Source organism: Gossypium arboreum, chromosome 8 (assembly GCF_025698485.1).
Source record: "Gossypium arboreum isolate Shixiya-1 chromosome 8, ASM2569848v2, whole genome shotgun sequence".
Classification (NCBI taxonomy): domain Eukaryota; kingdom Viridiplantae; phylum Streptophyta; class Magnoliopsida; order Malvales; family Malvaceae; genus Gossypium; species Gossypium arboreum.
The window spans coordinates 108071738-108143826 of NC_069077.1; positions in this window are offsets into that span (position 1 = coordinate 108071738).

The window sequence follows — 72089 nt, forward strand, 5'->3', positions numbered from 1 at the left end:
GATTTGGTGTTCAAGTTCTGGAACTCGAGATATGATTTTTAAGGTGGCAGTGACGCAGTTAACTAGCCTGCCTGGAACAGAAAAAGGAAAACAAAAAAATTTTCCAAGAGAGGAATAAGTAAAGTAAGCCCGGTAACACCTCGTGGTCAAATCCGGTGACGGTCACGGGTTTGGGGTGTTACATTTAATTGGTATCAGAGCTATGGTTTAGTCGGTTCTAGGACTACCATAGCGCGTGTGAGTCTAGCTATACATGCCAAATTGTTAGTGCTTAAAAATGTGATGACTTCTGACGGTTGAAATTTTTGTTTTGATTAGCAAATGGAACCCGGGGTAGAGAGACCCTTGGCGGATGACGTTGAAAGTGTAGCGGCTGCTCCCGCGCAAGGGACACTCCTTGTTGAGCCTCAGTCATCCGCAAATAATCAAAATGAAGGGGCGAAACAAGCCTTCTTCACCATGATGAATGAGTGGGTCGGGCAATATGCCCGAACCAACCCGGCTGTCCAACCATTCCCGAATTCAAATACTCCGCCCCAAGAGCCCGCAATGCCTCCGATTCTTGATCCTGTGAGGCTGAGTAAACCACCAGACCTGATTAGGAAGCGGGTGAGGAGTTCAAGGCCCTAGTTACTGATGATGCCGAAAAGGCCGAGTTCTGGCTCGATAACACCATTCGAGTGTTAGATGAACTGTCATGCACACCCGATGAATGTCTTAAGTGTACTATATCCTTGTTACGAGACTCAGCTTATTATTGGTGGAGGACTTTAATTTCCATAGTCCCAAACGAACGCGTTACTTGGGATTTCTTTCAATCAGAATTTCGAAAGAAATATATTAGTCAACGGTTCATCGATCAGAAGCGTAAGGAATTCTTGGAACTCAAGCAAGGCCATATGACAGTATCTAAATACGAATATGAGTTCGTAAGACTCAGTCGGTATGCCCGGGAGTGTGTGGCTGATGAGGTTGCTATGTGCAAAAGTTTTGAAGAAGGATTGAATGAAGAGTTAAAGCTACTAGTGGGTATTTTGGAGATAAAGGAGTTCGTAACACTAGTCGAACGAGCCTGCAAGGCAGAAGAACTTGGAAAGGAGAAGAAGAAGGCTGAATTTGAAGCAAGAGATTATCGTAAAAGATCGACGAGTAAAGCTCCATTCTCGGCTGTAAAGAAGTTCAGAGAGGACACTAATAAGTCGAGGGCGACTGCGGGAATTTCCATCAGAGCCCGACCATTAACGGACTCCCGAGCTACTTCGGTAGCTAGTGTGGGCAATAATCGTCAAGAGAGACCTGAATGCCCCCAATGTGGAAGGCGACACCTAGGTGAATGTTGGGGTAAGTCTGTCAATAGGGCCTGTTATGGATGCGGTTCGAAGGACCATTTCATTAGAGATTGCACGGAGCTAGATGAGAAAAATAAGATGCAAGGTGCAAGACCTAGTGGAACAACGGCTAGAGGTAGGCCCCCGAGAATTTCTGGAGGTAGGGGTGGAAATCAGAGAGGAGCCTCTGATACGGCTGTCCGATCCGAGACCCGTGCTCCCGTTAGAGCCTATGCCATCTGCGCACGAGAGGAGGCATCCTCCCCTGACGTTATCACTGGTACTTTTACTCTCTTTGATACTAGTGTGATTGCATTGATTGACCCCGGTTCTACTCATTCATATGTATGTGAAACCTTAGCATCCGAAGAAGACTCTACTGTTGAGTCTCTCGAGTTCGTAATTCGAGTGTCAAACCCTTTGGGTCAATACGTATTTTCGTTGATAAAGTGTGCAAGAGATGCCCCTAATAATTTGAGAATCTGTTTTCCGCCGATCGATGCTTCTACCATTTGATGAATTCGATGTTATTCTTGGTATGGATTGGTGACCGTACATGATGCGATGGTGGATCGCAAAAGGAAAACCATTGATTTGAGGAGTGCAAATAATGAGGTAGTCCGAGTCGAGTCTCTCGATTTAAAAGGAGTGTCGTGATAATATCTTCTATGACCGCTCGGAGATATGTGAAAAAGGGTGTGAAACATACCTTGCGTATGTGTTTGAAAGTAAAGAGACGAAAGGAAACTCGAATCGGTACGAGTGGTTTGTGAGTATTCAGATGTTTTCCGAGGAGTTCCGGATTGCCACCGGTTCGAGAAGTGGAATTGACATCGAAGTTGTACCTGGTACTACGCCAATCTCAATAGCCCCGTATCGTATGGCATTAACGGAATTAAAGGAATTGAAGGTTCAATTGCAAGAATTGACGGATAGAGGTTTCGCTCGACCGAGTTTTTCTCCATAGGGCGCACCAGTATTGTTTGTGAAGAAGAAGGATGGAACTATGAGATTGTGCATCGACAATCATCAGTTGAATAAAGTAACAATAAAGAATAAATATCCGTTGCCACGAATTGACGATTTGTTTGACCAATTAAAGGGAGCCTCAGTGTTTTCAAAGATAGATTTGAGGTCGAGGTACTATCAGTTGAGGGTCCGAGAATCGGACATACCCAAGACTGCTTTTAGAACGAGGTACGGTCACTACGAATTCTTAGTGAATGTTACGGAAGTTAGGAGCTTTTTGGGGCTTGCCGGATACTATTGACGGTTTGTAAAGGGTTTTTCGATGATAGCTGCACCGTTGACAAAACTACTCCAAAAAGATGTTAAGTTCGAGTGGTCGAACATTTGTCAAGAAAGTTTCGATCGACTAAAAACTGTTTAACCGAGGCCCGGTACTAGTACAAATGAGTCCAGTAAAGAGTTTGTCATATCAAGATGACGCATCCTTGCTTGGGTTAGGTTGTGTGTTAATGCAAGAAGGTCGAGTTGTGGCTTACGTGTCGAGACAACTAAAGCCGCATGAGAGAAACTATCCGACCCATGACCTTGAACTAGCAGCCATAGTGTTCGCCTTGAAAATATGGCGACATTACTTGTTTTGAGAAAGGTGTCATATTTATTCGGACCACAAAAGTCTTAAATATTTGATGACTCAAAGAGATCTAAATCTGCGACAAAGACGTTGGCTTGAGTTGTTGAAAGACTATGAACTTGTCATTGATTATCACCCGGGAAAGGCCAACGTGGTGGCTGATGCTTTAAGTCGTAAAGCACTGTTTGCTTTAAGAGCGATGGATGCTCACCTATCCGTTTCACCCGATGAGGTGCTAGTAGTTGAATTAGAGGCCAAACAGTCATTAATTCATCAAATACTTGAATCTCAGAAGGTCGACGCTGAATCGGTCCCTAAACGAGATGAATGCGTTTCGAATGAAGAATCAGAATTTCAGATTGACGACAATGATTGCTTAACGTTCAAGGGTCGATTATGTATTCCAAGGAATCCGGAACTGGTTTCGATGATTTTGAGCGAGGCTCATAGTAGTCGAATGTCAGTCCACCCGGGTAGTACTAAAATGTACAATGACCTGAAATGCCAATTTTGGTGGCCCGGTATGAAACGAGACATTTCTGAATTTGTTTCAAGGTGTCTGATATGTTAACAAGTGAAAGCGGAACATCAAGTGCCATCGGGATTACTTCAGCCGATCACGATACCCAAGTGGAAATGGGATCGAGTCACCATGGATTTTGTATCTGGACTGCCATTGTCAGCGAGTAAGAAGGATACGATTTGGGTTGTTGTTGATAGATTGACTAAGTCGTCTCATTTTATCCCTGTCCGCACGGATTTTTCGCTCGATAAATTGGCAGAATTATACATCTCCCAAATTGTTCGATTGCATGGGTGCCTATTTCTATCGTGTCGGATAGAGACCCAAGATTTACGTCGCGATTTTGGAAGAAATTGCAAGAGGCTTTGGGTACCAAGCTGCATTTTAGCACTGCTTTTCATCCCCAAACTGATGGTCAATCCGAACAGATAATTCAAATACTCGAGGATATGTTGAGATGTTGCATCCTTGAGTTTAGTGGTTCATGGAGCGGTATTTACCTTTGATTGAATTCGCACAACAATAGTTTTCAATCAAGTATTAAGATGGCGCCTTACGAGGCTTTATACGATCGTAAATGTCGTACCCCATTATTCGGGTGAACTTAGTGAAAGTAAAATCTTGAGGTTGATTTGATTAAGGATGCCGAAGCGAAAGTTCGAGTAATTCGTGAAAGTTTGAAAGCTGCTTCGGATCGCCAAAAGTCGTATGCGGATTTGAGAAGAAAAGACATTGAATATCAGGTTGGAGACAAGGTATTTCTCAAAGTCTCACCCTAGAAAAAGGTGCTTAGATTTGGCCGTAAGGGCAAATTGAGTCCGAGGTTCATCGGTCCGTATGAAGTATCCGAACGAGTTGGGCCAGTAGCGTACCGATTAATTTTACCCCCTGAGCTTGAAAAGATTCACAACGTTTTCCATGTCTCGATGCTTCGACGATATAGGTCTGACCCGACACACGTAATCACTCCATCTGAGGTCGAGGTTCAGCCTAATTTGAGTTATGAAGAAGAGCCGGTTCGCATTCGATCTTGCCAAGTAAAAGAGTTGCGCAATAAGAAAATCCCATTAGTGAAGGTGTTGTGGCGTAAGCACGGAATTGAAGAAGCCACTTGGGAACTTGAGGACTCTATGAAAGAGCGATACCCAAACCTATTTACCGGTAAGATTTTCGGGGACGAAAATTTCTTAAGTGGGGGAGAGTTGTGACAGCCCAAAATTGACCCTAGTCGAGAAGTGGTTTCTGTAACACCCCGAACCCGAGACCGTTGCCGGTGTCGGACACGAGGGGTTAACAAGCCAAAACCACTTATGGCACCGACCAATTTGACATTTCCAGGCAAACTGGAAAACTGCGTCGCTGTCGCCTTAAAAATCGTATCTCGAGTTTCACAACTTGGAAACTGATTCCGTAAATTTTCCCTAAATTTAGACTCATATATCCATCCATGGATTTATTTCTAGAATTTTTGGTTGGGCCAATTGGTACAGTTTATTAGTTAAGTTCACCCATGTTACAGGGGTCGACTACACTGACCTTCGTGCATTACAACTTGAATATCTCTCTGTACAGGGTTTCAATACTGATTCTGTTTGTTTCTAATGAAACTATACTCAAAAAGGAATCTGCACATATAAGGCATGACTTCTAATTCATTCTGGATAATTTATGGTAAATTTTCAAAGTCACGATAGGGGACCCAGAAACCGTTCTGGCCCTGTCTCACGAGAACTTTAATATCTCTCGGTATACTGTTCATATGATCGTTTCGTTACTTTCATATGAAAATAGACTCGTCAAGGTTCGATCGTATAATTTGTTCACTAATTAACACCATTCCTAAAAATTTTGGTGATTTTCCACATCAACGTCACTGCAGCTGGCAGCATCTGTTTTTAAGGTAGGCTTTACCTATATTGTAGTTCCCATGGACCAACTATAGTCTAGTCATACTTAGGTCCAACATATGATCATATTTAGCCATTCCAATGGCTGATCATGTGACCAACTCTCTCATTCCAAACCATAATCACATCATGAAACCAAATATAATTACAAACCACATATGGTCAAATTCCATACTCCACTTTTACGAACCATTTTCGCATGGCCGCACACATATACATCACAAGTACTTAAAAACAACCGAGAGTAGTCCTATACATGCCATATCCAAAACTCAACTAAAGGAGTACCAAAAAGGGTTTTGATAGTGTGGTTGACTTCAACTTCTATGATCGCAAATCCAATCGCTAACGAGCAAAATCTATAAACAGAGAAACAAAGAAACGGAGTAAGCAATTTATGCTTAGTAAGTTTCGAGCCATAATATACACACAACCAAAGCATAGCATTCAAGTAGCTAAACAATAATTCATATGCACAATTTCTCAAAGACATGCTTACTTCACAATCCCAACTCTTATATTCATACACAAATAACGGCCTAGTTAATGCCGATAGCTCATTTATCATTAGAGCGAATATTCATACGCACTTACTCATAGTGTGCGAAGCACACACAAAACATACCTTGTTGTTGGGAATTTCACAAGTGCATTAACTGAAAATTTTCCAGCAAGTTCAAAGTTCTCGAATCACATACCTTTGGAGTTTATCCGGATATAGCTACTCGTTCAAATGCCTTGGGACATAGCCGGTTATGGAACCCGCACAAAGGCCTTGGGACTTAACCCGGATATCACAATTTGCACAATTGCCTTGGGCTTAGCCGGATATCATAACTCGCACAATTGCCTTGAAGCTTAGCCCGGTATCACAATTTGCACAATTGCCTTCGGCTTAGCCGGATATCACTCGAACATTCATACACATCTTTGTTTCAATTTCATAACACAACTTTTATGCACAATTCCCTTAGCAAAAATATCATTTCGCTCAATGGCCACATACAAAGGCACAAATTGATTGCTCATTACTTCATTCAATCGAATCAAAATCTAAGTTCGATACTCGAAAACTTACCTCGGACGTGGTCGAGCGATTTGACGGCTATTTGACGACTTTTTCCTTCCCTTATCGGATTTAGCTCCCTTTGCTCTTGAGCTTAATTTAACAAATAAATTGGTTTTATCAATTGAACATCGAAAGAGAATTCAAGATACCTAGCCAATATATATGCTCATTAGGCATCAAAGTCACATATGTACGAAATCACGAATCGAACTCAACACATTAGTTAATATTCCTCTTAGCGAATTTTCTAAGCCAAGAATAGGCATCAATATGCTTGCCTCTAACGAATGCATGCACACCAATTTCCCTCATGTGGCGAATATGCATGTCCATGTTGAGGCCAATTATGCATAATACCACACAAAACAGCATGCATTTTACTAACTAGCATTACATATTGTAGCTCAATACACATCTCTCATGTACTTCATAACGAAACATCATCACAAGCAAATATATACCTTGAAATAGTATATATGTCATGCCAATACATCATGTGCAAACATGTATACACATATAGGTGCAAGGCCGAATCTCAAGGGGTTCATACCCATCCAAACACAAATTTTACCAATCAAGTAACAAGCATAAATCATGCTCATGAATGCACCATGGCGAATACATCACAACCATACTCTTTCAACGGTCATGGTTAAACAAAATTCAATGTCTTACTCAAGATTGCTACAAAGAAATTTCAAGAGTAGTCAATCCATCATTGCATGCATCATTAGCAAGCTTCACATTTAGCATGCAATGGCTTCAACACAATAACAACCTTGGCCAAATACCATTTCCATGGCATAACAAGGATTTGAACCATGGCTAACATGAACATCAAGTTAGCAACTAAAACATGCATGAATCTCATGACACAACCTCATACATACCTTAATCTTGATCCAAGTATAGCCAAAATCTCCTTCTAGATCTCTTCCAAACCAAAAATAGAGCAAAATCCCTCCTTCTTCCTTAGTTTTGGCTCAAAGAAAGGATGAACAAAATTTTTCTTTCTTTCTCTACAACTCACGGCAATGGGGAATACCACACTCACACACATTTTTTTCATTCTTTTCTTACCCATACACCTTTGTTTATTATTTCTCCTAATGCACCAACAAAACATGTTTCATGACATGTTTTGCCCATCCTCTCTTGCCATGGCGGCCACTTCATGTTGGGGAAATTTGACATGCAAATCCTTATTTTTGCATGCATGAGCAACTAGTCATCACACATTTCCCATCATACTTTCAAAGTTCACTACTAGGTCCTTTCTAGTGAAATTCACATTTATAACACTAAATCGAAACATCAAAATGTCACACACAAATTAACACATATCATAGGCATCAAAATAAATTTTAAATTATTTTTATGCCTCGGTTTCAATGGTCCCGAAACCACATCCCGACTAGGGTCAATTTTGAAACATCACAGTTTGGGACCGCTAAACCAAAGTCGCGAAATGTTCGAACGTAATATTTATTGTCTAGAATATGTGAAAATGCATGTGTGAATTTTGAATTCTTTGATTTAGTTAATTTGAATGTGAATTGAAAGAAAAAGGACTCATGTGAAAGGATTTAAATAGATGTGGCTAATTTTAAGAGGTTAATAAGAGAATGAAGTAAAATAAATGGAGTTGCATGTCAAATAATCCATTTGACAAGGATAAGTGGTGACCATGACAAGATTATGGGCAAGGAAACATGTTTCCAACATGTTTTGCTAGTGGAGTATGTAGGAAGTCATAAAATAAAAACTAGCATTAAAGAAATGAACAAAAAAATGAGCATGGATGCCCCCCCCTTTGCCGTGTATGAGAGAAAGAAAACAAAGAAAAAAATTGGTTCATCCTTGTTCATTCCCTTTTGGCCGAAAATACTAAGGAAGAAGGAAGGATTTTTGCTTCATGCATGGTTTAGAAGAGAACTAGAAGGAGATTTGGTCATACTTGTATCAAGATTAAGATATGTTTGAGGTTGTGTCATGAGATTCATGCATGTTTTAGTTGCTAACTTGATGTTCATGTTAGCCATGGTTCAAATCCTTGTTATGCCATGGAAATGGTATTTGGCCAAGGTTGTTATTGTGTTAAAGCCATTGCATGCTAAATGTGAAGCTTGCTAATGATGCATGTAGTGATGGATTGACTACTCTTGAAATTTCTTTGTAGCAATCTTGAGTAAAACCTTGAATTCTTTGTTTAACCATGACCGAAGTTGAAAGGGTATGGTTGTGATGTATTCGGCCATGGTGCATTCATGAGCATGATTTATGCTTGTTACTTGATTGGTAAAATTTGTGTTTTGGATGGGTATGAACCCTTGAGATTGACCTTGCACCTATATGTGTATATATGTTTGCACATGATGTATTGGTATGATATATATTATCTCAAAGTATGTATTTTCTTGTGATGTTGTTTGGTTATGAAGTAAATGATAGATGTGTATTGAGCTACAATATGTAAAGCATTAGCTAGTAAAATGTGTGCCATTCATGAGTGGTATTAACCATGTAGTTGGCCTCAACATCAACATGCATAATCGGCCCATGAATGAGTACCTAAGATGTTGTATATATTCGCCATTAAAGTGAGTATGTAGGCGATGTTGAATCAAGTTTTGGTGCATATTCGGTTATGTGTATAATCGACCAAATGGGTGATTAGTAAGAATAGTTGCCGAATATACAAACATACATATGCATGTGTAATTGAATTGTAAATGTTTAGCAAGATGATTAAACTAGTTGATTTATTAATCAAGCTCAAGGAGTTAAAGGAGGAGAATCAAGCAAGGGAAAGGCGAAGGTCGTCGAGTAGCCGACTTGGAACTATTTTTGTAACACCCCAAACCCGAGACCATCGCCGGTGTCGGACCCGAGGGGTTAACAAGCCAAGTTCACATGTTTTGCCCACCAATTTGACATTTCGGTCGAAATTTGGAAAACTGCGTCCTTATCGCCTTAAAAATCATATCTCGATTTTCAAAACTCGGAAACTGGTTTCGTAAATTTTCCCTGAATTTAGACTCATATATCCATCCATGATTTATTTCTAGGATTTTTGGTCGGGCCAATTGGTACAGTTTATTAGTTAAAGTTACCCATGTTACAGGGATCGACTGCTCTGACCTTCGCGCGGTATAACTTGAATATCTCTCTGTACAGGGCTTTAATGCTGGTGTCGTTTGTTTCTAATGAAACTAGACTCAAAATTGAATCTGTAAATATAAGGTATGTCTCCTAATTCTTTTGGATAATTTATAGTGAATTTTAAAGTTGCGACAGGGAACCCAGAAACCATTCTGGCCCTGTCTCACAATAGCTTTAATATCTCTTAACCTGTAACTCCTATGACCATTTCGTTTCTTCCATATGCAAATAGACTCATCAAGGTTCATTTACATAGTTTATTCACTATTTAATTCCATTTCTATGAATTTTGGTGATTTTTCACATTCACGCCACTGCAGCTGGCAGCATTTGTTTTTAAGGTAGGACTTACCTATTTGGTAGTCTCCATGAATCAACTAGTCTTGCCATACATAGGTTCATATATGATCATTTTAACCATGCCAATGGCTGATCATATGACCAACATTCCCATTTCAAGCCATAGCCACATCATGACACCAAATATATACATACAAACCACAATTAGTCTAAGTTCATGCTTCCCTTTTGAGCCATTTTCGCATGGCCGTACATACTTACATTACAACATATTTAACAAACAAGAGGTAGTCCTATACATGCCATCTCAAGTTCAACCAAAAATTTATACCAAAATGGAGGCTTGATAGTGTGGATGACTTGACTTCAACGATCCCAAATCCGATTGCTTGACGAAATCTAGAAAGCGAGAGCCAAAGCAACGGGGTAAGCATTTTTTTTTTATGCTTAGTAAGTCTCAAGGAATATAATCAACTCTAATTACAGCGATACATTCACATAGCCAAATGCATCATTTCATTTATACACATTCTTACTTCACACTTCATCATTATATAATTTCACAAAGTATCAATCAATTCAATAACTGAAATTCATTAGTCGATTGAGCGAATGTTGCTCAAACATGTCGACTTTCAATGCACATATAACGTACCTTATCCTTTGGGCATTTCGAGTGTACTAATTGAATTCATTACAGCAACCAACACTCACCTCCAGCCCAAGATTCTTGAATATAACGGATATAATCACGTGCACAAATGCCTTGGTCTTAGCCGGATAGAATGTCTCGCACGAATGCCTTGGTCTTAGCCGGATGTAGCCACTAAGCGCAATTGCCTTGGTCTTAACCGGATATAATTTCAACATAATTGTCTTGAGTTTAGCCGGATATCATTCAATTTCCATGAACACATACATCAATTATCATTGGACATACATAATTCATTTTCGCTACTAAGGCTCAAACGCAATTATAGTCACAAGCATATTCGCCTTGGGACTTAGCCGGGTAGAATTCAAATACTCATGCATACACAATCAATAATCAATACACATCCATACTTTATTTCACACAATTCAAGTAGAGTCACTTCTTGAGGACTTAACTCGGATGTTGTCGAGCGGCTTTTTTGGCTATTCGATCACCTTTTCCTTCCCTTGTCCAATTGTGGCCCTCTAAGCTCTTGAGCTAATTCAAGCAAATTCAATTTATTAAAACCTCATTGTGCTAGCTTTTGGCGAATATGACAAGGAGTTTAAATGGTCATATGGCCACCCTTTAGCTTGAATACACAATGGTCATGCACATTTTATACTACATCAAGCAATTCAATACAATTTATTCGAGCATCAAGGAAATGCTAAGGCCTTCAATAGGCTACCCAAGGCGAATATTCATGTACATGTTGAGTTCAATTTTGCACTTAATACCTCACAAAAACAGCATGCAATTTACTAATTAATACTTTGCACATTGTGGCCCAAAACTTATAATATAGCATCAAGCACTTATATGTGTGCTAGGCGAATTGTGCTTGCAATTTCACAAGCATTCTTCCACATTTTCTTCTTTAAACCAATATATTCATCACTTAGTTCATAACCAAACATAATGTGCAATCATATATATGCATATATGAGCATGGCCGAATTTTCAAGGTGTCCATAGCCATCCAAAACACAAATTTTAACTAACATGCAAGAAGCATGAATCATGCTCAAGAATGCATCATGGCGAATATGACAATCATGCTCCTTTTCAACTTCAATCATGATAAAACAAAGAAAACTCAAAATCTTACTCAAGAGTAGACAATCCATCATTGCATGCATCATCATCAAGCTTCACACTTAGCATGCAATGGCTTTATCACCATAACAACTTTGGCCAAATGCCATTTCCATGGCATAACAAAGATTTGAGCCATGGCTAACATGCACATCAAATTAGCAACCAAAACATGCATGAAACTCCCAACACAACCTCATACATACCTTACTCTTGATGCAAATTTAGCCAAATCACCTTCTAGATCTCTTCTAAACAAAGGAAATGAAGCAAAATCCTTCTTCCTCTTAGTATTTTTGGCCAAAAGGAGAGAGCAAGCATGAACAAATTTTTTTTTCTTGTTTTCTTTTCTTCTTGGTTGCACGGCAATGGGGTATGCTACTCTCTCACCCACATTTTTTTTCATTCTTTTCTTACCCATGCCTATTTGTTTACTATTTCTCCCTAATGCCCAACAAAACATGTTTCATGACATGTTTAACCCATATCTCTTTGTCATGGCGGCCATCACTTGTAAAAAGGGGAATTTGACATGCAAGTCCATTATTTTGCATGCATGCTTTAATTAGTCATCACCCCTTTCCCTATCGTATTTTCAAAGTTCACTACTAAGTCCTTTCTAGTGGAATTCACCTTTATAACACTAAATCAATCATCAAAAAATGTCATACATGAATACACACATATTATAGGCATCGAAATAAATTTTTAATTATTGTTATAACTCGGTTTTGTGGTCCCGAAACCACATTCCGGCTAGGGTCTATTTTGGGCTGTCACAACTCTCCCCCTCTTAAGGAATTTTCGTCCCCGAAAATCTTACCGATAAATAGGTTTGGATATCGCTCTTTCATAGAGTTCTCGGTCTCCCAAGTAGCTTCTTCTATCCCGTGCTTGAGCCATAACACTTTCACTAGCGGCACCCGCTTGTTTCGCAATTCTTTCACTTCTCGTGATAGGATACGAATCGGTTCTTCCTCATAACTCATATTAGCTTGAATTTCAATTTCTGATGGACTAATCACGTGCGATGGATCGGATCTATAGCGTCGAAGCATCGAAGCGTGAAAGACATCGTGAACCTTTTGAGTTGGGGGCAAAATCAAGCGATATGCCTTTGGACCGACTCGCTCGATATCTCATATGGTCCAATGAACCTCGGGCTCAACTTGCCCTTACGGTAGAACACGAGTATCTTTTTCCAAGGCGATACCTTGAGAAACACTTTATCACCCACGATACTCGACATCCTTACGCTTGGATCCGCGTCGACTTCTCGACGATCGGAGGCTATCTTGAGACTTTCACAGATTACTTTCACTTTACATTCAGCATCCCTAATCAAATCCACCGAAAATCTTGCTTTCACCGAGCTCGGTCCAAAACAATGGCGTCGACATTTCGATTATATAAGGCCTCGTAGGGTGCCATCTTAGTACTTGATTGAAATTTGTTGTTGTAGCGAATTCAATCAACGGCAAATACCGTTCCCATGAACCACTAAACTCGAGGACGCAACATCTTAACATATCCTCAAGTATCTGAATTATCCGCTCGGATTGACCATCGGTTTGGGGGTGAAAGGCGGTCTTTGAAATGCAACTTGGTACCCAAAGCTTCTTGCAACTTTTTCCAAAATCGCGAGGTAAATCTCGGATCTCTATCCAAGACGATAGAAATAGGCACCCGTGTAATTTCACAATCGAGAAAGCGTACAATTCCGCTAATTTGTCCATTGAAAAATCCGTGCGACGGGGACAAAGTGGGCCGACTTAGTCAATCGATCTACCACGACCCAAACCGCATCCTTCTTACTCACGACAATGGCGGTCCGGATACAAAGTCCATTGTGACTCGATCCCATTTCCACTCGGGTATCGTGATTGGTGAAGTAATCTGAAGGCACGATGTTCCGCCTTCACTTGTTGACATATTAAACATCTCGAAACAAAGTCGGAGATGTCTCGCTTCATACCATGCCACCAAAACCGGCGTTTCAAATCATTGTACATCTTCGTACTCCCGGGTGGATTGCCATTCGGCTACAATGGGCTTCATTCTGAATTATCGAAATGAGTTCGAATTCTTTGGGACACTGAGCGACTTTTGAACCTCAAACAATCGTCATCGTCGATTTGAAACTCCGAGTCCTTGTTTGAACACACGCAGCCCGTTTGCAACCAACTCGTCATCGACTTTACGAGCTTCTCGAATTTGGTGTGTCAATAATGGTTTGGCTTTCAATTCAGCCACTAACACATTGTCGGATCGGACGGACAAGTGCACATTCATCGCTCGTAAAGTGAATAACGATTTACGACTCAAGGCATCCGCAACCACATTCGCCTTTCCGGGTGATAGTCAATGATCACTCATAATCCTTTAACACTCGAGCCAACGTCTTTGTCGCAGATTTAAGTCTCTTTGGGTCATCAAATATTTGAGACTTTTGTGATCCGAGTATACATGGCACCTTTCACCAAATAAGTAATGTCGTCAAATCTTTAAAGGCGAATACGATGGCGGCCAATTCGAGATCATGAGTCGGATAATTTTTCTCATGTGGCTTTAATTGCCTCGACGCGCAGGCCACAACTCGACCTTCTTGCATTAATCGCAACCTAACCCAAGTAGAGGCGTCGCTATAGATGACAAACTCTTTCTTGGGACTCGGGTTGCACTAGAATTGGGGCTTCATCAAATAAGCTTTCAGTTGATCGAAACTTTTTGGCATTTCTCCGTCCATTGAACTTAACGTCCTTTTGGGTAACCGTCATCGGCGTGGCTATCGTTGAGAAGCCTTTACAAATCGTCGATAATAACAAGCAAGCCCCAAAAAGCTCGAACCTCGGTAATATTTCTCGGAGGCTTCCAATTAAGTATGGCTGAAATTTTATTGAATTCGACTCGAATACCGATCTGAGATACCACATGACCCAAGAAGCTAACCTCTCTTAACGAACTCACACTTGCTGAACTTAGCATATAATTGCTTGTCCGTAAAATTTGCAAAGACCTTGATCGCGGTGTTCAAGCATGTTCGGTCTCATTTCTTGAATAGACCAAGATGTCATCAATGAACACGACTACAAATCGATCCAAATATGGTCTAAAGATCCGATTCATTAAATCCATAAATACCGCGAGGGCATTAGTGAGCCCAAACGGCATCACTAGGAACTCATAGTGACCATATCTCGATTCAAGGCGGTCTTGGGCACGTCTGAATCTCGGATTCGCAATTGTTAGTAGCCCGATCTCAAATCTATTTTCGAGAACACCGAGGCTCCCTTGATTGATCGAACAAGTCATCAATACGTGGCAGCGGATATTTGTTCTTTATCGTCGCTTTATTAAGTCGACGATAGTCGATCTGATCGCATGGTTCCATCCTTCTTCTTCACGAACAACACCGGCGCACCCAAAGGCGAAAAACTTCAGGCGAGCAAAACCTCTATCCACCAATTCTTGCAACCGAGCTTTCAACTCCTTTAATTTCATTGGTGCCATACGATACGGAGCTATCGAAATTGGAGTGGTACCGGTACCAATTCGATGCCAAATTCTATTTCCGAACGGTGGTAAACCCGCAATTCTTGGGAAAACATCCGGTATTCACAAACCACGGCGCAGATTCGGTTTCTTCTCGATTCCTTGTCATCGAAAGCACGTCGCAAGGTACGCCGCACACTTTTCTTACATATTTACGGGCCAACATCGGCGATATTACGGTGGCAACCCTTTAAGTCCGTAGACTCAACCCGAATTATTTCATTATTCGCGCACCTCAAATCGATAGTCTTGCTCTTGCAATTTACAACCGCATCGTGCATGGTCAACCAATCCAAACCAAGAATAACATCGAACTCATCGAGCGGCAAAAGCATTAAGTCCGTCGGAAAACAAGAACCTCGGAACACTAGGGGACTTTTCTTGCACACTTTGTTAACAAGCACGTAATGACCCAAGGGTTTGACACCGAATTACAAACTCGATGAGACTCAATAGGCAAAGTCTTCTTTGGATGCTAAGGTTTCACATATATATGAATGAGTAGAACCGGGGTCAATCAAAGCAATCACATTTGTATTGAAAAGAGTGAAAGTACCGGTAATAACATCCGGAGAGGCGGCATCCTCGGCGTGCTGGCGTATGGCATGAGTCCTAGCAGAGCACGAGCCTCGGATCGATGGTAGCATCTCTAGATCCTCTCGACCGCCACGACATTGCCCATATTTCTAGGTGGCCTACCTCGGCGGTGGTAGCACCGGGTTTGCACTCGACTTACATTCTGTTCATGCATCCTCGGGCAATCCTTCATAAAGTGGTCGGCCGATCCACACTTATAGCGAGGCGATCACGAAACCAACAGCTCCCGAATGCCATTTGCCACAATGTGGACACTCGCCCTCTCTCGGCGATCATTTCCACCACCGTGATCGAAGTGACTCGTGTGGTCACGAGGGTCGATCGCGTCCTCGTCTAGAAAAGCCCAAACGCCTCTAGACCGGCTCGCATCATCTCGAAATCTCTTGATGCTTGTTGAAGAGACTTTCCGAGGACCTCTTCGAATTCTCAATCCCACATCAGCTTTTGTTTCTCCTTTCTAAGCTCTTGACTTTACAAGCTCGCTCAACAAGTACTACGAACTCTCGTATCTCGAGAATGCCAACAAACATCCTTATATCATCATTCAGCCCATCCTCGAAGCGTTTACATAATAGCCGGATGAAATGCATTCTTCGCGCGTCTGGCTAAGCCTCACAAACTTTCGTTCGTAGTCGATAGCGGACATAGAACCTTGCTTAAGATCAAGAAATTCCCTCCGCTTTTGGTCGATGAATCTCGGTGATATACTTTTTTGAACTCGGTTTGAAAGAATTCCCAAGTCACTTGCTCTCTAGGCACCACGAAGTCGAGTACTCCACCAATAGTAGGCGGACTAGCGTAGCAAGGAGATGGTACACTTTAAGCACTCATCGGGTGTGTGCAGGATAGCTCATCAAGCACCGGATAGTGTTATCTAACCAAAATTCAGCTCGCTTCGGCATCATCATCATCCGTAGCCTTAAATTCAGTGGCCCCATGTTTTGAATCCTATCATTGGGGCTTACTTGACCTTATTTGGTCAGTCACGGAGGTATTGTAGGTGCGGGGTTGCATTTGTCGGGAATGGAGGTTGTGGAACAGTAGTGTTGGTTCGAATGTATTGATTAAACCATTCGTTCATCACACTATAAAAGGCTTGCCTAGCCTCGTCATTAGGATTGCTGGCCATAGGTTGAGAGTCATGGCGCTGTCCCTTGCGGGAGCAGCGCCACACTCTCCACATCATCAGCTATCGCTCGGTTGGGATCGGGATCCATTGCTATAAACAAACACAAAGTCAAATTGTCAGAAATCATCACACTATCGATTCATCATTTAATGGCATGTATAGCTAGACCCCAAACACATCACGGTAGTCCTAGAATCGACTAAACCGTGGCTCTGATACCAATAAAATTGTAACACCCCAAACCCGAGACCATCGCCGTGTCGGACCGAGGGGTTAACAAGCCAAGTTCACATGTTTTGCCCACCAATTTGACATTTCCAGTCAGGCTGGAAAACTGCGTCACTATCGCCTTAAAAATCATATCTCGAGTTTCAAAACTCGGAAACTGGTTTCGTAAATTTTCCCTGAATTTAGACTCATATATCCATCCATGGATTTATTTCTAGGATTTTTGGTCGGGCCAATTGGTACAGTTTATTAGTTAAAGTTACCCATGTTACAGGGATCGACTGCTCTGACCTTCGCGCGGTATAACTTGAATATCTCTCTGTACAGGGCTTTAATTCTGGTGTCGTTTGTTTCTAATGAAACTAGACTTAAAATGGAATCTGTACATATAAGGTATGTCTCCAAATTATTTTTGAATAATTTATAGTGAATTTTAAAGTTGCGACAGGGAACCCAGAAACCATTCTGGCCCTGTCTCACAATAGCTTTAATATCTCTTAACCTGTAACTCCTATGACCATTTCGTTTCTTCCATATGAAAATAGACTCATCAAGGTTCATTTAAATAGTTTATTCACTATTTAATTCCATTCCTATGAATTTTGGTGATTTTTCACATTCACGCCACTGCAGCTGGCAGCATTTGTTTTTAAGGTAGGACTTACCTATTTGGTAGTCTCCATGAATCAACTAGTCTTGCCATACATAGGTTCATATATGATCATTTTAACCATGCCAATGGCTGATCATATGACCAACATTCCCATTTCAAGCCATAGCCACATCATGACACCAAATATATACATACAAACCACAATTAGTCTAAGTTCATGCTTCCCTTTTGAGCCATTTTCGCATGGCCGTACATACTTACATTACAACATATTTAACAAACAAGAGGTAGTCCTATACATGCCATCTCAAGTTCAACCAAAATTTATACCAAAATGGAGGCTTGATAGTGTGGATGACTTGACTTCAACGATCCCAAATCCGATTGCTTGAGCGAAATCTAGAAAAGCGAGAGCCAAAGCAGCGGGGTAAGCATTTTTTTATGCTTAGTAAGTCTCAAGGAATATAATCAACTCTAATTACAGCGATACATTCACATAGCCAAATGCATCATTTCATTTATACACATTCTTACTTCACACTTCATCATTATATAATTTCACAAAGTATCAATCAATTCAATAACTGAAATTTATTAGTCGATTGAGCGAATGTTGCTCAAACATGTCGACTTTCAATGCACATATAACGTACCTTATCATTTGGGCTTTTCGAGTGTACTAATTGAATTCATTACAGCAACCAACACTCACCTCCAGCCCAAGATTCTTGAATATAACCGGATATAATCACGTGCACAAATGCCTTGGTCTTAGCCGGATAGAATGTCTCGCACGAATGCCTTGGTCTTAGCCGGATGTAGCCACTAGCGCAATTGCCTTTGGGTCTTAACCGGATATAATTTCCAGCATAATTGTCTTGAGTTTAGCCGGATATCATTCAATTTCCATGAACACATACATCAATTATCATTGGACATACATAATTCATTTTCGCTACTAAGGCTCAAACGCAATTATAGTCACAAGCATATTCGCCTTGGGACTTAGCGGGTAGAATTCAAATACTCATGCATACACAATCAATAATCAATACACATCCATACTTTATTTCACACAATTCAAGTAGAGTCACTTCTTGAGGACTTAACTCGGATGTTGTCGAGCGGCTTTTTCGGCTATTCGATCACCTTTTCCTTCCCTTGTCCAATTGTGGCCCTCTAAGCTCTTGAGCTAATTCAAGCAAATTCAATTTATTAAAACCTCATTGTGCTAGCTTTTGGCGAATATGACAAGGAGTTTAAATGGTCATATGGCCACCCTTTAGCTTGAATACACAATGGTCATGCACATTTTATACTACATCAAGCAATTCAATACAATTTATTCGAGCATCAAGGAAATGCTAAGGCCTTCAATAGGCTACCCAAGGCGAATATTCATGTACATGTTGAGTTCAATTTTGCACTTAATACCTCACAAAAACAGCATGCAATTTACTAATTAATACTTTGCACATTGTGGCCCAAAACTTATAATATAGCATCAAGCACTTATATGTGTGCTAGGCGAATTGTGCTTGCAATTTCACAAGCATTCTTCCACATTTTCTTCTTTAAACCAATATATTCATCACTTAGTTCATAACCAAACATAATGTGCAATCATATATATGCATATATGAGCATGGCGAATTTTCAAGGTGTCCATAGCCATCCAAAACACAAATTTTAACTAACATGCAAGAAGCATGAATCATGCTCAAGAATGCATCATGGCGAATATGACAATCATGCTCCTTTTCAACTTCAATCATGATAAAACAAAGAAAACTCAAAATCTTACTCAAGAGTAGACAATCCATCATTGCATGCATCATCATCAAGCTTCACACTTAGCATGCAATGGCTTTATCACCATAACAACTTTGGCCAAATGCCATTTCCATGGCATAACAAAGATTTGAGCCATGGCTAACATGCACATCAAATTAGCAACCAAAACATGCATGAAACTCCCAACACAACCTCATACATACCTTACTCTTGATGCAAATTTAGCCAAATCACCTTCTAGATCTCTTCTAAACAAAGGAAATGAAGCAAAATCCTTCTTCCTCTTAGTATTTTTGGCCAAAAGGGAGAGCAAGCATGAACAAATTTTTTTTCTTGTTTTCTTTTCTTCTTGGTTGCACGGCAATGGGGTATGCTACTCTCTCACCCACATTTTTTTTCATTCTTTTCTTACCCATGCCTATTTGTTTACTATTTCTCCCTAATGCCCAACAAAACATGTTTCATGACATGTTTAACCCATATCTCTTTGTCATGGCGGCCATCACTTGTAAAAAGGGGAATTTGACATGCAAGTCCATTATTTTGCATGCATGCTTTAATTAGTCATCACCCCTTTCCCTATCGTATTTTCAAAGTTCACTACTAAGTCCTTTCTAGTGGAATTCACCTTTATAACACTAAATCAATCATCAAAAAATGTCATACATGAATACACACATATTATAGGCATCGAAATAAATTTTTAATTATTGTTATGCCTCGGTTTTGTGGTCCCGAAACCACATTCCGGCTAGGGTCTATTTTGGGCTGTCACAATTTTACCCAACACAAGGTAAGGCACTAAGCATGTATTTGGTATTGATTTAAATAGACATAATGTCTATGTAATTATGCCGAAAGGAATGATAAATTTATATACATGTATGTATGTGGTGATGAAAGTATTGAATGAAAGGAAAAGAGGTGTGATGTATTGAGTTGTTGATTTCGGCACTAAGTGTGCGGGTCTAAATGGGCACGGTGTCAAGATTGGCACTAAGTGTGCGGGTTTAAAATTTGTACAGCACTAAGTGTGCGAGTTTGATTATATAGCACTAAGTGTGCGAGCTGAATATATATATAGCACTAAGTGTGCGGACTCAATATATGCTTCGCATCACTATTGGCTTGAGTGTGCGACATTATCGAGTTAATCACGGACAGCGGATTGGGTAAGTACCTTGAGCTCATGGCGAATAGGCACTATGTTCATGCTCGGGGTTGAGCTTGGTAAGCTTTAAATCTAGGTGATGATTACAATTGTGAGATTGTGGTGAAAATGAGTTGGTGTATAAAATGCCTCAAATATCTTATTGAATAAAATATGAAATGTGAATGTATGACTTGGTATGAGATTGAACCGAAAGGCCTAAGGAACTATGGTATAGTTCGATATGGATAGGAACAATTAGCCTTGTTTCATTGTTTTACTTTGCGATGAATTTAGCCAATGGATAATTGTGAAGTGCTTGTGACTTATTGAGTTATAAACTCACTCGGTGTTTTCTTGTCACCCATTTTAGGTCTCTCGGACTCGTCTATTTTGTGTGCTCGGAGCCGTCAACGAAGTCATCACACCGCTAGCAATTTTGGTATTGTCTTCTTAGTCAACCTAGGAGAACATTTGGCATGTATGGGCTATTTTGTTTTGTTGAATTTTGGGTTGTAAACTTTAAGCCATGTGAAAATGGCCTATGTGGTCGTTTGAGTGGGATGCTAGAACCTATAGCCACGGGTCTTAGAAACCTTAATTTTGATAAGGTGGCCATAGTTGTGCCATGTATGATGAATGATTAGTAAGGCCAAGGAAAGATTCATGAAATTGGCATAGTCTACTGCAGTAACTGTTGCGGACAGCAGCAGTGATATGAGATCGAAAAATCACCAAAAATAGTAGAAGTGGAATTAATTGCTAAGAAAATTATTTACCCGAAGCTTGATGGGTCTATTTTCATATGGACAAAACGAAAAGACCATATGAGCGGTAATTTGGGAGATATTCATGATTTCGTGAGACAGGGCCAGAACAGTTTCTGGATCCTCTGTTTCAACTTTGAAAATTTACCATAAATTATCCAGAAACAATTAGAAGTCATGCCTTATATGCATATATTCTCCTTTGAGTCTAGTTTCATTAGAAACAAACGGCATGAGCATTAGAGCTCTGTATTAGATGATATCTAGGTCGTAATGCGCAAAGGTCAGTGTAGTCGAACCCTGAAACAGGGGTGACTTTAACTAATAAACTGTACCAATTGGCTCGACCAAAAATTCTAGAAATAAATCCATGGATGGATATATGAGTCTAAATTCGGGGAAAATTTACGGATTTGCTTTTCAAGTTCTGGAACTCGAGATATGATTTTTAAGGTGGCAGTGACGCAGTTAACTAGCCTGCCTGGAACAGAAAAAGGAAAACAAAAAAAATTTCCAAGAGAGGAATAAGTAAAGTAAGCCCGGTAACACCTCGTGGTCAAATCCGGTGACGGTCACGGGTTTCGGGTGTTACATTTAATTGGTATCAGAGCTATGGTTTAGTCGGTTCTAGGACTACCATAGCGCGTGTGAGTCTAGCTATACATGCCAAATTGTTAGTGCTTAAAAATGTGATGACTTCGACGGTTGAAATTTTTGTTTTGATTAGCAAATGGAACCCGGTAGAGAGACCCTTGGCGGATGGCGTTGAAAGTGTAGCGATTGCTCCCGCAAGGGACACTTCTTGTTGAGCCTCGGTCATCCGCAAATAATCAAAATGAAGGGCGAAACAAGCCTTCTTCACCATGATGAATGAGTGGGTGGACAATATGCCGAACCAACCCCGCTATCCAACCATTCCCGAATTCAAATACTCCGCCCAAGAGCCCGCAATGCCTCCGATTCTTGATCTGTGAGGCTGAGTAAACCACTGTAGACCTGATTAGGAAGCGCGGGCTGAGGAGTTCAAGGCCCTAGTTCTTGATGATGCCGAAAAGGCCGAGTTACGCTCGATAACACCATTCGAGTGTTAGATGAACTGTCATGCACACCCGATGAATGTCTTAAGTGTGCTATATCCTTGTTCTGAGACTCACTTATTATTGGTGGAGGACTTTAATTTCCATAGTCCCAAGCGAACGCGTTACTTGGGATTTCTTTCAATCAATTTGAAAGAAATATATTAGTCAACGGTTCATCGATCGAAGCGTAAGGAATTCTTGGAACTCAAGCAAGGCCATATGACAGTATCTAAATACGAATATGAGTTCGTAAGACTCAGTCGGTATGCCCGGGAGTGTGTGGCTGATGAGGTTGCTATGTGCAAAAGTTTTGAAGAAGGATTGAATGAAGAGTTAAAGCTACTAGTGGGTATTTTGGAGATAAAGGAGTTCGTAACACTAGTCGAACGAGCACGCAAAGCGAAGAACTTGGAAAGGAGAAGAAGAAGGCTGAATTTGAAGCAAGAGATTATTGTAAAAGATCGACGAGTAAAGCTCCATTCTCGGCTGTAAAGAAGTTCAGAGAGGACACTAATAAGTCGAGGGCGACTGCGGGAATTTCCATCAGAGCCCGACCATTGACGGACTCCCGAGCTACTTCGGTAGCTAGTGTGGGCAATAATCGTCAAGAGAGACTGAATGCCCCCAATGTGGAAGGCGACACCTAGGTGAATGTTGGGGTAAGTCATCAATAGGGCATTATGGATGCGGTTGAAGGACCATTTCATTAGAGATTGCACGGAGCTAGATGAGAAAAATAAGATGCAAGGTGCAAGACCTAGTGGAACAACGGCTAGAGGTAGGCCCCCGAGAATTTCTGGAGGTAGGGGTGGAAATCAGAGAGGAGCCTCTGATACGGCTGTCCGATCCGAGACCCGTGCTCCCGTTAGAGCCTATGCCATCTGCGCACGAGAGGAGGCATCCTCCCCTAACGTTATCACTGGTACTTTTACTCTCTTTGATACTAGTGTGATTGCATTGATTGACCCCGGTTCTACTCATTCATATGTATGTGAAACCTTAGCATCCAGTAAGACTCTACCTGTTGAGTCTCTCGAGTTCGTAATTCAGTGTCAAACCCTTTGGGTCAATACGTACTCGTTGATAAAGTGTGCAAGAGATGCCCCTAATAATTCGAGAATCTGTTTTTCGGCCGATCGATGCTTCTACCATTTGATGAATTCGATGTTATTCTTGGTATGGATTGGTGACCGTACATGATGCAATGGTGGATCGCAAAAGGAAAACCATTGATTTGAGGAGTGCAAATAATGAGGTAGTCCGAGTCGAGTCTCTTGATTTAAAAGGAGTGCCGCGATAATATCTTCTATGACCGCTTCGGATATATGTGAAAAAGGGTGTGAAACATACCTTGCGTATGTGTTTGAAAGTAAAAGACGGAAAGGAAACTCGAATCGGTACCAGTGGTTTGTGAGTATTCGGATGTTTTTCACGAGGAGTTCTGGGATTGCCACCGGTTCGAGAAGTGGAATTCGACATCGAAGTTGTACACAGTACTACGCCAATCTCAATAGCCCGTATCGTATGGCATTAACGGAATTAAAGGAATTGAAGGTTCAATTGCAAGAATTGACGGATAGAGGTTTCGCTCGACCGAGTTTTTCTCCATAGGGCGCACCAGTATTGTTTGTGAAGAAGAAGGATGGAACTATGAGATTGTGCATCGACAATCGTCAGTTGAATAAAGTAACAATAAAGAATAAATATCCGTTGCCACGAATTGACGATTTGTTTGACCAATTAAAGGGAGCCTCAGTGTTTTCAAAGATAGATTTGAGGTCGGGGTACTATCAGTTGAGGGTCTGAGAATCGGACATACCCAAGACTGCTTTTAGAACGAGGTACGGTCACTACGAATTCTTAGTGATGTCATTTGGGCTCACTAATGCCCCTGCGGTATTTATGGATTTAATGAATAGAATTTTCAGGCCATACTTGGATCGGTTCGTAGTTGTATTTATCGATGACATTTTGGTCTATTCGAGAGATGATATTGAGCATGCTGAACACCTGAGGCTAGTGTTGCAAATTTTACGAGATAAGCAGTTATACGCAAAGTTCAGTAAATGTGAATTTTGGTTAAGAGAGGTTAGCTTTTTGGGGCACGTGGTATCCGCATCGGGTGTCAGGGTGGACCCGAACAAAATTTCGGCCATAGTCGATTGGAAACCTCCAAGGAATGTTACGGAAGTTAGGAGCTTTTTGGGGCTTGCCGGATACTATTGACGGTTTGTAAAGGGTTTTTCGATGATAGCTGCACCATTGACAAAACTACTCCAAAAAGATGTTAAGTTCGAGTGGTCGGAACGCTGTCAAGAAAGTTTCGATCGACTAAAAACCTGTTTAACCGAGGCCCCGGTACTAGTACAGCCAGAGTCTGGTAAAGAGTTTGTCATATGCAGTGACGCATCCTTGCTTGGGTTAGGTTGTGTGTTGATGCAAGAAGGTCGAGTTGTGGCTTACGTGTCGAGACAACTAAAGCCGCATGAGAGAAACTATCCGACCCATGACCTTGAACTAGCAGCCATAGTGTTCGCCTAGAAAATATGGCGACATTACTTGTTTGGAGAAAGGTGTCATATTTATTCGGACCACAAAAGTCTTAAATATTTGATGACTCAAAGAGATCTAAATCTGCGACAAAGACGTTGGCTTGAGTTGTTGAAAGACTATGAACTTGTCATTGATTATCACCCGGGAAAGGCCAACGTGGTGGCTGATGCTTTAAGTCGTAAAGCACTGTTTGCTTTGAGAGCGATGGATGCTCACCTATCCGTTTCACCCGATGAGGTGCTAGTAGTTGAATTAGAGGCCAAACCGTCATTAATTCATCAAATACTTGAATCTCAGAAGGTCGATGCTGAATCGGTCGCTAAACGAGATGAATGCGTTTCGAATGAAGAATCGGAATTTTAGATTGACGACAATGATTGCTTAACGTTCAAGGGTCGATTATGTATTCCAAGAAATTCGGAACTGGTTTCGATGATTTTGAGCGAGGCTCATAGTAGTCGAATGTCAGTCCACCCGGGTAGTACTAAAATGTACAATGACCTAAAATGCCAATTTTGGTGGCCCGGTATGAAACGAGACATTTCTGAATTTGTTTCAAGGTGTCTGATATGTTAACAAGTGAAAGCGGAACATCAAGTGCCATCGGGATTACTTCAGCCGATCACGATACCCAAGTGGAAATGGGATCGAGTCACCATGGACTTTGTATCTGGACTGCCATTGTCAGCGAGTAAGAAGGATACGATTTGGGTTGTTGTTGATAGATTGACTAAGTCGGCTCATTTCATCCTGTCATACGGATTTTTCGCTCGATAAATTGGCGAATTATACATCTCCCAAATTGTTCGATTGCATGGGGTGCCTATTTCTATCGTGTCGGATAGAGACCCAAGATTTACGTCGCGATTTTGGAAGAAATTGCAAGAGGCTTTGGGTACCAAGCTGCATTTTAGCACTTTTCATCCCCAAACCGATGGTCAATCCGAACAGATAATTCAAATACTCGAGGATATGTTGAGATGTTGCATCCTTGAGTTTAGTGGTTCATGGAGCGGTATTTACCTTTGATTGAATTCGCTTACAAAATAGTTTTCAATCAAGTATTAAGATGGCGCCTTACGAGGCTTTATACGGTCGTAAATGTCGTACCCCATTATTCGGGGTGAACTTAGTGAAAGTAAAATCTTGAGGTTGATTTGATTAAGGATGCGAGCGAAAGTTCGAGTAATTCGTGAAAGTTTGAAAGCGCCGGATCGCCAAAAGTCGTATCGGATTTGAGAAGAAAAGACATTGAATATCGGGTTGGAGACAAGGTATTTCTCAAAGTCTCACCACGGAAGAAGGTGCTTAGATTTGGCCGTAAGGGCAAATTGAGTCCGAGTTCATCGGTCCGTATGAAGTATCCGAACGAGTTGGGCGATGGCGTCCGATTAATTTTACCCCGAGCTTGAAAAGATTCACAACGTTTTCCATGTCTCGATGCTTCAACGATATAGGTCGACCGACACACGTAATCACTCCATCCGAGGTCGAGGTTCAGCCTAATTTGAGTTATGAAGAAGAGCGGTTCGCATTCGATCTTGAAGTAAAGAGTTGCGCAATAAGAAAATCCCATTAGTGAAGGTGTTGTGGCGTAAGCACGGAATTGAAGAAGCCACTTGGGAACTTGAGGACTCTATGAAAGAGCGATACCCAAACCTATTTACCGGTAAGATTTTCGGGGACGAAAATTTCTTAAGTGGGGGAGAGTTGTGACAGCCCAAAATTGACCCTAGTCGAGAAGTGGTTTCTGTAACACCCCGAACCCGAGACCGTTGCCGGTGTCGGACACGAGGGGTTAACAAGCCAAAACCACTTATGGCACCGACCAATTTGACATTTCCAGGCAAACTGGAAAACTGCGTCGCTGTCGCCTTAAAAATCGTATCTCGAGTTTCACAACTTGGAAACTGATTCCGTAAATTTTCCCTAAATTTAGACTCATATATCCATCCATGGATTTATTTCTAGAATTTTTGGTTGGGCCAATTGGTACAGTTTATTAGTTAAATTCACCCATGTTACAGGGGTCGACTACACTGACCTTCGTGCATTACAACTTGAATATCTCTCTGTACAGGGTTTCAATACTGATTCTGTTTGTTTCTAATGAAACTATACTCAAAAAGGAATATGCACATATAAGGCATGACTTCTAATTCATTCTGGATAATTTATGGTAAATTTTCAAAGTCACGATAGGGGACCCAGAAACCGTTCTGGCCCTGTCTCACGAGAACTTTAATATCTCTCGGTATACTGTTCATATGATCGTTTCGTTACTTTCATATGAAAATAGACTCGTCAAGGTTCAATCGTATAATTTTTTCACTAATTAACACCATTCCTAAAAATTTTGGTGATTTTCCACATCAACGTCACTGCAGCTGGCAGCATCTGTTTTTAAGGTAGGCTTTACCTATATTGTAGTTCCCATGGACCAACTATAGTCTAGTCATACTTAGGTCCAACATATGATCATATTTAGCCATTCCAATGGCTGATCATGTGACCAACTCTCTCATTCCAAACCATAATCACATCATGAAACCAAATATAATTACAAACCACATATGGTCAAATTCCATACTCCACTTTTACGAACCATTTTCGCATGGCGCACACATATACATCACAAGTACTTAAAACAACCGAGAGTAGTCCTATACATGCCATATCCAAAACTCAACTAAAGGAGTACCAAAAGGGTTTTGATAGTGTGGTTTACTTCAACTTCTATGATCCCAAATCCAATCGCTAACGAGCAAAATCTATAAGCAGAGAAACAAAGAAAGCGGAGTAAGCAATTTATGCTTAGTAAGTTTGAGCCATAATATACACACAACCAAAGCATAGCATTCAAGTAGCTAAACAATAATTCATATGCACAATTTCTCAAAGACATGCTTACTTCACAATCCCAACTCTTATATTCATACACAAATAACGGCCTAGTTAATGCCGATAGCTCATTTATCATTAGGCGAATATTCATACGCACTTACTCATAGTGTCGAAGCACACACAAAACATACCTTGTTGTTGGGAATTTCACAAGTGCATTAACTGAAAATTTTCCAGCAAGTTCAAAGTTCTCGAATCACATACCTTGAGTTTATCCGGATATAGCTACTCGTTCAAATGCCTTGGGACATAGCCGGTTATGGAACCCACAAAGGCCTTCGGACTTAACCCGGATATCACAATTTGCACAATTGCCTTGGGCTTAGCTGGATATCATAACTCGCACAATTGCCTTGGGCTTAGCCGGATATCACTCGAACATTCATACACATCTTTGTTTCAATTTCATAACACAACTTTTATGCACAATTCCCTTAGCAAAAATATCATTTCGGCTCAATGGCCACATACAAAGGCACAAATTCGATTGCTCATTACTTCATTCAATCGAATCAAAATCTAAGTTTCGATACTCGAAAACTTACCTTGGGCGTGGTCGAACGATTTAAATGACTATTCGACGACTTTTTCCTTCCCTTATCGGATTTAGCTCCCTTTGCTCTTGAGCTTAATTTAACAAATAAATTGGTTTTATCAATTGAACATCGAAGAGGAATTCAAGATACCTAGCCAATATATATGCTCATTAGGCATCAAAGTCACATATGTACGAAATCACGAATCGAACTCAACACATTAGTTAATATTCCTCTTAGCGAATTTTCTAAGCCAAGAATAGGCATCAATATGCTTGCCTCTAACCGAATGCATGCACACCAATTTCCCCTCATGTGGCGAATATGCATGTCCATGTTGAGGCCAATTATGCATAATACCACACAAAACAGCATGCATTTTACTAACTAACGCATTACATATTGTAGCTCAATACACATCTCTCATGTACTTCATAACGAAACATCATCACAAGCAAATATATACCTTGAAATAGTATATATGTCATGCCAATACATCATGTGCAAACATGTATACACATATAGGTGCAAGTAGAATCTCAAGGGGTTCATACCCATCCAAACACAAATTTTACCAATCAAGTAACAAGCATAAATCATGCTCATGAATGCACCATGGCGAATACATCACAACCATACTCTTTCAACTTCGGTCATGGTTAAACAAAAAATTCAATGTCTTACTCAAGATTGCTACAAAGAAATTTCAAGAGTAGTCAATCCATCATTGCATGCATCATTAGCAAGCTTCACATTTAGCATGCAATGGCTTCAACACAATAACAACCTTGGCCAAATACCATTTCCATGGCATAACAAGGATTTGAACCATGGCTAACATGAACATCAAGTTAGCAACTAAAACATGCATGAATCTCATGACACAACCTCATACATACCTTAATCTTGATGCAAGTATAGCCAAAATCTCCTTCTAGATCTCTTCCAAACCAAAAATGGAGCAAAAATCCTCCTTCTTCCTTAGTTTTGGCTCAAAGAAAGGATGAACAAAATTTCTCTTTCTTTCTCTACAACTCACGGCAATGGGGAATACCACACTCACACACATTTTTTTCATTCTTTTCTTACCCATACACCTTTGTTTATTATTTCTCCCTAATGCACCAACAAAACATGTTTCATGACATGTTTTGCCCATCCTCTCTTGCCATGGCGGCCACTTCATGTTGGGGAAATTTGACATGCAAATCCTTATTTTTGCATGCATGAGCAACTAGTCATCACACATTTCCCCATCATACTTTCAAAGTTCACTACTAGGTCCTTTCTAGTGAAATTCACATTTATAACACTAAATCGAAACATCAAAAATGTCACACACAAATTAACACATATCATAGGCATCAAAATAAATTTTAAATTATTTTTATGCCTCGGTTTTGTGGTCCCGAAACCACATCCCGACTAGGGTCAATTTTGGGCTGTCACAGTTTCGGGACCGCTAAACCGAGTCGCCGAAATGTTCGAACGTAATATTTATTGTCTAGAATATGTGAAAATGCATGTGTGAATTTTGAATTCTTTGATTTAGTTAATTTGAATGTGAATTGAAAGAAAAAGGACTCATGTGAAAGGATTTAAATAGATGTGGCTAATTTTAAGAGGTTAATAAGAGAATGAAGTAAAATAAATGGAGTTGCATGTCAAATAATCCATTTGACAAGGATAAGTGGCCGGCCATGACAAGATTATGGGCAAGGAAACATGTTTCCAACATGTTTTGCTAGTGGAGTATGTAGGAAGTCATAAAATAAAACTAGCATTAAAGAAATGAACAAAAAATGAGCATGGATGCCCCCTTTGCCGTGTATGAGAGAAAGAAAACAAAGAAAAAAATTGGTTCATCCTTGTTCATTCCCTTTTGGCCGAAAATACTAAGGAAGAAGGAAGGATTTTTGCTTCATGCATGGTTTAGAAGAGAACTAGAAGGAGATTTGGTCATACTTGTATCAAGATTAAGATATGTTTGAGGTTGTGTCATGAGATTCATGCATGTTTTAGTTGCTAACTTGATGTTCATGTTAGCCATGGTTCAAATCCTTGTTATGCCATGGAAATGGTATTTGGCCAAGGTTGTTATTGTGTTAAAGCCATTGCATGCTAAATGTGAAGCTTGCTAATGATGCATGTAGTGATGGATTGACTACTCTTGAAATTTCTTTGTAGCAATCTTGAGTAAAACCTTGAATTCTTTGTTTAACCATGACCAAGTTGAAAGGGTATGGTTGTGATGTATTCGCCATGGTGCATTCATGAGCATGATTTATGCTTGTTACTTGATTGGTAAAATTTGTGTTTTGATGGGTATGAACCCTTGAGATTGACCTTGCACCTATATGTGTATATATGTTTGCACATGATGTATTGGTATGATATATATTATCTCAAAGTATGTATTTTCTTGTGATGTTGTTTCGGTTATGAAGTAAATGATAGATGTGTATTGAGCTACAATATGTAAAGCATTAGCTAGTAAAATGTGTGCCATTCATGAGTGGTATTAACCATGTAGTTGGCCTCAACATCAACATGCATAATCGGCCCATGAATGAGTACCTAAGATGTTGTATATATTCGGCCATTAAAGTGAGTATGTAGGCGATGTTGAATCAAGTTTTTGGTGCATATTCGGTTATGTGTATAATCGACCAAATGGGTGATTAGTAAGAATAGTTGCCGAATATACAAACATACATATGCATGTGTAATTGAATTGTAAATGTTTAGCAAGATGATTAAACTAGTTGATTTATTAATCAAGCTCAAGGAGTTAAAGGAGGAGAATCAAGCAAGGGAAAGGCGAAGGTCGTCGAGTAGCCGACTTGGAACTATTTTACCCAACACAAGGTAAGGCACTAAGCATGTATTTGGTATTGATTTAAATAGACATAATGTCTATGTAATTATGCCGAAAGGAATGATAAATTTATATACATGTATGTATGTGGTGATGAAAGTATTGAATGAAAGGAAAAGAGGTGTGATGTATTGAGTTGTTGATTTGGCACTAAGTGCGGGTCTAAATGGGCACGGTGACAAGATTGGCACTAAGTGTGCGGGTTTAAAATTTGTACAGCACTAAGTGTGCGAGTTTGATTATATAGCACTAAGTGTGCGAGCTGAATATATATATAGCACTAAGTGTGCGGACTCAATATATGCTTTCGCATCACTATTGGCACTGAGTGTGCGACATTATCGAGTTAATCACGGACAGCGGATTGGGTAAGTACCTTGAGCTCATGGCGAATAGGCACTATGTTCATGCTCGGGGTTGAGCTTGGTAAGCTTTAAATCTAGGTGATGATTACAATTGTGAGATTGTGGTGAAAATGAGTTGGTGTATAAAAATGCCTCAAATATCTTATTGAATAAAATATGAAATGTGAATGTATGACTTGGTATGAGATTGAACCGAAAGGCCTAAGGAACTATGGTATAGTTCGATATGGATAGGAACAATTAGCCTTGTTTCATTGTTTTACTTTGTGATGAATTTAGCCAATGGATAATTGTGAAGTGCTTGTGACTTCTTGAGTTATAAACTCACTCGGTGTTTTCTTGTCACCCATTTTAGGTCTCTCGGACTCGTCTATTTTGTGTGCTCGGAGCCGTCAACGAAGTCATCACACGGTGAGCAATTTTGGTATTGTCTTCTTAGTCAACCTAGGAGAACATTTGGCATGTATGGGCTATTTTGTTTTGTTGAATTTTGGGTTGTAAACTTTAAGCCATGTGAAAATGGCCTATGTGGTCGTTTGAGTGGGATGCTAGAACCTATAGCCACGGGTCTTAGAAACCTTAATTTTGATAAGGTGGCCATAGTTGTGCCATGTATGATGAATGATTAGTAAGGCCAAGGAAAGATTCATGAAATTGGCATAGTCTACTACAGTAACTGTTGCGGACAGCAGCAGTGATATGAGATCGAAAAATCGCCAAAAATAGTAGAAGTAGAATTAATTGCTAAGAAAATTATGTACTCGAAGCTTGATGGGTCTATTTTCATATGGACGAAACGAAACGACCATATGAGCGGTAATTTGGGAGATACTCAAGATTTCGTGAGACAGGGCCAGAACAGTTTCTGGATCCTCTGTTTCGACTTTGAAAATTTACCATAAATTATCCGGAAACAATTAGAAGTCATGCCTTATATGCATATATTCTCCTTTGAGTCTAGTTTCATTAGAAACAAACGGCATGAGCATTAGAGCTCTGTATGAGATGATATCTAGGTCGTAATGCGCAAAGGTCAGTGTAGTCGAACCCTGAAACAGGGGTGACTTTAACTAATAAACTGTACCAATTGGCCTGACCAAAAATTCTAGAAATAAATCCATGGATGGATATATGAGTATAAATTCGGTGAAAATTTACGGATTTGGTTTTCAAGTTCTGGAACTCGAGATATGATTTTTAAGGTGGCAGTGACGCAGTTAACTAGCCTGCCTGGAACAGAAAAAGGAAAACAAAAAAATTTTCCAAGAGAGGAATAAGTAAAGTAAGCCCGGTAACACCTCGTGGTCAAATCCGGTGACGGTCACTGGTTTGGGGTGTTACAATTCCAACATGCATTATCAATTCAACTCCATTCACTCAATATAGGTCAATTACCTAACTCAAAACAAAGCCATTTACACAACTTAATACATTAACAAATTCATTATCACAAGCCAACTCAAATGTCCTAAAAACACATGTTCATCAAGCATACTCAAAATGACTCAAGCCTATACATGCCATATACCATATATACATGACTTCAAAAGTATAAAAATAGATGTTCGATAGTGTGATGAAGTCTCTGACGATCCCCAAATCTGAGCTAGCTTCGATATCACTATAAAACGCTGAAAAACACATATAGTTAGCTAATAAGCTTAGTAAGCTCGTATGATATAAACTTAACTAATCAAAATACAATATTCATCTATCTAAACATATTATCTTGTGCTTTATGATTACTAATAAACCTTTCACTTTCTTAATCATAAGCTTATATACAAGCTTTATAACTTCTTCGATTTTAACCTCATAATATACAAAAACATATTTGTACCAATCCATAACAAGTTCATACATACACAGAATGCCATTGAATACTCAATGCCTCACATACTAAGTGCCATACTCGATATCTCGCACACTAAGTGCCACACTCGATATCTTACACACTAAGTACCGTACATAGCCGAAACTATCTCAAATTGCACACTAAGTGCCATATATCGCCGAAGCTATGTCAAATCACACACTAAATGCCACAAATAGCCGATTTATCATCGAACATAACTGTAGTCCTATATATACAATTTATTCAATATCAAAGCACTAAAAGCATAATTATTACAGTGCTTAATACATACGAACTTACCTCGGATGCTAAAACAGCAAATCAAGTCGATTAGTTGATAACTTTATCTTTTCCCTTATCCAAGTTCGTATTCCATTTTCCTTGATCTAATTATATTCAAAATTAACTTATTCAATTACTTATTCATTCAACTTAGTCCAAAATACACTTTAAACACATTTATACTTTTTCCCCACAAATTTCACATTTTTCACAATGTAGTCCTTATTTCACAAAAATCACAAATTAATGAAATTCAAGACTAACCCATGCTAGTCGAGTTACCATAATGCCCCTAGCAGCCCATAATTTTCATTTAATCACACTTTTAACCACTAACTCTACACATTTCTTAATTTAATCCCTATTTTTCATTTTCACTAAAAATCACTTTACAAAACTTGCTTAACTATCAACAACCATTCATAATCTATCAAGAAACTTCAAAATATATATGTATTCAACAATGGAATCATTTAAAATCTTTAATACTTTTGCTAGCTAGACCTAGTTGCAATAATATAAAAAACATAGAAATCATTAAAAATAGAGTAAAAAATCACTTACATGCTTAAGGTACCATGGCCAAACTTTCAAAAGCACAAAATGGTGTTTTCCTTCTTTAATTTTCGGCAATGAAGAAGATGGACACCAAATTGTGATTTTGTTTTATTTATTTTATATTTAATTACATATTTACTTAATTAAACTTAGTTATAAAACATTAAAATCACTTAATACATGTCCATAATTGTCCACTCACAATTGAAATGGTCTAATTACCACATAAGGACCTCCACTATTTAATTTCATAGCCATTTAATACGTTTAGCTAATAGAACACCAATTTTGCATTTTACGTGATTTAGTCCTTTTTATCAAATTAACTATTCAAATAATAAAATTTCTTCATGAAACTTTCACACATATATACTATTATGCTGTAAACACTTAAAATAATATTAAAATAATTTTTTGACCTCAAATTTGTGGTTTCAAAACTACTATTCTGATTTGACTAAAAACGGGCTGTTACACATTCCTAGCTTCACTTCTCACCCAAAACTTCACCCAAGATTTGCACTTGAAACACACAACCAATACAAGCCATTCTAAGAATTCAAATTAAACAAACTTCTTCATTCAACAAGGCATATCATTACCAACATACATGACCACAACCTTACCTTAGTTTAACTTAGGCATTCACAACATTGATCACATATTCTTAACATAACACATGTGTGTATATATATATCAAAATAATCAACTTTTCCATACAAAAATGAACCATTAATAACTATTCCAATGGCTAGGTTGCAAAATAACATTTCAAGCAACTAATGGCCAGGTTGTCCTATACATGCCATTATACCAAAATGATTTTTACTAATTATACCCAAAAGGACTAGTTGATAGTGTGACGATGCTCCAGTGATCTCCAACCTTCGCGAGCTTTCGAGCACTATAAAACAGGGAAAAATAAAGCAGAGTAAGCATTACATGCTTAGTAAGTTCGTATACCAGAAACTAAACTTACCAAACCCGTTTATTAAGTCTAAGCATACAATAACAAGTTTTCCATCCATTTGGTTTCCATCCATTTGGCTAAATTGCCTAAATACATGCATCCAATCGAACATGTTAGTCACAAAGTTTACTTATACATCAAGTAAGAATAGATGAGCTCATCATGCAATACACTTCCAAGACATTATCATTTCATCTCATAATTTTCATACCATGTCTAGAGTTATATGTCCATTGAATCATTGAATTCTGATGGAGGATCAAGTAATGCACTTGAAGTGTACGATTTAATAATCCGTCAATTTCTTATTCAAGGGTACCCATTAGGGCACTTAATCAAGAAACACTCTCTCGAGCCACATATCGTATAACAGGATTACCAGTCCAGGCTCAATCCTTTATATAACGTATGCTCAGAGGAGCTCGATTAGGATTACTAGTCCAGGCTAAACCCTAATCATAACGTATGCTCGAGAGGTATTATATCGGGATTACCTGTTCGGCCAAAATCCTTTCTATAACATTGTCAATGGGATTACTCGTCCAAGCTAAATCTCGTCCTCAACAAATGGAGGACCTTATTAGTTTCAAGAAAGCGCATATAATCATCAGAATTCAACATTCAATCGAGACTAAACCCTTTATCACCATTTCAAGCATTGTATACAAGTAAAACACATCAATATAAATCACATTAGATACAAACACAACATTCAATTAACATAATTACATGCTCGATTAAGTTACACGAACTTACCTCGACACTTGTCCGCGTAAAAAGTCTACTAATCCGAAACCTTTTCTTTTCCTCGATCTAACCTCGAGTTAGTGTTGTCTGGATCTATATAAATGAATTTAATTATCAATTTCACACATTTCAAATTTAAATGGACTCAATTTAAATACTAGGAAAAATCACCATTTTGCCCCTAACTTTTCCATAAATTTTAATTTTGTCCCTAGGCCTAGAAAATGAAATGTGTCCAAATTACTCCCTATTCCAATCCTAACCAAAGCCCCATTACAAATTTTACAGCACATGTATTCATAAAAATTTAGAAATTTTCATCAAATTTTACAACTTTTCATTTTAGTCCCTAAATCATGTTTTCATCAAAAATCACTTTGTAAAAGTTGTTTATCTATCAATAATCTTTCATTTTCTACCATAAATTTCTAATTTCCATCATATACATCCGTGACCCATTTTTCATACCTTGATAACTTTTCAAATTAATCCCCCAAATAGAGAGATTAAGCTATCTCGATTTCAAAAATATCAAAATTACTAAAAAAGAGATAAGGAAACTTACCCAATTAGGCCTTGAAAGTTTCTTTTCTCTCACCTAGAGTTTCCATATGTTTTTAGGTTGAAGATGGTGAAAATAAGATGATATATTTTCATTTCATCTTTTAATTAATTAAGTATTTTGTTATTTTCAATTTAGTCCTTGCCCTTTTTCTATATTTCCATGGATGAGTCAGCAAGAAAAATCTATATACTTTTCTTAATGGTCTAATTGCCATAGAAGACCTCTAGTTTTAAATTCCATTGTAATGACCCAAAATTCACGGGCATCGAAAAAGTGCTATATCGGGCTTCCGTCTTAGTAAATGGAGTTTAAAAATAATTATTAAAAATATTTATGAGTCTAGTGATGTGTTTAATTAGGTTTAAATTAGGTGAATTTAGCTTAATTTAGAGTAATTAGTGAAAAAGACTAAATTGAATAAGGTATAAAGGTTAATTATAAAGTAAAATAAAATAAGAGGGACTAAATAGGTAAATAAGTCAATGGCTTAAGATGAGGCGGCAATGCATGGAACAATCTTAGATTTTTTTATATTATAAAAATATTATGTAATTAAAACATTATAAGTTATATTAATTAAAGTTAAGATATTATATTATAGGAAATAAATAAAATAAAGACAATTGTACTATAAATAAATTAAAAATTCACCAAATGGATGGTGATGATATTGTACAAATTGTACAAAAATATTTGTGTGCAATTGTAGTATTTATACTTGTTATTAAATAGATATTTATTATAATAATAATTATTATTGTTATTATTAATTTATTAAATTATAATTTATATTAATTATATTATGAGATTTTTATAGGATAAATAAAGTTAAACATGACAAATGTAGGGTGATGATGAAATATTATATGATGAAATAAAATGAAGACAAGTGGATGGAGATGATTTATTACAAGTGCATAAATAAAATATATACATTTGTAATATTTATATTTAAATTGGAAAATAGATATTTATTAATAATTATTAAGTTAAAGATATTTATTAATTAAATAATTAAATTATAAGATTTTTGTTTGATAAACAAACTAAACAATGGCAATTGTAATAAAATTATTAGTACAAATGTCAAATAAATATATAACTACTTATAATTTAAGCTAAAAGATATTTGTTATTAAATAATTATTATATATTATATTATTATAACATAAAGTAAATAAACTAAAAGAAATAAAAGCAAAAGCAAAACAAAGAAGAAAGAAACAGAGGCATTCAAAACAGTACAGGAAAAAGAAAGAAAGAAAAGAAAAAGGAAAAACTAAGGGTTTAAGGTTTAAAGCTTTGATTGGTAAGTAAATAAAAGATTTGTTGAAAATAAGTTGAGGTTTTGGAAGTTTATAGGTTTTTAAGCATGGTGGACAAATTGTTGAATTAGGGATTTAATTGAATGAATTTCAAAGTTAGAATTGATAAAGGGATTAAATTGGAAAAGAAACTATAAGTTTTGTGTTGTAGGGACTAAATTGGGAAAAAACTGAAATTAGGGATTTATGCTAAAAATTTAATAGTTAAATTTGAGTTTTGTCAAAATTTGAATAGAAATAAAGTATAAATTGAGTTACGAAAGTATGTGAACTTAGTTAGGGTCAAATTGAGAATGAGGAAGAAATTGAATAGAAATTCAATTATTATTGTAAAATTAGTGCTGTAATTAATAGTATAGTTATTTAATTTTCATAGCTAATAAAGAATTCGAGGTATCGACACAAAAAGGGAAGGAGAAGGTCGTCGAGGAGTAATTGCGAAATTCGGGTTTGTATTACTATAATTCAAATTATTTATTTATTCATTAAATGTTAAATTAATTTATGTATATGGTAAGTAAATTATACGGTAAATGTTATTGTTGAATTGAATGAAAATTGAGTTGAATGATGAATATGTATTGAAATTGAATTGTATGTGGATTGAAATGGAAAATTATATTGAATTGAGTTATAATTAATCTGAGAATGAAATTGAATTTGAAAAGTAATATGGAACACCCTATTAACTAGTCGGGCTGAGTCGGATATAATTGGCATGCCATAGGATTTGGAAGAGTACGGGATTTATCGGCTTTGCCAATCAGGCACTTTATGTGTCGTATTTCAAGCACCTCGTGTGTTGTTTCAAACACTTATGTGATGTATGCTGATCAGGTACTATGTACCGTTTTAGGCACAATGTGTCGTACTGGTGTGTATGGGATGGAATCCGTGTATCCGTCAAAGTCCAGGTTTGCTAATAGGGTGTATAACTGAAATGAGAAATTTAAAATAAATTGATTGATTATATTATTGAAAATATTGAAAGAAATGAGAAAGTTGAATTATGGATTGAAATTGAGATTGAAAATGAAAGGTATGAACCTAATGTTCATGTAGTGATTGAAATTGTTACATGTGATATATGATCGAAATTGAAGAATAGCTAAAAATTGTATTGTTATTGTTAATTAATGAAAGCTTAAGAATGAATTGATATTTGAGAAATTGGATAGTTACATGCTTGGTAATTATAATTATTTATTGCTATTATAATTTGAATTATGGTCATACCACTGAGTAAGAAATTCTCAACGTACAATTGTTTCCGTGCGCAGGTTAATAGGAGTTCAGTGTCTCGGTTTAGCATCTGAACGATCCCGACTCCAGCATCAAGATTTTGGTTATGTTTTCTTCCTTTAAGTGAAAGTGACATGTACATAGGGATTATAATGGTTATTTTGGTATATTATATAAATTTTGTTGTAAAGAAAGGAATTTGGTGTTTTGATAATTAAATTAGTGAAATGGTAAAAATTGTTTATGGCATTGGGATTGAATTGAAATGGTTTGAATAGTTTTATGAGCTAATTAGAAATGATAATAGGGTTTTTATTAATTAAGTTGTTAAGTCAATATATCGTATGATTTAAGTATATTTGAGTATATAAATGCATTGGTTAAAATCTGGAATTGGTTTGGTTGCAATTTGATATTTGTAAGGAAGGTTAAATATTTATAAAGTGGTTATATTGAATATTTTAAAAAAAATGAATGAAGTCAATTAGCAAAAAATTATATGAATTTATGATTATATTAAAATATGTTTTTTATTTATTTAAGAATTATTTGAAAATTGTCTGATATGTTTGGTAATGCCTCGTAACCCTATTCTGGTGACGGTTTAGGGTTAAGGGCTACTACATTATAGCTATTTGATCCTTATAGCTACTAGAATTTAACTTTCACATTTTATACGATTTAGTCCTTCTCGTAATTAAACACTTAATTGGTAAAATTTTTGTATCAACATTTTCACATGACATGCCTATTATAATACGGATCATATAATGAAATGAAAATAAACCTTATTTTTGGGTCGGATTTGTGGTTCCAAAACCACTATTTTTATTTCACTGAAAAATAGGTTGTTACAACTCTCCCCCATTCAAGGATTTTCGTCCTCAAAAATCTTACCAATAAAAAGATTCGGGTATTGCTTCCTCATAATATCATCCTGCTCCCAAGTAACCTCTTCAATACCGTGTTGTTGCCAAAGAACTTTTGCTAAAGCTACCTTTTTATTTCTTAACTCTTTTGTTTCTTGAGCTAAGATTTTTATTGGTTCTTCACTATATGTCATATCAGGCTGAATCTCTACCCCTGCCGGAGAGATAACATGTGAAGGGTTGGATCGATACTGTTGTAACATAGACACATGAAAAACATTGTGAATTCGATCAAGCTCTGGTGGAAAAGCTAACCGATAAGCAACCGGTCCAATTCTTTCTATAATATTATATGGTCCAATAAACAGTGGACTCAGTTTTCCTTTACGACCAAACCGAATAACTTTCTTCCAAGGTGACACTTTCAAGAATACTTTGTCACCGACTTGAAATTCTATTTCTTTTTGTTTCAAATCAGCGTAGGACTTTTGACGATCAGAGGCTACTTTCAAGCTGTCTCGGATTACCTTCACTCTTTCCTCAGCCTCTCAAACCAAGTCAACTTCGTGTAACTTTTTCTCACTAAGTTCTGTCCAATACAATGAAGTTCTACATTTACGACCATACAAGGCTTCATACGGTGTCATTTTAATACTAGACTGATAATCGTTTGTAACACCCCAAACCCGAGATCGTCACCGGATTTGAACACGTGGTGTTACCGGGCTCACTTCCCTTATTTCTCTCTTTGTAATATTGATTGCTGTTCCAGGCAGGCTAGCTAACTGCATCACTGACGCCTTAAAAATCACATCTCGAGTTTCAAAACTCAGAAACTGATTCTGTAAATTTTCCCTGAATTTAGACTCATATGTCTATCCATGGATTTATTTCTAGAATTTTTGGTCAGGCCAATTGGTACAGTTTATTAGTTAAAGTCGCCCATGTTACAGGGGTCGACTACACTGACCTTCATGCATTATGACCTGAATATCTTCTCGTACAGAGATTCAATGCTCATACCGTTTGTTTCTAATGAAACTAGACTCAAAGGGGAATCTGAAAATATAAGGCACGACTTCTAATTCCTTCTGGATAATTTATGGTAAATTTTCAAAGTCGAGACAGGGGACCCAGAAACCGTTCTGGCCCTGTCTCACGAGAACTTTAATATCTCTCAGTATACTGCTCATATGGTCGTTTCGTTTCGTCCATATAAAAATATATTCATCAAGGTTCAATTTCATAATTTATTCACTATTTAATTCTACTTCTACTATTTTTAGTGATTTTTCAATCTCATCTCACTGCTACTGTCCGCAACAGTTACTGCAGTAGACTATGCCAATTTCGTGAATCTTTCTTTGGCCTTACTAGTCATCCATCATACATGACACAAATTATGGCCACCTTATCAAAATTAAAATTTCTAAGACTCGTGGCTATAGGTTCTAGCATCCCACTCGACGACCACATAGGCCATTTTCACATGGCTGAAAGTTTACAACCCACAATTCAACAAAACATAATAGCCTATACATGCCAAATGTTCTCCTAGTTCAACTACGAAGACAATACCAAAAGGTTTCCAGCGGTGTGATGACTTCAACGACGGTTCCGAGCACGCAACAATACGAGTCCAAGAGACCTAAAATGGGTGACAAGAAAACACCGAGTGAGTTTATAACTCAGTAAGTCATAAGCATTCATCAACCATCCATTAATAAAATTTTCGCAACATCAAACAATAAACGAGGCTAGGAACTTCATCCATATCGAAACTATACCATAATTCCTCGGACCTTTCGGTTCTATCTCATACCAAGTCATACATCCACATTTCATATTTTATACAATAAGATATTTGAGGCATTTTACACACCAACTCATTCACACCACAATCATACAATTGCAATCATCACATAGATTTAGAGCTTACCAAGCTCAACCCCGAGCATGAACGTATTGCCTAATCGTCATGAGCTCAAGGTACTTACCCGATCCGCTGTCCGGGATTAACTCGATAATGTCGCACACTCAGTGCCAATTGTAACTTAAGAGCATATAGTGAATCCGCACACTTAGTGCTATATATTTTCAGCTCGCACACTTAGTGCTATATAATTTTCAGCTCGCACACTTAGTGCTATATATTTTCAGTTCGCACACTTAGTGCTGTACAATTTTTAAACCCGCACACTTAGTGCCAATCTTGTCACCGTGTCCATTTATACCCGCACACTTAGTGCCGAGACCAATACCTTATGCATGTTGCTGCCTTTATACATTCAACCATGGCATCATTCCATACACATACATTTTCATTTACACATCAACTCATTTAAACACAATTGCGTATATATTATGGTCATTTACATCAACACCAAATATATGCTTAATGACTTACCTTGTGTTGGGTAAAATAATTTCAAGTCGGCTACTCGATGACCTTCGCCTTTCCCTTGCTTGATTCTCCTTCTTTAACTCCTTGAGCTTGATCAATAAATCAACTAGTTTAACCATCTTGCTAAACATTCATAATTTAACTACACATGCATATGTATGCTTGTATATTCGGCAACCGTCCTCACTAATTACCCATTTAGTCGATTATACACATAATTAAAGGTAACATCACGAACGGCATACTTATGTATATATATACATATATATATGGGCATCACGATTAGATTTAACACCATCTTTATACTCAATTAGATGGCCAAATGTATGTATATATTTACAATGTCAACTATAGCATCTTTTAAACACCTAATTTCATCTCATGAACATTTAATCAAATTTTCCTAATCTAGCATATATTTTCACATCTATTTGTAACATCATGTAAATTCACATACAACTACAATTAACCAAGCTCTTCATCCAATCATGCTCTCATGTTCGGTCATCCATATCTATACTAGCCATAACAAAATAATTTCTAAGTTTTAACACAAGCACAACACTTTAGTACCATGGCGAACACTTCATGCCTCATCACCACAAACATCAAAACACCAACCGCATCATTCCTATCACCGAGACTATGGTTCGCACCTTAGCTTCCCACATTCTTCTCATAACCCCTCATAGTTCATTCGCCACCCATCATTCAACCAATAAAATTTCCTAGCAAACCCCTATGGCCAAGCACACACACACACACACTTACATCTCAACTCACAATACCCAAAAAAATCACATACTATCTAAACTATCTTAAACAATCAAAGAGTTCCCCCTTTTCCATAGCCTAATGTTCCATTCCCCAACATTATTCAACATTTTGCATGGCTAAACAAGAACCATGATCGTTCACTCACAACAAGTAAACATCTTACAAGTTAACACAATGTACTAACCTCCTTAAGGCTTCAAGTGACCGAAATTCTCCCTCCTTCCTTCCTTCTAGCCGCCAAGTTCAACAAAGAGAACTCTCTTTTCCTCCCTTTCTCTCCCTCACTCACGGCAATGGCAAAGGTAAGGATGAACATTCCCCTTTTTCTTTTCTTATTTTATTCCCTTTTCTTTTAATTCCTTTCTTTATTTTAGCTTGTCTCCCATTACCCAATTTCTCATTATAAAATCTAAGGCAAACAAATACATTGCCCATCCTCAATCTATCTTGGCCGCCACCATAAGGAAATTTGGCAATTTGACATGCAAATCCAAGCATTTTCTAATATGTATCAATAGGCCACTTTAACATTAGCCTAGCACATTTCTCAATTTCCTCACATAAGTCCTTTCTAATAAATTTCACCTACAAATGACGAAATTAAGGCACTAAATTTTCACATATGTATATTCATGCACAATAAACATAGAAAATAATAATTAATTAATTTTGTGTCTCGGTTTTGTGGTCCCGAAACCACATCCCGACTAGGGTCAATTTTGGGATGTCACAACTCTCCCCCACTTAGGAAATTTTCGTCCCCGAAAATCTTACCGGTAAATAGGCTCGGGTATCGCTCTTTCATAGAGTCCTCAAGTTCCCAAGTGGCTTCTTCCATTCCGTGTTTATGCCACAACACCTTCACTAGCGGGATTTTCCTATCGCGCAACTCTTTTACTTCACGCCTCATAATGCGAACTGGTTCCTCTTCATAGCTCAAATTAGGCTGAATCTCAATCTCAGATGGAGTGATTACGTGCGATGGATCAGACCTATATCGTCGAAGCATTGAGACATGAAAAACGTTGTGAATCTTTTCGAGCTCAGGGGGCAAAATTAATCGATTTGCGACTGGCCCAACTCGTTTGGATACTTCATATGGCCCGACGAACCTCGGACTCAATTTGCCCTTACGACCAAATCTAAGCACCTTCTTCCAAGGTGAAACTTTGAGAAAGACCTTGTCTCCAACACGATATTCAATATCTTTTCTTTTCAAATCCGCATACGACTTTTGGCGATCCAAGCGACTTTCAAACTTTCACGAATTACTCGAACTTTTGCTCGGCATCCTTAACCAAATCAACCGAAGAATTTACCTTCACTAAGTTCAGTCCAGAATAATGGGGTGCGGCATTTACGACCGTATAAAGCCTCGTAAGCGCCATCTTAATACTTGATTGAAAGCTATTGTTGTGGCGAATTCAATCAAAGGCAAATATCGTTCCCATGAACCACTAAACTCAAGGATGCAACATCTCAACATATCCTCGAGTATTTGAATTATCCGTTCGGATTGACCATCGGTTTGGGGGTGAAAAGCGGTGCTGAAATGCAACTTGGTACCCAAAGCTTCTTGCAACTTCTTCCAAAATCGCGAGGTAAATCTCGGATCTCTATCCGACACGATGGAAATAGGCACCCGTGCAATCTCACAATCGAGAAAGCGTATAATTGGCTAGTTTGTCCATTGAAAAATCGTGCGTACGGGGATAAAGTGAGCCGACTTAGTCAATCTATCTACAACGACCCAAATCGCATCCTTCTTACTCGCTGACAATGGCAGTCCGGATATAAAGTCCATTGTGACTCGATCCCATTTCCACTCGGGTATCGTGATCGGCTGAAGTAATCCTGAAGGCACTTGATGTTCCACTTTCATTTGTGGACATATTAAACATCTTGAAACAAAGTTGGAGATGTCTCGTTTCATACCATGCCACCAAAATCGACGTTTCAAATCGTTGTACATCTTCGTACTCCCCGGGTGGATTGCCATTCGGCTACAATGGGCTTCGTTCAGAATAATCGAAATAAGTTCCGAATTCTTTGGAACACACAGACGACTTCTGAACCTCAAACAATCGTTATCATCGATTTGAAACTCCGATTCCTTGTTCGGAACACACTCAGCCCGTTTTCCAACCAACTCATCGTCAACTTTCTGAGCTTCACGAATTTGATGAGTCAATAATGGTTTGGCCTTTAATTCGGCTATTAACACATTGTCGGGTAGAATAGACAAGTGTACATTCATAGCTCGTAAAGCAAACAGTGATTTTCGGCTTAAGGCGTCCGCAACCACATTAGCCTTTCCCGGGTGATAATCAATGACAAGCTCATAATCTTTTAACAACTCGAGCCAACGCCTTTGTCGTAGATTTAAGTCTCTTTGAGTCATCAAATATTTGAGACTTTTGTGATCCGAATACACGTGGCACTTCTCACCAAATAAGTAATGTCGCCATATCTTTAAAGCGAATACGATGGCGACCAATTCGAGATCATGGGTGGATAATTTTTCTCATGTGGCTTTAATTGTGCGGACGCATAGGCCACAACTTGACCTTCTTGCATCAATACGCAACCTAACCCAAGTAGGGAGGCGTCGCTACAGATGACAAACTCTTTGCGATTCGGGTTGCACTAGAATTGGGGCTTCAGTCAAATAAGTTTTCAGTTGATCGAAGCTTTTCTGACATTTCTCCGTCCATTCGAACCTAACATCCTTTTGGAGTAGCTTCGTCATTGGTGTGGCTATCGTCGAGAAACCTTTTACAAATCGTCGGTAATAACCGACAAGTCCCAAAAAGCTCCGAACCTCAATAATATTCCTCAGAGGCTTCCAGTTAAGTATGGCTGAAATTTTGTTCGGGTGTACTCGAATACCCGATGCAGATACCCCATGACCCAAGAAGCCAACCTCCCTCAACCAGAACTCACACTTGCTGAACTTAGCATATAACTGCTTATCTCGTAAAATTTGCAACACTAACCTCAGGTGTTCAGCTTGTTCGGTCTCATTTTTCGAATAGACCAAAATGTCATCAATGAACACAACTACGAACCGATCCAAATATGGTCCGAAAATCCGATTCATTAAATCCATAAATACCGCAGGGGCATTAGTGAGCCCAAACGTCATCACCAAGAATTCGTAGTGATCGTACCTCATTCTAAAAGCGGTTTTGGGTATGTCCGATTCTCGGACCTTCAACCGATAGTACCCCGACCTCAAATCTATCTTTGAAAACACTGAGGCTCCCTTTAATTGATCAAACAAATCGTCAATTCGTGGCAACGGATATTTATTCTTTATCATCACTTTATTCAACTGGCGATAGTCGATGCACAATCTCATAGTTCCATCCTTCTTCTTCACAAACAATTTGGTGCGCCCATAGAGAAAAACTCGGTCGAGTGAAACCTCTATCCGTCAATTCTTGCAATTGAACCTTCAATTCCTTTAATTCCGTTAATGCCATACGATACGGGGCTATTGAAATCGGCGTAGTACCAGGTACAACTTCGATGCCGAATTCCACTTCTCGAATCGGTGGCAATCCCGGTATCTCCTCAGGAAAAACATCCGAATACTCACAAACCACTAGTACCGATTCGAGTTTCCTTTCCATCTCTTTACTTTCAAACACATACGCAAAGTATGTTTCACATACATATGAATGAGTAGAGCGGGGTCAATCAATGCAATCACTGGTATCAAAGAGAGTAAAAGTACCAGTGATAACGTCAGGGGAGGATGCCTCCTCTCGTGCGCGGATGGCATATGCTCTAGCAGGAGCACGGGTCTCGGATCGAACAGCCGTATCAGAGGCTCCTCTCTGATTACCACCCCTACCTCCTGAAATCCTCGGGGGTCTACCTCTAGCCGTCGTCCCACTAGATCTTGCACCTTGCATCTTATTCTTCTCATCTAGCTCCGTGCAATCTCTAATGAAGTGGTCCTTCGAACCACATCCGTAACAGGCCCTATTAACAGACTTACCCCAACATTCACCTAGGTGTCGTCTTCCACATTGGGGGCATTCAGGTTTCTCTTGACGATTATTGCCCACACTAGCTACCGAAGTAGCTCGGGAGTCCGTCAATGGTCGGGCTCTGATGGAAATTCCCGCAGTCGCCCTCGACTTATTTGTGTCCTCCCTGAACTTCTTTACCGTCGAGAATGGAGCTTTGCCCGTCGATCTTTTACGATAATCTCTAGCTTCAAATTCAGCCTTCTTCTTCTCCCTTCCGAGTTCTTCCGCCTTGCAGGCTCGTTCAACTAGTGTTACAAATTCTTTTATCTCCAAAATACCCACCAGTAGCTTTAACTCTTCATTCAATCCTTCTTCAAATCTTTTGCACATAGCAACCTCATCAACCACACAATCCCGAGCATACCGACTAAGTCTTACGAACTCATGTTCGTATTCAGATACTGTCATACGGCCTTGCTTGAGCTCCAAGAATTCCTTACGCTTCTGATCGATGAACCGTTGACTAATATATTTCTTCCGAAATTCCGTTTGAAAGAAATCCCAAGTAATTTGTTCCTTTGGGACTATGGAAATCAAAGTCCTCCACCAATAGTAGGCTGAGTCCCGCAACAAGGATATAGCATACTTAAGACATTCATCGGGTATGCATGATAGTTCATCAAACACCCGAATGGTGTTATCGAGCCAGAATTCGGCCCTTTCGGCATCATCAGTAACTATGGCCTTGAACTCCTCGGCCCCGCGCTTCCTAATCAAGTCCACAGGTGGTTTACTCACCTCACGGGATCGAATCGGAGGCATTGCGGCTTTTGGGGTGGAGTATTTAAATTTGGGAATGGTTGGACAGTAGGGTTGGTTCGGGCATATTCGCGACCCACTCATTCATCATGGTGAAGAAGGTTTGTTTCGCCCTTCATTTTGATTATTCGCGGATGGTGAGGCTCAACAGACGGTGTCCCTTGCGCGGGAGCAGCCGCTACACTTTCAACGTCATCCGCCAAGGGTCTCTCTACCCCGGGTTCCATTTGCTAATCAAAACAAAAATTTCAACCGTCGAAGACATCACATTATTAAGCACTAACGATTTGGCATGTATAGCTAGACTCACACGCGCTATGGTAGTCCTAGAACCGACTAAACCATAACTCTGATACAAATAAAATGTAACACCCCAAACCCGAGATCGTCACCGGATTTGAACACGTGGTGTTACCGGGCTCACTTCCCTTATTTCTCTCTTTGTAATATTGATTGCTGTTCCAGGCAGGCTAGCTAACTGCATCACTGACGCCTTAAAAATCACATCTCGAGTTTCAAAACTCGGAAACTGATTCTGTAAATTTTCCCTGAATTTAGACTCATATGTCTATCCATGGATTTATTTCTAGAATTTTTGGTCAGGCCAATTGGTACAGTTTATTAGTTAAAGTCGCCCATGTTACAGGGGTCGACTACACTGACCTTCGCGCATTACGACATGAATATCTTCTCGTACAGAGATTCAATGCTCATGCCGTTTGTTTCTAATGAAACGAGACTCAAAGGGGAATCTGCACATATAAGCCACGACTTCTAATTCCTTCTGGATAATTTATGGTATATTTTCAAAGTTGAGACAAGGGACCCAGAAACCGTTCTGGCCCTGTCTCACGAGAACTTTAATATCTCTCAGTATACTGCTCATATGGTAGTTTCGTTTCATCCATATAAAAATAGATTTATCAAGGTTCAATTTCATAATTTATTCACTATTTAATTCTACTTCTACTATTTTTAGTGATTTTTCAATCTCATCTCACTGCTGCTGTCCGCAACAGTTACTGCAGTAGACTATGCCAATTTCGTGAATCTTTCTTTGGCCTTACTAATCATCCATCATACATGACACAAATTATGGCCACCTTATCAAAATTAAAATTTCTAAGACTCGTGGCTATAGGTTCTAGCATCCCACTCGACGACCACATAGGCCATTTTCACATGGCTGAAAGTTTACAACCCACAATTCAACAAAACATAATAGCCTATACATGCCAAATGTTCTCCTAGTTCAACTACGAAGACAATACCAAAAGGTTTCCAGCCGGTGTGATGACTTCAACGACGGTTCCGAGCACGCAACAATACGAGTCCAAGAGACCTAAAATGGGTGACAAGAAAACACCGAGTGAGTTTATAACTCAGTAAGTCATAAGCATTCATCAACCATCCATTAATAAAATTTTCGCAACATCAAACAATAAACGAGGCTAGGTACTTCATCCATATCGAAACTATACCATAATTCCTCGGACCTTTCGGTTCTATCTCATACCAAGTCATACATCCACATTTCATATTTTATACAATAAGATATTTGAGGCATTTTTACACACCAACTCATTCACACCACAATCATACAATTGCAATCATCACATAGATTTAAAGCTTACCAAGCTCAACCTCGAGCATGAACGTATTGCCTAATCGTCATGAGCTCAAGGTACTTACCCGATCCGCTGTCCGGGATTAACTCGATAATGTCGCACACTCAGTGCCAATTGTAACGCAAGAGCATATAGTGAATCCGCACACTTAGTGCTATATATTTTCAGCTCGCACACTTAGTGCTATATTATATTCAGCTCGCACACTTAGTGCTATATATTTTCAGTTCGCACACTTAGTGCTATATATTTTCAGTTCGCACACTTAGTGCTGTACAATTTTTAAACCCGCACACTTAGTGCCAATCTTGTCACCGTGTCCATTTATACCCGCACACTTAGTGCCGAGACCAATACCTTATGCATGTTGCTGCCTTTATACATTCAACCATGGCATCATTCCATACACATACATTTTCATTTACACATCAACTCATTTAAACACAATTGCGTATATATTATGGTCATTTACATCAACACCAAATATATGCTTAATGACTTACTTTGTGTTGGGTAAAATAATTTCAAGTCGGCTACTCGATGACCTTCGCCTTTCCCTTGCTTGATTCTCCTTCTTTAACTCCTTGAGCTTGATCAATAAATCAACTAGTTTAACCATCTTGCTAAACATTCATAATTTAACTACACATGCATATGTATGCTTGTATATTCGGCAACCGTCCTCACTAATTACCCATTTAGTCGATTATACACATAATTAAAGGTAACATCACGAACGGCATACTTATGTATATATATACATATATATATGGGCATCACGATTAGATTTAACACCATCTTTATACTCAATTAGATGGCCGAATGTATGTATATATATACAATGTCAACTATAACATCTTTTAAACACCTAATTTCATCTCATGAACATTTAATCAAATTTTCCTAATCTAGCATATATTTTCACATCTATTTGTAACATCATGTAAATTCACATACAACTACAATTAACCAAGCTCTTCATCCACTCATGCTCTCATGTTCGGTCATCCATATCTATACTAGCCATAACAAAATAATTTCTAAGTTTTAACACAAGCACAACACTTTAGTACCATGGCGAACACTTCATGCCTCATCACCACAACATCAAAACACCAACGCATCATTCCTATCACCGAGACTATGGTTCGCACCTTAGCTTCCCACATTCTTCTCATAACCCCTCATAGTTCATTCGCCACCCATCATTCAACCAATAAAATTTCCTAGCAAACCCCTATGGCCAAGCACACACACACACACACTTACATCTCAACTCACAATACCCAAAAAAATCACATACTATCTAAACTATCTTAAACAATCAAAGAGTTCCCCCCTTTTCCATAGCCTAATGTTCCATTCCCCAACATTATTCAACATTTTGCATGGCTAAACAAGAACCATGATCGTTCACTCACAACAAGTAAACATCTTACAAGTTAACACAATGTACTAACCTCCTTAAGGCTTCAAGTGACCGAAATTCTCCCTCCTTCCTTCCTTCTAGCCGCCAAGTTCAACAAAGAGAGAACTCTTTTCCTCCCTTTCTCTCCCTCACTCACGGCAATGGCAAAGGTAAGGATGAACATTCCCCTTTTTCTTTTCTTATTTTATTCCCTTTTCTTTTTAATTCCTTTCTTTATTTTAGCTTGTCTCCCATTACCCAATTTCTCATTATAAAATCTAAGGCAAACAAATACATTGCCCATCCTCAACCTATCTTGGCCGGCCACCATAAGGAAATTTGGCAATTTGACATGCAAATCCAAGCATTTTCTAATATGTATCAATAGGCCACTTTAACATTAGCCTAGCACATTTCTCAATTTCCTCACATAAGTCCTTTCTAATAAATTTCACCTACAAATGACGAATTTAAGGCACTAAATTTTCACATATGTATATTCATGCACAATAAACATAGAAAATAATAATTAATTAATTTTGTGTCTCGATTTTGTGGTCCCGAAACCACATCCCGACTAGGGTCAATTTTGGGATGTCACATTGTTATTATAAGCAAATTCAACCAAAGGCAAATACCTTTCCCAGTTACCTTCAAACTCAAGTACACAACACTGAAGCATATCTTCCAAGATCTATATTACCCATTCAGATTGACCATCTGTCTAGAGATAAAATGCAGTACTAAACTGTAACTGGGTACCCAGAGCTTCTTGCAATTTGCTTTAGAATCAAGATGTAAACCGAGGGTCTCTATCTGAAATAATAGAGACAGGCACTTCATGCAATCTGACGATCTCAGAAACATATAATTTAGCCAATCTATCCAAGGAATAATCCATACGTACTGGAATAAAGTGTGCAGACTTTGTCAACCGATCAACAATTACCCAAATGGCATCTTTCTTCCTTAGAGACAGGGGTAATCCTGTTAGAAAGTCCATGGTAATTCTTTTCCATTTCCATTCCAGTATTGTCACCACCTGTAATAGTCTAGAAGACAACTGATGTTCAGCTTTTACTTGCTGACATATCAAACACTTAGATACGAACTCAGAAATATCTCGTTTCAGTCCCAACCACTAGTAATCTTTTTTAGATTATTATACATTTTATTACTACTAGGATGTATAGACATCATACCATTGTGAACTTCATTCAAAATCTTCTGTACTAGTCCTAAACTTTTTGGTACGCATACTCCGCTTCTGAATAACAAACAACCATCAGTCCCAATCTGAAATTCTGAGTTAGGAGTCGATTCACTTTGTACCCGTTTTTTTTTTTTTTTTTTTGCAACTTACTATCATTTTTCTAAGCTTCAGAAATCTGTTGCAAAAATGTTGGTCTAGCTTTTAACTCAGCTATGATTGAACCATCATCAGACAATGATAATCGAGTATTCATAGCTCGTAAGGAAAACAGAGATTTTCTGCTCAGAACATCAGAAACCACATTGGCTTTGCTCGAATGATAATCAATAACAATATCATAATCTTTCAATAAATCAAGCCATTTGCGCTGTCTGAAATTCAAATCTTTCTATGACATCAAGTATTTCAGACTTTTACGATAGATGAAAATGTGAAATTTTTTTCCAAACAAGTAATACTGCAAAATTTTCAATGCAAACACTATGGCTACCAATTCAAGATCATGTGTTGGGTAGTTCTTTTCATGTTGCTTCAACTGTTGTGAAGCATAGGCTACTACTTTACCATCTTGCATCAAAACACAGCTTAAACCATTCAATGATGCATCACTATAAACTATAAATTCCTTACCAGATTCAGGCTGGACTAATATAGGTACTTCTATCAATAAAACCTTTAATCTATCAAAACTCTGTTGGCATTTATCAATCCACTCGAACTTTACATCTTTCTGTAGCAAACGAGTCATCGGAGAAGCTATCATTGAAAAACTTTTTAAAAATCTTAGATAATAACCAGCTAGTCCTAGAAAACTTCAGACTTCAGACACATTCTTCGGTGGCTTCCAATTAACAATGGCGGAAATTTTATTCAAGTCTACTCTGACACCTTCAGTAGATACTATATGCCCAAGGAAACTAACTTCCTGTAACCAAAATTCACATTTATTGAATTTGGCATATAGTTGTTTCTCTCACAAAGTTTGCAAAACTATTCTCAAGTGCTCAGCATGTTCATTTTCATCTCGGGAATAAACCAAAATATCATTTATAAATACCACCACAAACCTGTCTAAATACGGGCTGAAAATTCTGTTCATCAAATCCATAAACACTGCAGACGCATTTGTCAAGCCGAATGGCATCCAAGAAACTCATAGTGTCCATACCTGGTTCTAAAAGTTGTCTTTGGTACATTCGATTCTTTTACCCTTAGTTGATAATAGCCAGAACGGAGATTAATCTTTGAAAATACAATGGCACATTTTAACTAGTCAAACAAGTCATCGATTTGAAGTAATAGATACTTGTTCTTTATTGTAACTTTGTTGAGCTGCTTGTAATCAATGCACAGCCTCAACGTTCCATCCTTCTTCTCTACAAATAGAACCCCAAGGTGATAAATTAGGTCGAGCAAAACCTCTGTCAATAAATTCTTGCAACTGTATTTTCAACTCTTTCAATTCAGTAGGAGCAATTCTGTAAGGTGCTATAGATATAGTGTTGTACCTAGAACAAGATCTATAGAGAATTCCACTTCTCTATCCAGTGGCAAACTAGGTAATTCTTTTGGGAATACATCAGGAAATTCACATACTATCGGCACTAACTGAATCTTTGACTAAGATAATTTAGTATCCAACACATATGCGAGATAAGCATCATACCCCTTTCTAACATATTTCTGTGCTGATATTGTTGAAATCACATTAGGTAATCCATCTAGATTATCAGATTCAACATGAAGCAATTCACCATTCTCACATTTCAATACAATATATTTCTATTTACAGTTCACCACTGCATCATATAGGGTTAACCAATCCATCCACAAGATCACATCAAATTCATCAAATGGCAATAACATCAAGTCAGCCAAAAAGCAATAATCTTTATCATTAACGGACAGTTCTTACAAACTTTATCCACCATAACACACTGGCGCAGGGTGTTTGAAACTTTAACCAAAAGTTTAGTGAATTCAACAGGTAAATTTTTAACAGACACTAGGTTCGTACATATGTATGAATGTGTGGAACTAGGAACAATCAAAGCAGTAATATCAGTATCAATTAGAGAAAATGTACCAGTAATGACGTCTAGCTGATCGCGTGATTTCGTAATAGGTTTTAAATATTTATAATTAATCATTCTTGAAACTAACTATTGTCACGATGAAGGCAAGTGTACCTATCGAACAGTAGTATAGTTTTAGCAAGACCGGATTGTCAAACCCAAAGGAACTAAAAGCACTAGTAATGACTGTCTTTTTATTATCTAGCCTAAAAAATAATGAGGTTTGTTTTAACTAACTAATTAACTAAACTAAGAAATCACAGGAAATAGAATTGGGAAATGACTTTTAGAAAACTTTATTGATTAAGACAATACCTAAGGAAAAATCCACCTAGACATTACTTGTTATTCTGGCTCTGAATCGGATGATGTATTCATTTAACTTGTCCCGTAGAGATCCATAAGTTATGTTATTATCCCTATTCAGGACTAATAACATCTAATCCCTAGATTGAATAATTGAGACTTTTCTCTAATTAACACCCTAGGGTTGCATTTACTTGATCTATGGATCCCCTTATTAGGTTTCACCCTAATCTGGGAAAATCTTGTCACCCTATGTCTAGGCGCGCAATCAACTCTGCTTAATTATGACAAATGTACACTTAGACAGGGTCTATTCCTCCTCTGAATAAGAGCTTATCTTAAATCGGTATCCTAGGATATCAAAACAAGAATTAAGAACATATAATTAAGAACAAGTTAAATATTTATCATACAATTCAGAAAATAATAACAAGATTCGTCTTAGATTTCATCCCCTTTAGGTATTTAAGGGGTTTAGTTCATAACTAAAAAGGAAAATATCTCAGAAGAATAATGAATACAAAACATAAAGAAAACCCAAAACTCCTGAAGGGAAATTGAGGGGAGATCTTTAGTCTTGATGGTGACTCCAACTTTTGAGAGGGATCAATCGTCTTCCCTTGAGCAGTTCCCTGCCTCCTTCTCTCTGTGCCCCCTTTATTCCTCCTCTAGAGTGTATTTATAGGCTTTTGGAATGCCTAAAAACCCTCAAAATTGACCTTTTTTGAATTGGACTAAACTTGGGCTCGGTAGGGACACGCCTGTGTGAGTCGTGCTTTGATTTTGCCAGATTGACATGGCCGTGTGGTATGCCCGTGTGAGAAAGTCCAGGCCGTGTTTATTTCGTACTTTGGCCCATTTTCTCAGTTTTTGGCTTGTTTCTCATTCCTTTCGCTCTCCTATGCTCACCTAAGTATAAAATATGAAATTAAGGCATTAGGAGCGTCGAATTCACCAATTCTGTAACACCCCGTACCCGAGACCGTCGTCGGAGTCGGACACGAGGGGTTAACGGGCTTAATCCACTTACTTGCACAGTTCATTTTAAAAATTTCCAGACACCCAGCTAACTGTGTCACTGTCACCTTAAAAATCATATCTTGAGTTCCACAACTCAAAAATCAGTTTCGTGATTTTTCCCTGAAACTAGACTCATATATGCATCTACAAATTTTTTTCTAGAATTTTTGGTTGGGCCAATTAGTACAGTTTATTAGTTAAAGTCCCCCATGTTACAGGGATTGACTACACTGACCTTTGTGCATTACGACTTGGATATCTCCCTGTACAGGGCTTCAATACTGATGCTGTTTGTTTGTACAGAAACTAGACTCAAAAAGCAATCCGTACATATATGGCATGACTTCTAATTATCTCTGGTCAATTTATAATGAATTTCCAAAGTCGGAACAGGGACTCCAGAAGCCGTTCTGGCCCTGTCTCACGAAAACTTAAATATCTCTTAACATACTGTTCATATGATCGTTTCGTTACTTTCCTATGAAAATAGACTCGTCAAGGTTCGTTTACATAATTTATTCACTATTTAATTCCATTCTTAATATTTTTAGTAATTTTTCACATCCACATCACTGCAGCTGTCAGCATCTGTCTTTAAGGTAGGCTTTACCTATTTCATAGTTTCCATGATTCAACTAGCCCTTTAACATAAATAGCACAAAATATGATCATGATTAACCATCCCAATGGCTAATCGTTTCCAAACATTTCCATACCTCTTAATGAACAACATACAATGATTATAATACCATGCCCAAAGTATACTTAAGCCATTTTCGCATGGCTATCCAAATTTACACAAACCGAAAGGTACATGACCTACAACAAAAGGGTAGTCCTATACATGCCATTTCAAAGTCCAACCAAAAATATACCGAAAGGAGCTTTGATAGTGTGGGCGACTTGACTTGAATCCCGAGTCCGATAGCTGAAGAACCAAAATCTATAAAACAGAGAATCAAAGAAACGGAGTAAGCATTTAATGCTTAGTAAGTTTGAGTCATGAATTTAGACACAACCAAAGTATAGCATTCATGTAGCTAAACAGATAATTTCATATGCACAAATTCTCAATATCGGACTTACTTCACATTACCAACCCTTATATTCATACACAAAGATCAACTTAGCCAAAGGCGGTAGCTCATTTATCAACCGGCGAATACTTATTTGTAAGGGCTCAACTAATTCAAAGCACATATGAAACATACCTCATTGTTGGGATTTCACAAGCGTATTAACTGAAATTTTACAGCAAGATCATTCATTTCGAATCACGTACCTTCTGAGTTTAACCGGATATAGCTACTCGTTCAAATGCCTTGGGACATAGCCCAGTTGTAGTAACTCGCACAAATGCCTTCGGGACTTAACCCGGATTTAGTAACTCGCACAAATGCCTTCGGATCTTAGTCCGGATTTAGTAACTCGCACGAATGCCTTCGGATCTTAGTCTGGTTTTAGTAACTCGCACAAATGCCTTCGGATCTTAGTCCGGATATAGTCACTTAGCACAAAGCCTTCGGGACTTAGCCCGGACATCATTCGAATAACCATGCACATCTATCAATAAATCATGACACATTCGTATTTCATTTTCATTAGCAAAACTCAAACACAAGGCATTATCACACTTGCAATTTCGGCTCAATAGCCACACACAAAGAGCATGATTTTGATTTGCTTAAAACATGATCTAATCAAATCATAATCTAAGTTTCATTACTCGAAAACTTACCTCGGATGTTGTCGAACGGCTTCAACGGCTATTCGATCACTTTTCCTTTCCTTATCCAACTGTGGTCCTCTAAGCTCTTGAGCTAATTCAAACAAATTTAACTTATTAAAGTCTCATTTTGCTAGCTTATGGCCGAATATGACAAGGAGTTTGATAGGTCATATGGCCACCTTTTAGCTCAAATACACAATGATCATACGCATTTTTAATCACATCAAGAAATTTAATACAATTCATTCGAACATCAAAAGAGAATCTCAAAGTACTTAGCCCATATATACATTAGACATTAGAGTCACATATGTATGGAATCACGAATCGAATTCAACATACTAGCTAATATTTCCCCTTAGCCGAATTTTCTAAGTCAAGCTAAAGCCATCAATAGGCTACCTATGGCTGAACATACCCATCAACTCATGTACTCATTCATGTGGCCGAACATACACATCTATGCTAAGGCCGATTGCAACACTTAATACATTCTACAAGTATGGTCACTTGTATTGACTAAACACCATTTGTTTCAAGTTCAAAACTTGGCTAATACACATATATACACTATTAAAGCATCCTCTCCCTTTACATTAATTCAACACATGCATTACCCATAATATACAAAATTATATTCGCCTTAGCACACAACTTGCTAGCCGATTCTTCTCCATCTAGCAACTAATGCACATACTGAGCTCATTTGTTAGACTCTACTTCATCTAACAACAACCTTATTTCTCTTCTATTTCCTACCATGGCGAATGCATCACAACACCATATCATTTCGATTTTGGTCATGGTTAAACAAAGAACTTAATGTCTCACTCAAGGATGCTAAAAGGAGATTCAAGAGTCATCAATCCACCATCACATGCATCATTACAAGCTTCACTTTTAGCATGCAATTAACATCAACACAAATCCACCTTAGCCTAATATCATCTCCATGACATAGTAAAGATTTGAACCATGGGCTAGTTAGAACTCAAGCTAACAAAAAAACATGCATGAATCTCATGGCACAACATCAAACTTACCTTCACCTAGCTACAAGCATGGCGAATCTCTTCAACATTTCCTCCTTCTTTCCTTTGAATTTTCGGTCAAGAAGAATGAAAAAGGATGGACACATTTTTTTCTTTTTCTTTCTTCTATTCACGGCAATGGAGGGGGCAACCACACATTTTTTTTTTTCCTTTTCCATTTCTTTATTACCCATACTCATTATTTTATTGCTCCTAACATACATCACTACATAACATGTTTGTGACATGTTTCCACTCATAGCATGGCCGCCATTAGCTCAAATATTGGGCAATTTGACATGCAAACCCACCATTTCTACAACATGCATTATTAGGCCACTTTACATTTGCCTAGCACATTTCTAAATTTTCTCACATAAGTCCTTTTGACTAAATTCGCATGCAATTTACTAAATCGAAGCCTAAAACTTTCACACATTCATAATCACATATTTTAGACAATAAATATCATGTTCAAATAATTTGGTGACTCGGTTTAGCGGTCTCGAATCCGCTTCCGACTAGGGTCACTTTAGAATGTCACAACTCTCCCCCACTTAAGAAATTTTCGTCCACGAAAATCTTACCGGTAAATGAGTTTGGGTATCGTTCTTTCATAGAGTTCTCGTTTCCCAAGTAGCTTCTTCGATTCCGTGTTTGAGCCATAACGCTTTTACCAACGGAACCCTTTTGTTTTGCAACTCTTTCACTTCACGAGCTAGGATACGAATCGGTTCCTCTTCATAACTCAAGTCGATTGAATTTCAACTTCGATGGATTAATTACGTGTGACGGATCGGATCTATAACGTCAAGCATCGAAACATGAAAGACGTCGTGAATCTTTTCAAGTTCGGGGCAAAATCAATCTATACACAAGCTGGACCAACTCGTTCGGAGATTTCGACGCCCAATGAATCTCGGCTCAACTTGCCCTTACGGCCAAATCTGAGTATCTTTTTCCAAGGCAAAACTTTAAGAAACACTTTATCTCCCACCTGATATTCAATGTCTTTTTGTTTCAAATCCGCATACGATTTCTAACGATCGTGGCGCCTTGGACTTTCAGGGATTACCTTTACTTTCTGCTCAGCATCTTTAATCAAATCCACTCTGAAAATTTTACTTTCACCGAGCTCGGTCCAAAACAATGGCGTACGGCATTTTCGACCGTACAAAGCCTCATAAGGTGCCATCTTAATATTTGACTGAAAACTATTGTTGTAAGCGAATTCAATCAAAGGTAAATACCGTTCCCATGAACCACTAAAGTCGAGGATGCAACATCTCAACATATCTTCAAGTATCTGAATTATCCGCTCGGATTGACCATCTGTTTGTGGATGAAAAGCGGTGCTAAAATGCAGCTTGGTACCCAAAGCTTCTTGCAATTTCTTCCAAAATCGTGAGGTGAATCTCGGATCTCTATCCGACACGATAGAAATAGGTACCCCGTGTAATCTCACAATCTGAGAAACATACAATTCAGCTAATTTATCCATTGAAAAATCCGTGCGTACGGGGATAAAGTGAGCCGACTTAGTCAATCTATCAACAACGACCCAAATCCCATCTTTCTTACATGCTGACACTGGCAACCCAGATACAAAATCCATCGTTACTCGATCCCATTTCCATTCAGGTATCATGATCGGTTGGAGTAAACCCGTAGGCACTTGATGTTCCGCCTTCACTTGCTGACATATTAAACACTTCGAAACAAAATCGAAAATGTCTCGTTTCATACCATGCCACCAAAACTGACGTCTTAGGTCGTGGTACATTTTCGTACTCCCCGGGTGAATTGACATTCGGCTACAATGAGCTTCGTTCAGAATCATCGAAATGAGTTCTGAATTTCTTGAACACACAACCGATTTCGTACCTCAAACAATCGTCATCATCAATTTGAAACTCGATTCCACATTCGAACACATTCAGCCCGTTTTGCAACCAACTCATCGTCGACTTTCGAGCTTCACGAATTTGATGAATCAATAATGGTTTGGCCTTTAATTCACCACTAACACATTGTCGTAGAAACGAGACAAGTGTACATTCATTGCTCGTAAAGCAAGCAGTGATTTTCGCTTAAGGCATCCGCAACCACATTAGCCTTTCCGGGTGATAATCAATGACCAGCTCATAATCTTTCAACAACTCAAGCCAACGCCTTTGTCGCAGATTCAAGTCTCTTTGAGTCATCAAATATTTGAGACTTTTGTGATCCGAAAATACATGGCACTTCTCACCAAATAAGTAATGTCGCCATATTTTCAAAGCGAATACGATGGCGACTAATTCGAGATCATGGGTCGGATAATTTTTCTCATGTGGCTTTAATTGTCTCGACGCATAGGCCACAACTCGACCTTCTTGCATCAATACACAACCTAACCCAAGTAGGAGGCGTCACTATAGATGACAAACTCTTTGCCCGATTCGGTTGCACTAAAATTGAGCTTAGTCAAATAAGTTTTCAGTTGATCAAAACTTTTCGATATTTTTCCGTCCATTCGAACTTAACATCTTTTGAAGTAGCCGTCATGGGCGTGGCTATCATCGAGAAACCTTTTACAAACCGTCGGTAGTAACCGACAAGTCCCAAAAAGCTCCGAACCTCAGTAATATTTCTCGGAGGCTTCTAGTTAAGTATGGCTGAAATTTTGCTCAGTCAACTCAAATACCGATCGCGGATACCACGTGACCCAAGAAGCTAACCTCTCTTAACCGAACTCACACTTCTTGAACTTAGCATATAAGCGCTTATCCCGTAAAATTTGCAACACTAATCTCAGGTGCTCAGCACGTTCGGTCTCGTCTCTTGAATAGACCAAGATGTTGTCAATGAACACAACTACGAACCGGTCCAAATCGTCTCAAGATCCGATTCATCAAATCCATAAATACCGCGAGGGCATTAGTGAGCCCAAGCGGCATTACTAAGAACTCGTAGTGGCCGTATCTCGATTCGAAGCGTTTTGGGTATATCCGAATCTCGAATTCGCTCCTGGTAATACCCCGATCTCAAATCTATCTTTGAAAACACTGAGGCTCCCTTTAGTTGATCAAACAAATCATCAATAAGCGGTAACAGATATTTATTCTTTATCGTCACTTTATTCAGCTGACGATAGTCAATGCATATCCTCATGGTTCCGTCGTTCTTTTTCACAAACAATACTGGTGCACCCCAAGGTGAGAAACTTGGTCGAGCGAAACCTCTATCCGTCAACTCTTGCAACTGAGCTTTTAATTCTTTTAACTCGGTTGGTGCCATACGATCACGGAGCTATCGAAATTGGCGTAGTCCTGTGCAAGCTCAATACCAAACTCTACTTCCGAGCAGTGGTAAACCCGGTAATTCTTCGGAAAAACATCCGGTATTCACAAACCACCAAGCCAGATTCGGTTTCTTTTCCAATTCCTTGTCATCAAGTACATACGCAAGGTATGCTTCGCACCCCTTTCTTACATATTTTTGGGCCAACATTGCTGATATTATAGCTGGCAACCCCTTTAAGTCTGTAGACTAGGGTCACTTTAGGGCTGTCACAAATTCTAAGTAAAAATCATCCATAAAATGCGTTAAGCATGGGGTAAAAATATGTATAAATTACAGTTTATCAAATACCCCCACACTTAAGCATTTTCTTGTCCTCAAGCAAAATCCTCAACTCATAATCAAAATAAATCCTGCTCAACTTATAATTTCTATCGATAATATCTCGAAATAATCAACAAGTAATCATACATTGAGAATTCAACTAAAAGAACATCAAAGTTTCAAACATTCCAAGTTGAGCATTTTATCTTGAAAACATAGGTGTCTCTCCTCATCTAAGTAATTACCTTTGATTCAGAATATCACAGAGTTTCACATCCTCACTAAAGATTCACTCAAATCACTCGAGGTGTTTAAGGACAATAAATGAAGCACTCAATAGTCAATAATGAAAAGTCATTACCATAGGCTTGCATGAAAATCAAATCTCCACCACTTATAAATTGAGATGAAACATCAATAAAAGGTCTTTAGAGGGTAATAACGCGGCTTGGTTAGGGGGTGCGGTCACTAGCTAAAAGAAAAGGTTAGAATCGAGATTGAATTGAAAAATTACCTAACTAGAAATATAGCTAGTCATCAATTGCATACAACAGAGCTTTTCTTAAAATAAGGAATTGTAACTTCTTTAGCTCAGAAGATTACTGCTACTAATAAGTATACATGTTCTTTTTTTTAAGAACAAGTTAAATTACAAAATAGAATAAAACATAGCTAAGCAACTATTACAACTCAAATCTCGATAAAAATAGGGATCAAATTAATTTAAGGCATTTCAACAATAATGGGTTAAGGGTTAATATTAAGGGTAATACAATAAATGGCTTGTTAGCTCAACGAGGTTTAGTAAGGGTTAATCGTGGAGGTAGGCTTTTCATGGTATGAGTGGGTTAATCCTAAGTGTCTATTTCAACCATGACATTTATCATCTTTTCAATTACACTACCACATTTCATGGAATATCATGCAATGAATATCTAAATTCTCATACATTCAAGAACATGCATACTCAAGCATATTAAGAGTTTATTTCGGGTTATACGAACTTACTTGGTAATTGCTTCAATTTAGTATTTCGATTATTCTAAAACCTTTTGTTTTCCATGGTCGACTTCTGAAATTGGTTCCTCGGGGTCTATATCAGTAAAAGTAAATTATTAATACCTCACATTGTTCATTTTCAGTTTAAGGCTCACCCCCAGGCAAAATGACCAGTTTGCCCCTAACCTTTCACCCTTTTACAATTTAGTCCTAAGGCTCGTATAATGAAATGCATGTAGCCGAATGTGTCATAAGCTCATACTACCCACATTTTCCTCCATTTCACATTTTTACCCCATATTTTTTACCTTTTTCAATTAGGTCCCCTTTTGGTGTTTTCATGAAAAATCACCTAGCAAAAGATGTTTATCTAACATCTAACTTTCATAACCCTTCATAAATCATCAAATAACAACCATCTCATGCATGGGTCAAATTTCTAACATGAACGCTAGCTTGAAATATGGGTAGAAATGGATAGAGCATGTTACGAAGGTTTCAAAAATACGAAGAACATAAAAAACGGGGTAGGGAACACTTACTATTGAGCTTGAAATGTTGGAAAACCCTACCTATGGAGGCTCCTTCAAATTCAACATTGAGAAGAAAATGAGTGAATTTTTACTTGATTTTCCCTTTTTATTTCAGTAATTAACTAAATGACCAAAATGCCCTTCTTTACTAACCTTTCCAAATTTTCCATGCATGTCCATTTTTGTCCAAAAACTTAGAAATTGGGAAAATTACTCTTTAAGGACCTCTAATTAATATTCCAAAGCAATTTCATACAAATTGCTTCTAGAATCCAAGTTTTTCCATTTATTCAATTTGGTCTCTAATTTCCAATTGGACACCTTATACTTAGAATTTCTTCATGAAACTTTAACACATGCTTATTTTAATATTCTAAACCTCATAATGATCATAAAATAAAATTTTTAACGTTGGATTTGTGGTCCCGAAACCACTATTCCGACTAGGCCCTATTTCAGGATGTTACATTCTCCCCCTTAAGGACTTTCATCTTCGAAAGTCTTACCAGTAAACAAATTCGGATATTGAGTTCTCATGGTTTCTTCAGGTTCCCATGTAGCCTCTTCCACTCCGTGTCGATGCCATAAAACTTTCACTAAGGCTATAATTTTCTTCCTCAACTATTTGACTTCTCGAGCCAAAATCTTAATCGGTTCTTCACAATAAGTCATATCCAGTCTAATCTCAATTTCCATCGATAAAATCACATGAGAGGGGTTTGACCTATATCTACGCAACATGGACACATGGAATACATCATGAATCTTTTCCAATTCAAAAGATAACGCTAAACGGTAGGCTAGTGGTCCAACTTTTTCGATGATCTCATATGGTCCGATAAATCGCAAACTCAATTTGTCTTTCCAGTCAAATCTCAATACCTTTTTCCATGGAGACACTTTCAAGAACACTTTATCTCCAACTTGAAATTCGATCTCCTTTCTTTTCAAATCAACATATAACTTCTGTCTATCCGACACCACTTTCAAACAGTCATGTATCACTTTAACCTTTTCTTCAGTTTCCCTGACTAAATCAATTCCGTGAATCTGGCTTTCCTTGAGCTCTACCCAATACAGTGGAGTCCGGCACTTTCGGCCGTACAATGCCTCGTAAGGTGCCATATTTAAACTCGTCTAGAAACTGTTGTTGTAGGTGAATTCCACCAATGGTAAGTATTTTTCCCAACTACCTTAAATTCAAGGACGCAACACCGTAACATGTCCTCAAGAATTTGAATCGTCTGCTCAGACTGACCATCAGTTTGCGGGTGAAAAGCCGTGCTAAAACTCAACTTTGTACCCAAGGCTTCTTACAGCTTCTTCCAAAATCTCGAAGTGAATCTCGGGTCCCTATATGTAATTATCGATAAAGGTACCCCATACAATCTCACAATTTCAGATACATACAAGTCGGCCAATTTGTCAAGCGAGCAGTCAGTTCATACTGGAATAAAGAAAGCCGACTTCATTAGCCTATCAACAACAACCCAAACAACATCTTTGTTTTTTGGGGTTAACGATAATCCCGTCATAAAAACCATAGTAATCCTATCCCACTTCCACTCGACGACCATCACAGGCTATAACAAACCTGAAGGTACTTGATATTCAGCCCTAACTTGCTGACATATCAAACATTTTGATACAAATTCGGAGATGTCTCTTTTCATGCCATTCCACCAGTATATTTTCTTCAAATCATTGTACATCTTGGTACTTCCTGGATGAATAGACAAACGGATATCATGATCCTCTTGCAAAATTTTTCGAATAAGTTCATCCTCTCTCGGTACAGAGATCGTATCTCTGAACATCAAGCAACCATTGGGACCAATCCGAAAACCTGATTCGGTGTTTGACTCGTATTGAGTTCTCTTAGCTTGTAAATTACTATCATTGATCTGAGTTGCTCATATTTCTTATAGAAATGTTGGTTTGGCTCTTAACTCTGCCAAAATTGAACCATCATATAACAAGGCCAACTGCGTGTTCAAGGCTCTCAAAGCAAACAAGGATTTTCTTCTTAGTGCATTTGCCACCACATTCGCCTTTCCCGGGTGGTAGTTAATGATCAGTTCATAATCTTTAATCAACTTTAACCATCTCTGTTGTCTCAGATTCAATTCTTTTTGAGTCATCAAATATTTCAAACTCTTGTGATTGGTGAATACACGGCATGTTTCACTATACAAATGGTGTCTCCAAATCTTCAAGGCAAATACAATGGCAGCTAGATCCAAGTCGTGTGTTGGATAATGTTTCTCGTGTGGCTTTAGTTTCCTTGAAGCATATGCTATTACTTTGCCCTCTGGCATAAGCATGCAACCTAGTCCATTCAAGGACGTGTCACTATAGACCATAAATTCTTTTCCTGGTTCGGGTTGCACTAAAACTGGAGCTTCGGTCAATAATGTCTCCAATTTCTCAAAACTCTACTGACACTTCTTTGACCACTCAAACTTAACATCTTTTTGTAGCAATCTCGCCAAAGGAGTCGCAATCATTGAAAACCCTTTTACGAAGCATTGACAGTAACTGGCTAAGCCCAAAAAGCTTCTAACCTCTGTTATGTTCTTCAGTGGCTTCCACTCAACAATAGCAGATATCTTATTTGGATCAACTCGGATGCCAACACCCGACACAATGTGACCGAGGAATCTAACCTTTCGGAGCCAAAACTCACTCTTGCTAAATTTAGTATACAGTTGTTTGTCCCGCAAGATCTATAAAACCATTCTCAGATGTTCCTCATGCTCAGTCTCATCCTTGGAATAAATCAGGATATCATTAATAAACACAACAACAAACTTGTCTAAGTATGGCCGGATTATCCTAATCATCAAGTCCATAAATACAGCTAGTGCGTTTGTCAACCCAAAAGGCATCACAAGAAATTTATAATGGTCATACCTTGTTCTAAAAGCAGTCTTAGGTACATCTGACTCTTTTACTCACAACTGGTAGTAGTCAGATCTCAGATCTATCTTAGAAAACACAATGGCTTCCCTCAATAGATCAAACAAGTAATCAATCCTAGGCAACGGATACTTGTTCTTGATGGTTACCTAGTTAAGTTGTCGGTAGTCTATACATAGCATCATCAAACCATCTTTCTTCTTTACAAATAATACTGGAGCACCCCAAGGAGAAATGCTCGGTCTTCTAAAACCTTTATTTGTCAGTTCTTGTAACTATGCTTTTAACTCTTTCAGTTCAGTTGGCGCCATTCTATACGGAGTAATAGAGATAGGAGTTGTCCCTGGCACCAGCTGAATACCAAATTCTACTTCTCTAACAGAAGGTAATCCAGGTAGCTCTTCTGGAAACACATCCGGATACTCGTATACTATCGATATCGATTCCAATTTCAACTCAGATTTTTTAGTATTCAACACAAAATCAAGGTAGGTTTCATATCCTTTTCTCATATACCTTTGAGCCATTACTGAGGTAATCACAACAGGCAGAGTATCCAACTCGCTTGAATCAATCCTGAGAATCTTACCATCTGAGCATTTCAATTCAATTACTTGCTACCACAATTTACAATCACATCATGCACAGCTAACCAATCCATGCCAAGTATTATCATCAAATGACAATAACATAAGGTTAGTCGAAAAACAATGACCTTGAGTTGTCAAAGGACAATTCTTACAAACTTTATCAACTAGGATTGACTTGCCTAGTGGGTTTGACACCTTAATCACAAATTTCATAGGCTCTACAGACTTATCAATGCTAGACACCAATTTCATACAAATGTATGAATGGGTTGACCCTTAATCAATTAAGGCAATGACATGAGTATTATAGATAGAAAATGTACCCAACATTTGCAGCAGAGGCTTCCTCTCGAGCACGTATTGCATAAGTTCTTGCCGGGGCTCAAGCCTCTGATTTTGTGATAGCATCTTTAGCAATAGTACGACTGCCACTTGCACTTTCAGGATGTCTCGAAGGTCAACTTTGAGAAATAGGAGCAGTCAGCTATGGAGTTAATTTAACCTCTTTATTAGCTCGCTTCGGACAGTCTCTAAGAAAATGGTCAAGAGACCCACATCTGAAGCACATACCACTCTTCATTCAGTACTTTCCGAAGTAAAATTTGTTGCAGCTTTTACACTTCGGCTTTCGATCATCCACACTTCCCATACTAGTTACCATAGGGGAAGAAGACTTTTGGTTATGTCGCTAGGAGCTTTTTGCTCTACCCGAATATCCTACTAATGAAGTGGAGCGTTCTTGATGACTTCTCTATTTCTTTATGGGGAAGGAGTGTGCTCTGCCACTAGACCTCTTACTCGAAACTCGAGCCTCTCTCTTAGCTTTCTTTCTTTTATTATTTAGCTATTCGGCCTTCTTGGCCCGATCAGCTAATGTGGCAAATTCTCATATCTCAAGGATCCCGATTAGTAATTTAATTTCCTCATTCCAGACTTCTTCAAAGCGCTTACACATTTCTATCTTGATTGGACCCACTCCGTTGTATACTGACTTAGCCATACGAATTCCCTTTTGTACTCTGACACAGTCTTATTTCCTTGCTTAAGTTCCAGGAACTCCTTTCTCTTCGAGTCTAAAAACCTTTGACTGGTGTATTTCTTTTTAAACTCAGCTTGGAAGAACTCCCATGTAATGTCTTCCTTCGGTACCACTGAGGATATTGTCTTCCACCAATGGTATGCAGTATCTTTCAGAAGAGATACAGCACACTTCAAGCATTCCTTGGGTGTACATGACAATTCATCCAAAACTCGCACAGTGTTCTCGAGCTAGAACTCAGCTTATTCCGTATTATCCTTAACCCTAGCCCTAAGCTCTTTAGCCCCGTATATCCTAAATTTATCCACTAGGGCCTTACCAATTCTCACGGGTGCCATACCCTGTGTGTAACACCCCGTTCCCAATACCGTCGCCGGAGTCGGACACGAGGGGTTTTCAGACCAACTCTCATGTGTCACACAGACTATTTTTAACATTTCCAGACAAGCTGGCAAACTACATCACTGTCACCTTAAAAATCATATCTCGAGTTCCAGAACTCGAAAACCCGTTCCGTAAATTTTCCCCGAATTTAAACTCATATATCCATCCGTGGATTTATTTATAAAATTTTTGGTCGGGCCAATTGGTACAGTTTATTAGTTAAAGTCACCCCTATTTCAGGGTTCGACTACACTGACCTTTGCGCATTACGACCAGGATATCTTCTCGTACAGAGCTTCAATGCTCATGCCGTTTGTTTCTAATGAAACTAGACTCAAAGGGGAATCTATACATATAAGGCATCACTTCTAATTGTTTCTGGATAATTTATGGAAAATTTTAAAAGTCAAAACAGAGGATCCAGAAACCGTTCTGGCCCTGTCACACGAAATCTTGAATATCTCTTAAATTACAGCTCATATGGTCGTTTCGTTTAGTCCATATGAAAATCGACCCATCAATCTTCGATTACATAATTTTTTTAGCATTTAATTCCACTTCTACTATTTTTAGTGATTTTTCGATCTCAGACCACTGCTGCTGTCCGCAACAGTTACTGCAGTAGACTATGCCAATTTCATGAATCTTTCCTTGGCCTTACTAATCATCCATCATACATGACACAAATTATGGCCACCTTATCAAAATTTAGGTTTCTAAGACTCGTGGCTATAGGTTTTAGCATCCCACTCAACCGACCACATAGGCCATTTTCACATGGCTTAAAGTTTACAACCCAAAATTCAACAAAACAAAATAGCCTATACATGCCAAATGTTCTCCTTGATCGACTAAGAAAACAATACCAAAGATTGCTCGCCGGTGTGATGACTTCGTTGGCGGTTCCGAGCACACAAAAGGAGACGAGTCCAAGAGACCTAAAATGGGTGACAAGAAAACACCAAGTGAGATTATAACTCAGTAAGTCATAAGCACTTCATAATTATCCATAAGCAAAATTCATCACAAAGTGAATCAATGAAACGAGGCTAAGTGTTTCATCCATACCGAACTATACCATAGTTCCTTAGACCTTTCGGTTCAATCTCATACATTCACATTTCATATACTAATCAATAGGATATTTAAGGCATTTTATACTTCAACGCATTTTCACCACAATCATACAATTTCCATCATCACATAGTTTTAAAGCTTACCAAGCCCAACCCGAGCATGAACATAGTGCCTATTCGCCATGAGCTCAAGGTACTTACCCGATCCGCTGTCCGTGATCAACTCGATAATGTCGCACACTCAGTGCCAATAGTGATGCAAAAGCATATAGTGAGTCCGCACACTTAGTGCTATATAATCAGCTCGCACACTTAGTGCTATATAATCAAATTCGCACACTTAGTGCTGTACAAATTTTAAACCCGCACACTTAGTGCCAATCTTGTCACCGTGTCCATTTATACCCGCACACTTAGTGCCGAGACCAAACACTTTACGCATTTTACTACCTTTATACATTCAACAATGTCATCATTCCATACACATACATTTCCATTTACACATCAACTCATTAAACACAATTGCATATATATTATGATCATTTAAATCAATACCAAATATATGCTTAATGACTTACCTTGTGTTAGGCAAGGTAGTTCCAAGTCGGCTACTCGATGACCTTCGATTTCCCCTTGTTGGATGCCTCTCCTTTAAGATCTTGAGCTTAAACAAATAAATTAACTCATTCAACCGCTTTGGTTCATATATTGGTATCCACATTTTAATGATTTAATGACATACGGAACGACATGGTAAAATTTTTATCTTGCTACCTTATGTCCTTAGCTATTCGGCTAATAGCCTTATGCAATTACCATACTATCAATATTCTAATCACACATGCATATATTTATATTTGGACATTTGGCCACCACCCTTGCTAATTTTCCCATTTTTTTTCGATTATAAACAATCAAAGATAATATCACAAGAACTCTAATTTAATTTGTAAATTACTTGGCCAAAACTCACAAGTGCCTTAATCACAACTTATTCGGCCTTACCACTTAAACTTAGCCTCTCATACACGTATATCGGTTGTCATAGAAATGCCGAATCCTTAAGTGTTCCGACATCTTACTCCATTCAACACATCAAAATAACACTTATACCGATTTTGCTAGCACACAAGCCTTTGGCCGAATGTCATTGACCTCTAGTCACCTAAATTTTTATTCTTTAAAACTCACCCAAGGCCACATTCGGCACCTCCAACCAAAAATTTAGATATTCTCAAGTTCATTCACAAGTACAATTATATAATACATTAAGCATTAAACATTTTTCAACATGAATCTATAACATGACCGAATACTCATGCACATACATTCATAGAGAGAACTCAAATGACACTAAAAATCTCCTTTCCAAAGTGCATATATACCCATACATACGGCAACTACCATTCTTATCTCCCAACAATGAATCCATGAGTTTTGTTATGGGTTAACTAGACTATACACTTATCAACTTAATCTCAATATCAATTAGTAAACAAAAATCACAATGCATACCTTTCCATTGAAATAGCTATGGCTGAATGCCTTGGTCTCTTTTTCAATCTTTCCTTTCTCAATTTCGGCAATGAAGAAGAAGAAAGATGAGCATTCCTTCCCTTTGTTTTCTTTACCTTATTTTACTAATATTATTTTATCTCAAATAATGCCACTTCTTATTATAATATCTAAGGCAAACAAATATATTGCCCATCATCAATCTAGCTTGGCCGGCCACTATAAGGAGATTTGGCAATTTGACATGCAAGTCCAAGTATTTTCCTACATGCATTAATAGGCCACTTTAACATTAGCCTATCATATTTCACCATGTCTCATATTGATCCCTATTTAATAATTTCTCACACAATTGGTAAAATTAGAGAATGAAACTTTCACATATGCATGTACACACATAATAAGCATAGGATATAACAAATAATTATTTTTATAACTCGGTTTTGTGGTCCCGAAACCACTTCCGACTAGGGTCACATTATGGTGTCACAACTCTCCCCACTTAAGAAATTTTCGTCCCGAAAATCTTACCATAAATAGGTCAGGTATCGTTCTTTCATAGAGTCCTCAAGTTCCCAAGTGGCTTCTTCGATTCCGTGTTTATGCCACAACACCTTCACTAATGGGATTTTCTTATTTTGCAACTCCTTTACTTCACGCATCAAATGCGAATCGGTTCTTCTTCATAACTCAAATTAGGCTGAATCTCGATCTCGGATGGAGTGATTACGCATGACGGTCGGACCTATATCGTCAAGCATCGAGACATGGAAAACGTTAGAATCTTTTCAAGCTCGGG